Below are 72,089 nucleotides of genomic sequence, written 5' to 3'. Positions count from 1 at the left end.
TTCTTCGCTGGGTGGAGAATCACGCAAGCGCACTGTCAGCAGTGTTCATTCCGGGAGTGGACAACTGGGAAGCAGACATCCTCAGCAGACACGACCTACATCCGGGAGAGTGGGGACTTCATCAGGAAGTCTTTGCACAGATTACAAGTCGGTGGGAACTGCCACAGATAGACATGATGCCGTCCCGGCTCAACAAAAAGCTACAGAGGTATTGCGCAAGGTCAAGAGACCCTCAGGCAGTAGCTGTAGACGCCCTAGTGACACCGTGGGTGTTCCGGTCGGTATTTCCTCCTCTTCCTCTCATACCCAAGGTGTTGAGGATAATAAGACAAAGAGGAGTGAGAACAATCCTCATTGTTCCAGATTGGCCACGGAGGACCTGGTATCCGGATCTGCAGGAAATGCTCACAGAAGATCTGTGGCCTCTCCCTCTAAGACAGGACCTGTTGCATCAGGGGCCCTGTCTGTTCCAAGACTTACCGCGGCTGCGTTTGACGGCATGGCGGTTGAATGCCGGATCCTAGCATTCCGGTTGAGGTCATCCCTACGCTGATAAAGGCTAGGAAGGATGTAACGTTAAAACATTACACCGTATATGGCGAAATTATGTTTCTTGGTGTGAGGCCAGGAATGCTCCTACGGAAGAATTCCATCTGGGCCATTTCCTTCACTTCCTACAAACTGGAGTGAATTTGGGCCTAAAATTAGGCTCTATTAAGGTCCAGATTTCGGCCTTATCCATTTTCTTTCAAAAAGAATTGGCTTCTCTTCCAGAAGTTCAGACTTTTGTAAAAGGAGTGCTGCATATTCAGCCTCCTTTTGTGCCTCCGGTGGCACCTTGGGACCTTAACGTGGTGTTAAGTTTTCTAAAATTACACTGGTTTGAACCACTTAAAACAGTGGAGTTAAAATATCTCACATGGAAGGTGGTCATGTTATTAGCCTTGGCTTCGGCTAGGCGAGTGTCGGAATTAGCGGCTTTGTCACATAAAAGCCCATATTTGGTATTCCATGTGGATAGAGCGGAATTGCAGACCCGTCCTCAATTCCTACCAAAAGTGGTCTCATCTTTTCATATGAACCAACCTATTGTGGTGCCTGTGGCTACGCGTGACTTGGAGGATTCCGAGTTACTTGATGTGGTTAGGGCTTTGAAAATTTACGTGGCCAGGACGGCTAGAGTCAGGAAAACTGAAGCGCTGTTTGTCCTGTATGCAACCAACAAGATTGGTGCCCCTGCTTCAAAGCAGGCTATTGCTCGCCGGATTTGTAACACGATTCAGCAAGCGCATTCTATGGCTGGATTGCAGTTACTGAAATCGGTCAAGGCCCATTCCACGAGGAAAGTGGGCTCTTCTTGGGCGGCTGCCCGAGGGGTCTCGGCACTACAGCTGTGTCAAGCTGCTACTTGGTCGGGTTCACGCACCTTTGCAAAATACTATAAGTTTGATACCCTGGCTGAGGAGGAACTCATGTTTGCTCAATCGGTGCTGCAGAGTCATCCGCACTCTCCCGCCCGTTTTGGAGCATTGGTATAATCCCCATGGTCCTTACGGAGTCCCCAGCATCCTCTAGGACGTTAGAGAAAATAAGATTTTAAACCTACTGGTAAATCTTTTTCTCGTAGTCCGTAGAGGATGCTGGGCGCCCGTCCCAAGTGCGGACTACTTCTGCAATACTTGTATATAGTTATTGCTTCAATAAGGGTTATGTTATAGTTGCATCGGTCCTGCACTGATGCTATGTTGTTTTTTCATACTGATAACTGGGTAGTTTATCACAAGTTATACGGTGTGATTGGTGTGGCTGGTATGAATCTTGCCCTGGATTAACAAAATCCTTTCCTCATACTGTCCGTCTCCTCTGGGCACAGTTTCTCTAACTGTGGCATAGAGGGAGGAGCCAGTGCACACCCAGAACTAAAGTCTTTCTTAAAGTGCCCATGTCTCCTGTGGAGCCCGTCTATCCCCATGGTCCTTACGGAGTCCCCAGCATCCTCTACGGACTACGAGAAAAAGATTTACCGGTAGGTTTAAAATCTTATTTTCTACTTTATTCTTTTCTATCCTAGTTTATTACGACCAACTCTCATCCAAGGAGTTTGATATTCTACTACCTGCATGCAATTTAAATTGCTTAAATTGTTTATATGGTTGATTTGTCCTTCACAATCCATAATCTGCAACTTGGATGTACTTGTGTCATTGAAAATCTTATAATAAAAATGTATATACAGATACTCAACCTGTATATTGAAAAAAAAAAAAGTTATAAGACATATGCATTCAATATTTGAAGAAACAAAATAAAATAAAGCTATCTATTGGGTTTCACTAACAAGCACATTGGAAGACTTGACTACTGTTAAAAGACATGCATTACATGGTATAGAGCCACAAACCACAATGTAGTAAAATAAAAACAAACTTACATGTGTATCAAACCTATGTGAGGCTTACATTGATAGTGCAAGATCAACACTCTATCAACTGTGCAAACTAGACTGCACATAAATGCCATAAAATTTATCTGAGATTTTAGTAAATAAGGCCCGTTGCTGTCCGGGTCACGCAGCCGTCACGGCCCGCCCCCATACGGTCCGGTCATGTCTGCGTTGTCCTGACTGTGCCCCCAAAATGGCGGCACAACGCCGCTGGCCCGACTCCTCCTGCCCAGTGACCGCCTCTGCCTGTCAATCAGGCAGAGGCGCTCACTGGGCAGAGATGCTGATCGCATCTCTGGCATGTGCCGGTGCACTGCGGCACCAGCACACACGCACTTCAGACCTGATCTCCTGTTGTGTGAATATGCACAGCAGGGATCAGGTCTGAATTAGGCCCTATATACAGCTGTCAGTAAGGCAGGGATGTGCTGCTGCCAGTGAGGCAGGGATGTGCTGCTGGTAGTGAAGCAGTGATGTGCTGCTGTCAGCGAAGCAGTGCTGTGCTGCTGTCAGCGAGACAGGGATGTGCTGCTGTCAGCGAGGCAGGGATGTGCTGCTGTCAGCGAAGCAGGGATGTGCTGCTGTCAGCGAAGCAGGGATGTGCTGCTGTCAGTGAAGCAGGGATGTGCTGCTGTCAGCGAGGCAGGGATGTGCTGCTGTCAGCGAGGCAGGGATGTGCTGCTGTCAGCGAGGCAGGGATGTGCTGCTATAAGTGAGGTAGGGATGTGCTGCTGTCATTGAAGCAGGAATGTGCTGCTGCAGTGAGGCAGAGATATGCAGCCCACTATCTCCCTATCACCCCTGCCTGAGTCACACACTTTCCCTGTCACCCATGCCTCAGTTACCCACTATCTCCCAGTCACCGCTGCCTCAGTCAACCACTATATCTGCGATCCCTGCCTCAGTCACCCACTATACCAGTCACCCCTGCTTTAGTCACCCACTGTCACCCTATCACCCCTGCTTCAGTCACCCACTATCCCTGTCAACCCTGCCTCAGTCACCCACTATCTCCCAGTCACCCCTGCCTCAGTCAGCCACTATCCCTGTCACCCCTGCCTCAGTCTCTTACTGTCCCTGTCACCCCTGCCACAGTCATCCACTATCTCCCTATCACCCCTGCCTTAGTCATTTATTATACCTGTCACCCACTTTCTTCCCATACTTACCCAACCCCTTCCTATCACCCCTCCCTCAGTAACCCACTATCTCCCTGTCACCCACTATCTCCCAGTCACCCCGGCCTCAGTCACCCACTATCTCCCACTCATACATGCTTCAGTCACCCACTATCTCCCAGTCATCCCTGCCTCAGTCACCTACTGACACCAGTGCAGACATTTCTGCTGCGGCCTCTCCACTCTCCAGCGTGAACGTCCTGACGACTGAGGAAATCCGCTTCCTAGTTGAGGACTCCGGGAATGAACACTGCCGATATTGCTGTCAGATGACTTTCTACCCAACGGAGGATTTTTGATACTTCCAGCTTTGCCATGCAGTTTCGAGTGCCGCCTTGATGATTTGTGTACACTACCGTGGTGGCGTTGTCAGATTGTACTTGAACAGGCCTGTTCTGTACTAGAGGCAGGGCCAGTGTCAATTAATTGAACACTGCCTGCAATTCCAGAATGTATATCAGGAGGAGAGATTCCTCCCTGGTCCACCGACCCTGGAGAAAGTGTTGCTCCAACACCATGGCCCAGCCCAAAAGACTGGCATCCATTGTCAGGAGGACACAGTTGGAGATCCAGAAGGGATGGCCCCTGCTCAACTGTTGGTCCTGTAGCCACCAGCTCAGTGTCAGACGAACCTCCGGAGTCAAGGAGATCATTTGAGACATCATCCGATGAGGCAGGCCGTCCCACTTGGAGAGGATTAACCTCTGCAGAGGGCGGTAATGAAATTGAGCGTACTCTACCATATCGAAAGCCGACACCATGAGGTCTAGTACTTGCATCGCTGTGTGTATCAACACTCTTGGGCGAGAGAGGACGATACTGTCCTGAATTTTCAGGACTTTCTCTGGAGACAGAAACAATTGTTGGCTGTGTGTGTCCAGCAGTGCCCCTAGGTGCACAATGTTCCGAGCAGGGACCAGCGAGGACTTTTTTCAGTTGATGAGCCACCCGTGGACTTTTAGGAATTGGACCGCCAGTTCCAGATAACTGTGGAGAACCTCTTGGGAGTTCACCAGGATCAGCAAGTCGTCCAGATTTGGCAGGATCCTGATTCTCTGATGGTGAAGGGTCGTCATCACGGCCATGACCTTGGTGAATATCCGAGGTGCCGTGGCCAAACCAGAAGTCAGGACTTGAAATCCAAAAACAAACCAGGCACAACACTGCTTAGCTTCCATCATCAGATGAGATTGGACCAGTGGCGTAACTACTGCCCCCGCAGTCCTCGCGGTGGCTTGGGGGCGAGGGGCTGCGGGGGCGCCACTGATTTACAGCAGACTGACATGCGGACGAGCGTCCGCATGTCAGTCTGCAGTCTCCTTCCCTCCGCCGCTTTTTGGAGGGACACGGAGGGCACACAGCGCGCCTCCCTGTGTCCCTCCTGCTGCATCATCTCCGGCGGCCGCGGGTCTAATAGGGGGAAGTGCCATCCGTGAGCTCTAATTGGCTCACGAACCGGCACTTCCCCCTATTAGACCCGCGGCCGCTGGAGATGATGCAGCAGGAGGGACACAGGAGAGACGAGCTGTGCCCTCCGTGTCCCTCCAAAAAGCGACGGCGGGGGGGGGGGGTAAATATCTGGCACTGGGGGCATATATGGCACGGGGGGGGGGGAGGGAGGAATATCTGGCACTGGGGCATTTCTGGCACTGGGGGGAATATCTGGCACTGGGGGCATATCTGGCACTGGGGGGGATATCTGGCACTGGGGCATATATGGCACTGGGGGGGAATATCTGGCACTGGGGGCATATATGGCACTGGGGGGGGGTATCTGGCACTGGGGGCATATATGGCACGGGGGGCATATATGGCACTGGGGGGAATATCTGGCACTGGGGGCATATATGGCACTGGGGGGGAATATCTGGCACTGGGGGCATATGTGTACCTGGCACATGGGGGGGACGACTATATTTGGCACTGGGGCATGTAAGTACCTGGCACCGTGGGGGAATATCTGGCACTGGGGACATATGTGGCACTGGGAGCACAGCCCTAGCAACAAGGACTACCTCCTAGCAACTAGCATGACACCCAGTGCATGAAACATCTGGCAACGAGCATGACACCCAGTGCATGAAACACCTGGCAACGAGCATGACACCCAGTGCATGAAACCCCTGGCAACGAGCATGACACCCTGAGCATGAAAACCCCTGGCACCGTGCATGGAACCAAGAGCATGAAACCCCTGGCAACGAGCATGACACCCAGTGCATGAAACCCCTGACAACGAGCAGGTAATTGAAAAGTAATTAGAAGCCTTACTGTAGGACTTAATGTGTAATGGGCATTACGGTGTGTGGCATAATGTATCACGGACATTGCGGTGTGTGTCATAATGTGTCGCAGGCATTACGGTGTATGGTATACTATATCGCAGGCATTGTGATAAGTGGTATAATGTCTCAGGGTCATTGCAGTGTGTGGCATAATGTATCACGGACATTGCGGTGTGTGTCATAATGTGTCAGGCATTACGGTGTGTGGTATACTATATCACGGGCATTGTGGTATGTGGTATAATGTCTCAGGGTCATTGCAGTGTGGCATAATACATAACGGGCATTGCGATGTGTGGCATAGGGTATAACGGGCAGGGCATTGCGGTATGTGTCACAGGCATTACGGTGTATGGTATACTATATCACGGGCATTGTGGTATAATGTCTCAAGGTCATTGCAGTGTGTGGCATAATGTGTCACAGGCATTGTATGTGCTATAATGTATCGGGCATTGCAGTGTGTGGCATAATGTATCACGGACATTGCGGTGTGTGTCATAATGTGTCACAGACATTGTATGTGCTATAATGTATCAGGGGCATTGCAGTGTGTAGCATAATGTATAACGGGCATTGCGATTCCTGTCATAATGTGTCACAGGCATTACGGTGTGTGGCATAATGTGTCACAGACATTACGGTGTGTGGCATAATGTGTCGGGGGCATTACAGTGTGTGCATATTGTGTCGTGCATTATTGTGTGCGGCATAATGTCTAAGGGCCATTGCAGTATGTGGCATAATGTATACTGGGCATTACTATAAGGAGGAAAAATGACAAATAATGTAAGGGGCATGAATCAGGATTATTTTTCTTTCCTGTGGTGGCCAACGTATGGGCGTGCAGGTTGCAAAACTGGGGTATAAGGTAGTCTTTTCCTGCAATGCCACGCCCCTTTATGCGAAACCACGCCCACTCCAACAAAACCACGCCCCTTTTTTGACGCGCGCACCTTAGGCGCGCGCATATTTATCCCTTTCTTGCTCCCAATTATGGAGCATGAAGGGGGGGGGGGGGGGGGCGCCGAAGAATTTTTTGGCTTGGGGGAGAAAAATTTCTAGTTACGCCACTGGATTGGACATATCCAGTGTGATGCGGCTGTAGATGATTTTTGCTGTTTCTAACTTCTACATCAATGAATAAGTTTCAAAATAGAATGCATCAAGAGAACGGTGTTGGTAGTATAAAACTACCTACAGCACCTGGTATTCCCAGGTGGTCTCACATCCAAGAACAAACCAGGCCTAAGATCAGGTGATATTGGGCATATACAGTGTGGTGTGGCTGTAGATGAGCTTAGTGGTTTCTGTTAGAGTTCTTCTACTTCTAACTACTCGTACATAAATGAATAAGCGGATGATTTATTAAACCTGGTGAAATGATAATTTGCATGGTGATAAAGTACCAGCCAATCAGCTCCTAATTGCCATGTCACAGGCTGGGTTTGAAAAATGACAGTTAGGAGCTGACTGGCTGGTACTTTATCACCTTGCACTTTATCAGTTCACCAGGCTTAATAGATCTGCCCCAATGTTTCAAAATGGAATGCATCAAGAGAACGGTGTTGGTATTGTAAAAATACACACAGCTCCTGGTATTTCCTGGTGGTCTCCCATCCAAGTACTAAAACCAGGACCAACACTGCTCAGCTTCCATGATCAGGAGAGATTGGGCAAATCCAGTGTGCTGTGGCTGTAGATGAGCTCGTGGTTTCTGTTAGAGCTCTTCTACTTCTAACTTCTGGTACATAAAAGAATATGTGTAAAAATTAAATGTACAGTACCAAGAAAAGGGTGTTGGTAGTTTAAAAACACCTAAAGAATCTGATAATACATGGATGGGAGACTGCTTGGTAGTAACAAAGTCCAATACTGCTTTGCTTCAAAGATCAAATGAGATTGGGCATATCCAGTGTGGTGTGGCTTTAGATAAGCTTTGTGGTTTCTGTTAGAGCTCTTCTACTTCTAACTACTGGTACATTAATGAATATGTATAAGGTTGTAGTTTATCCAATATCCCTTTACTACATTACCTCCCCCCCCCCCCCCTCCCCTCCCCTCCCCTCCTTATAGCTTCCTTTGTTCTCTCCTCCTCGTGTGTGCGTTATTTGTTTTCTCATACGTCCTAGAGGATGCTGGGATCACATTAAGAACCATGGGGTATAGACGGGATCCGCAGGAGACATGGGCACTTTAAGACTTTCAAAGGGTGTGAACTGTCTCCTCCCTCTATGCCCCTCCTCCAGACTCCAGTTTTAGAATTGTGCCCAGTGAGACTGGATGCACTACAGGGGAGCTCTACTGAGTTTCTCTAAAAAGACTTATGTTAGTTTTTCTTATTTTCAGGGAGGCTGCTGGCAACAGTCTCCCTGCTTCGTGGAACTTAGGGGAGAGAAGTATGACCAACTTCTAGTGAGTTCAATGGCTCTGCTTCTGGCTGACAGGACACCATTAGCTCCTGAGGGTGCTGATCGCTGGGTACGCCTAGATGCCCACTCCCGTAGCCTGCCATCACCCCCTTACAGAGCCAGAAGTCAGAAGACAGGCGAGTAGCAGAAGAACAGAAGACTTCTTCTCCAGTGACGGCATTCTGAGGTACCATGCAGCGAGCGGAATGCTGTGCGCCATGCTTCCACACAAACACAGGCACTGCAGGGTGCAGGGCATGTGGGTGGGGGGGGGGGGGCACCCTGGGCAGCATAAATTCCTCACAAAAGGCTGGCAAAAGTGGACATTAGTGCCTGGGCACTGTCCTTACCCCGCCAGCGTAATTAATTATTTGTTTCTGAGCGGGACAGAAGCGTGCCATTACAGCGGCGGGGCTTCTTCCTCACCTCACCAGCACATCTATAGAGCGTTACAAGTCTATCACTATAGAGTTTATTATTTCCCAGACTGTGTACTTTTGGCGCTGGGTTGTGAGCTGAAAAATCCTCTCTGTCCCTCTGACAGATTTACTGTAGGTCTATCCCCGATAAGCCGATGTGTCTGTGGGTACTTGGTACATGTGTGTCAACATGTCGGTGGCTGAATGTTTTTCCCAAGAGGAAACTATATTAGGAATGCAGACATATGATGGTGGCCCTGTTGGCACCACCAATAACTGACTGGGTGAAAGTTTCAATAATATCAGAGTGAGGTTGGATAAATCTGTGTCCCAGACACAGACGTAGAGAATAGATGTGATGTTCATGGCTATGCTTCTTTTCCCTCAGGCCCGCAAAAATGTTACTACACACTGATACTGACTCGGATACTGATTCCTATGTCGACCATAATATTTCCTGATTAGATCCAATATTGGCAAGGAGCATTCAGTACATGATTGTGGATATTAAGGACATATTAACATCACTGAGGACCCTGCTGTTCCTGACAAAGGGGTCTATATGTATGTATATATAGATATATAATGAAAGCTGATGTAACGTTCCTCCATCTCTGTTTGAGAAAGTCTGGGCCAGCTCGACAAGATGGTTTCAAATCCCCAAAAGGTTTCCGATTGTTTATTCATTTCCTGCTGCGGACAGAATAAAGTGGGAGTCACCCCCTGTTCTGCACGGGGCCCTGTCACAAATCCAGCGGATCATATGCAGGAAGCTACATTATTTCTAGTTATGTAACCATGGGTACATTACTTAGACCTGCCATTACATGCGCATGGGTGAGTAGTAGTATTCAAGAATTGGTCGAATACCTTGTCTTCCGATATAGATATCTTGGAGAGATGGGATACTCCTTACGTTGGATCATATCAAGGACACTGCAGCATACTTACGACTGCAAGGGATATAGGACTCTTGAGTTCACGGGCCAATTTCATGGCAGTCTCGGATAGGAGGGCATTGTGGATTCACCAAGGGAATGCTGATGCTGACTCCAAGAAGAAAGGGAGTCTCTTCCCTATGAAGGTGAAGCCTTGTTTGGCAACGGCCTAGTTAATTTGATCTCGGCAGCTCCCGCAGGTAAGTCAACCTTCTTGCCCTATGTTCCCTCTCAACGGATGAAGACGCATCATTGTCTAACGCAGTCATTTTGTCCCAATAGATATGCAAGAAGTTAAGATTCCCCTTTCTTTGCAGGTAGAGGAAGGAGAAGAGGGAAGAGGTCTGTAGCCTCTTCAAGATCGCAGGAGCAGAGATCGTCCTCTGCTTCTGCCAAATCCACTGCATGACGCTGGGGCTCTCTTGCAGGAGCCCACACCAGTGGGGGCACGTCTAAAACACTTCAGTCAGTTCTGGATTAATTTGGACCTGGACTCGTGGGTTTTACAAATAGTGTCACAAGGGTACAAACTGGGGTTTCAAGACGTTCCCCCTCACCGATTGTTCAAATCGGCCTTAGTCAGCAGGGAGAAGGTTTTTATTCAAGCCTCTTCGTGCTCCCGAAGCCGGACGGCTCAGTCAGACCAATCTTAAATCTGAAATCCCTCAATTTCTACCTGAAGAAATTCAATTTCAAGATGGAATCTCTCAGGGTAGGGATCTCCAGTCCGGAGGAAGGAGATTTCATGGTTTTGGTAGACATAAGGAAGCCTAATTACATGTTCCCGTTTAGCCACTGCATCAAGCTACCTAAGGTTTGCAATTCTGGATTGTCATTACCAATTTCAGACGTTGCCGTTTGGTCTGTCCACGGCTCCGAGGATTTTCACCAGGGTGATGGTGGAAATGATGGTTCTCCTTCGCAAGCAAGGAGTCACAATTATGCCGTACTTGGATGATCTCCTGATAAAGGCGAGATCCAGGGACCAGTTGGTGCAAAACATCTACTCTCCCTGACAGTTCTTCAACAACATGGTTGGCTCCTAAACTTGCCAAAATCGCAGTTGGTCCCAATGACGCGGTTGTTGTTTCTGGGAGTCATACTGGACACAGAAGAGGCTTTCTTCCAGTGGAAAGGCTATGGAGTTCCAGAGTCTGGTCAAACAAATTCTGAAACCAGCAAGAGTGTTAATCCATCAATGCATTCTGTTGCTGGGGAAGATGGTTGCGGCCTACGAGGCCATTCAGTTTGGCAGGTTCCATGCCAGAGTGTTCCAGTGGGACCTGTTGGACAAGTGGTCCGGATCCCACCTACACATGCACCGGAGGATAATCCTGTCTTCCAAGACCAGAATCTTACTCCATTGGTGGCTGCACAGTTCTCACCTCCTAGAGGGGCGATGGTTCGGGATCCAGGACTGGATCCTAGGGACCATGGATGCAACCCTCCGAGGCTGGGGAGCAGTCACACAGGGGGAAAACATCCAAGGAAGATGGTCAAGTCAGGAAAGTTTTCTCCACATAAATGTTCTGGAGTTAAGGGCCATTTAATAACTGCAGACACAGTACGCACTGGGACGGGTGCCCAGCATCCTCTACGGACTAAGAGAAAAGGATTTACCGGTAGGTATTAAAATCCTATTTTCTCTAACGTCCTAGAGGATGCTGGGGACTCCGTAAGGACCATGGGGATAGATAGGCTCCGCAGGAGACATGGGTACTTTAAGAAAGACTTTAGTTCTGGGTGTGCACTGGCTCCTCCCTCTATGCCCCTCCTCCAGACCTCAGTTTGATACTGTGCCCAGTGGAGACTGGGTGCTTTTCAGGAGCTCTCCTGAGCTTTCTGACAGAAAGTATTTTGTTAGGTTTTTAATTTTCAGGGAGCACTGCTGGCAACAGACTCCCTCATCGAGGGACTGAGGGGAGAGAAGCAGCCCTACTCTCTGAGTTGCAAGGTCCTGCTTCTTAGGCTACTGGACACCATTAGCTCCAGAGGGATTGGTACGCAGGATCTCACCCTCGCCGTCCGTCCCAGAGCCGCGCCTCCGTCCCCCTTGCAGAGCCGGAAGATAGAAGCCGGGTGAGTATGAGAAGAAAAGAAGACTTCAGAGGCGGCAGAAGACTTCATGATCTTCACTGAAGTAACGCACAGCACTGCAGCTGTGCGCCATTGCTCCCATACACCTCACACACTCCGGTCACTGTAAGGGTGCAGGGCGCAGGGGGGGGGGGGGGGGGCACCCTGGGCAGCAATATAAACCTCTTTTTGGCAAAAATATAACACATATACAGCGGGGCACTGTATATATGTATGAGCCCCCGCCAATTTTACAGTTTAAGCGGGACAGAAGCCTGCCGCCGAGGGTGCGGGGCTTCTCCCTCAGCACTCACCAGCGCCATTTTTTCTTCACAGCACCGCTGAGAGGAAGCTCCCCGGACTCTCCCCTGCTTATACCACGGTAGACAAGAGAGTTGAAAAGAGGGGGGGGGGGGGCACATAATTTGGCGCAAATTACATGCTGCAGTACTACTGGGCAAACATTAAGTTACTGTGTATTCCTGGGTTATATAGCGCTGGGGTGTGTGCTGGCATACTCTCTCTCTGTCTCTCCAAAGGGCCTTGTGGGGAAACTGTCTTCAGAAAAAGCATTCCCTGTGTGTGTGGTGTGTCGGTACACATGTGTCGACATGTCTGAGGAAGAAGGCTATATTAGAGAGGAGCAGGAGCAAATGAATGTGGTGTCTCCGCCGACAGCTGATTGGATGGATATGTGGAATGTTTTAAATGCTAGTGTAAACTCATTGCACAAAAGATTAGACAAGGCTGAAGCTTTGGGACAGTCAGGGTCTCAACCCATGCCTGATCCTATGTTGCAGGGACTGTCAGGGTCTCATAAGCGCCCACTATCCCAGATTGTTGACACAGATACAGACACGGACTCTGACTCCAGTGTCGATTACGATGATGCAAAGTTACAGCCAAAATTGGCAAAATCCATTCGATATATGATTATGGCAATAAAAGATGTTTTGCACATCAGAGAGGAACCCCCTGTCCCTGACAAGAGGGTACATATGTACAAGGTGAAAAAGCCTGAGGTAACCTTTGAGGGGGTCACACGAGCTGAACGAGTTATGTGAAAAAGCTTGGGAATCTCCAGATAAAAGACTGCAGATTTCCAAAAGGATTCTTATGGCGTATCCTTTCCCATCAATGGATAGGTTACGATGGGAATCCTCCCCTAGGGTGGACAAAGCATTAACACGCTTATCCAAGAAGGTAGCCCTCCCGTCCCAGTATACGGCTACCCTCAAAGAGTCTGCTGACCGCAAACAGGAGATTACCCTGAAGTCCATTTATACACATTCAGGTACCTTACTCAGACCGGCAATTGCGTCGGCCTGGGTGTGTAGTGCTGTAGCGGCATGGACGGATACCTTATCTGTGGGGATGGATACCCTAGATAAGGATACTATTTTATTGACCCTGGGGCATATAAGAGATGCTGTCCTATATATGTGTGTATGCAAACTACAGGTGGTGCTGCAGGGCTCATACCCTTTTACTTGTCTTTTAGAGCAACTCTGGAGCTGTTTCTGGGTCCAGCTGCTGCAAGAAATCAGCTTGAATGCTTCAGGGGCTGGGGCATGGCCAACATGAGCCCACACTGATGGGGGGTGGGGGTGTATAAAGCGATTTAGGGGTCATCCAAGCGCAACCCCACAAAGGCCGCCATGCCCTGCGTGACCCTTTTCTCTTTTCATATGCAGACGAGGGTTGCAGCCAACTATGCCCACTGCTTGGATGACATCACTATATGCAAATCCATCTGCTGCAGGCCTTCCCCCAGGAATGCTTGCAGTAGTTGTTGCATTTGGTTTGTTGTTTGGGGGTGCTTCAGTATTAGGCAGCCTTCTGCCCTCCCACATTCGTCTGAAAATGTGTTCTCCCTGCAGTTGTTGTTCCCAGATGAGAGTTCCCTTGTGCTTCCTCAGTTGAATCTCCTTAACTTGACAGGGGTGTGCCCGAGCAGCCGCCCTCCACAGCCCTATCCCAACACATACTTATCTTGCATATGAGATCTCTTGATCATGAAGATAGTTCTCACAGGGTGAGGTTCATCCATTACATTTTAAAGTAGGAAGGTACAAATTACATATTCAAATTACATATATGTGCTGGATTCAGATGTTTTCCCCCCTTCCTTTCTCAATTGTGCCCATCAGCAGCTATTCTAATGTTGCTGCCAATGGGTGTGACGCATTCATTTCTTCTGTGGGGTACACTGGACTCCACAAGGATTCACATTGTATATGTACACCAGAGTAGGATCTTGATCTGAGGCACCAACAGGCTCAAAGCTTTTGACTGTTCCCAAGATGCTCAGCGCCCCCTCCTCTATAACCTCGCTTCCATGAACAGGGAGCTCAGTTTGTAGTTGGTGCCTTCAGTAGCAGGCCACTTAACAGGGGGCTTCCTCAGGCAGCCTATTCTTAGCTATTAATTTTGGCAAGAAAAGAAGAACTTTTTTTATAAGAATCTACAAGGGCTGCAGCAGGCTAGGTCTAATAGACCTCTTTACTGCAGCTCCATCACTCCCAGTGGCGCAGTATACTCCCGTGCCCCGGTTGCTGGGTCACTGCAGCGGAGGCTCCGGTTTCTTCCTAAGGTCAGTCACACACACACCGCCCTCCGGGATCACGAGGCCGCTGATGGGGGCGGGCCGTGTGCGCACTGGCGTGGACACTGATTACTGGGCAGCCGCTCCACTAGCCACCAGGGACAGTTAAGGAGCACAGCTCTGGGGTTTTTTCTCCTATATTAACCCCATTTTGTACTACCCGCAGTGCATTGTGATAGGTAATGGGGCCTGATTCAGGTTGGATCGCAATCCAACTGCAAAAACTGCTAAGAGCATACGCATCCGCCTGCATTTTCTGCGGCACCCCGCAGATAATGCGATCACCTCTGCCTGTGAATCGGTGAAGGGGGGGGGGGAGGGGGGTCAACAACACTCCATTTCCAAGTCGGAGATGGAGCGGTGCGGGGGCACGGTTTCAAAATGGGGTCGGCAATGGAGAAACAGGAGGCGTGGTCAGAGCAGCTGCATGACATCACATGGGCCGGACTCTGCCAGTGGAGCCCCAGCGTCATGAGGTAGATTTTGTAGAGGCCGGGGAGGACTTCTGTTCCTGGGAACTAGCTGTGTTGTGCAGCTTTATTCCTCTGCCCCTACCTCTGGCAAGAAAGGACGCACCTCGCACTTTCTTGTTTCTTTGTGACCGAAAGGACTGCATTTGATAATGCGGAGCTTTCTTATGCTGTGAGGGAACATAAGGTAAAAAATTTGATTTTCCAACTGTAGCTGTGCGTGTTAATGCTTTGTCCATCCTACGGGAGGATTTCCATCGTAACCTATCCGTTGATGGAAAAGGATACGCCATAAGAATCCTTTTGGAAATCTGCAGTCTTTTATCTGGAGATTCCCAAGCTTTTTCACATAACTCGTTCAGCTCGTGTGACCCCCTCAAAGGTTACTTTCCCTTGTACATATGTACCCTCTTGTCAGGGACAGGGGGTTCCTCTGTGATGTGCAAAACATCTTTTATTGCCATAATCATATATCGAATGGATTTTGCCAATTTTGGCTGTAACTTTGCATCATCGTAATCGACACTGGAGTCAGAATCCGTGTCGGTATCTGTGTCAACAATCTGGGATAGTGGGCGCTTATGAGACCCTGACAGTCCCTGCAACATAGGATCAGGCATGGGTTGAGTCCCTGACTGTCCCAAAGCTTCAGCCTTGTCTAATCTTTTGTACAATGAGTTTACACTAGCATTTAAAACATTCCACATATCCATCCAATCAGGTGTCAGCGGAGACACCACATTCATTTGCTCCCGCTCCTCTCTAATATAGCCTTCTTCCTCAGACATGTCGACACACGTGTACCGACACACCACACACACAGGGAATACTTTTTCTGAAGACAGTTTCCCCACAAGGCCCTTTGGAGAGACAGAGAGAGAGTATGCCAGCACACTCCCCAGCGCTATATAACCCAGGAATAACACAGTAACTTAATGTTTGTCCAGTAGCGCTGCTGTATGTAATTTGCGCCGAATTATGTGCCCCCCTCTCTTTTCAACCCTCTTCTCTACCGTGGTATAAGCAGCGGAGAGTCCGGGGAGCTTCCTCTCAGCGGTGCTGTGGAGAAAAAATGGCGCTGGTGAGTGCTGAGGGAGAAGCCCCGCCCCCTCGGCGGCGGGCTTCTGTCCCGCTTAAACTGTAAAATTGGTGGGGGCTCATACATATATACAGTGCCCAGCTGTATATATGTTATATTTTTGCTAAAAAGAGGTTTATATTGCTGCCCAGGGCGCCCCCCCTGCGCCCTGCACCCTTACAGTGACCGGAGTATGTGAGGTGTATGGGAGCAATGGCGCACAGCTGCAGTGCTGTGCGCTACCTCAGTGAAGATCATGAACTCTGTGGAGCCCGACTATCCCCATGGTCCTTACGGAGTCCCCAGCATCCTCTAGGACGTTAGAGAAACTAGGATTTTAATACCTACCGGTAAATCCTTTTCTCTTAGTCTGTTGAGGATGCTGGGCACTCGTCCCAGTGTGTACTGTGTCTGCAGTTATTAAATGGCCCTTAACTCCAGAACATTTATGTGGAGACAACTTTCCTGACTTGACCATCTTCCTTGGACGTTTTCCCCCTGTGTGACTGCTCCCCAGCCTCGGAGGGTTGCATCTGTGGTCCCTAGGATCCAGTCCTGGATCCCGAACCATCGCCCCTCTAGGAGGTGAGAACTGTGCAGCCACCAATGGAGTGAGATTCTGGTCTTGGAAGACAGGATTATCCTCCGGTGCATGTGTAGGTGGGATCCGGACCAATTGTCCAACAGGTCCCACTGGAACACTCTGGCATGGAACCTGCCAAACTGAATGGTCTCGTAGGCCACAACCATCTTCCCCAGCAACTGAATGCATTGATGGATTAACACTCTTGCTGGTTTCAGAATTTGTTTGACCAGACTCTGGATCTCCATAGCCTTTCCACTGGAAGAAAACCTCTTCTGTGTCCAGTATGTGTTATGATTCCAGCACTCTGGTCAGAGAAGATCTTATGGCAAGGACCGGTGCACTGGAACGGAATGCTGGGGAAGGGAGCAGGACAGGAAAATAGCCCCTGGCGCCCTAACTCTGTTGTCTCACCCGTGTTGTCAGAAATCCCCTGCGAGACTATGGTTTCTTGAGCCCTTGGCAGCCGCGTTTGAAGGGCGGATTATGTCTGCCCAACTTCGATGCCCCCCGGTCTTAATGAGAGACAAAGGGAAACCCGAGACAGGGTGATAACAAGAGGCCCTCTAACTAAACAACCAGGCCAGGGGCTAAGCAAACTCAAAACTATAATATGTGCGGAGAAACCGCCAGGAAAAAGGACAACCAAAATATCCACTTGTCCAATTCTCCTACCCGGCACCGCCGAGTACCAGAGAGGACTTGTGGAAGCGGAACCCTCCGCAAATGCTCCAAACACAAAATATAAAAGGTAAAGCGGCTGAGCCGCAACACACGGCAGAGCCGCAACTCACGAACACCACTGGATATAAAACGGTGATCAGTCAGGACTCCAGGGAACCAAACGACCTCTTGGGATGAGATGACAACTCCCGAATACCGGACTTCTGCGGACTGGAATGACCGGATACAGCAGGACTGGAAACAGACTCTCAGCAAACAAAGGCAGCATGCAGGAAGCTATTACCGGCATCTGTGAGAAGCCCTGGGAGTGTATTTAACAAGGAGTCCTCCAATCAGCTGCTAAAGGCTGATTAGAATAAATGCTGTGCAGCTGCCTTGCTGCACGGCCAGAGAGCAGGTGAATATCTTAATTTCCTAAAACCTAGCAACGGGGAACGCGGTCCACCAGTGGCGTCCCCGTTGCTAGGGTCCGTGCGGCTCAGCGCGCCCGGCGTCTAGCGTTGCTAGGGAGCCGGCGGCTGTACGTGCACGGCATCTCTAGTTGCTAGGCGCCGGGCCGCGCAGACCATCAAGCGGACCCCGGCGCCTAACAGTACCCCCCCCTTGAGGAGGGGTCAAGGAACCCCTAAAGCCAGGTTTCTGAGGAAATTCCCGAAAAAATGCCCTCTTGAGCCTCGGGGCATGAAGATCCTTATCCAGGACCCAAGACCTTTCCTCCGGACCATAGCCTTTCCAGTGAACCAGAAAATACAGCCGATCCCGGGACAATTTGGAATCGAGAACCTTCTCTACCAAGAACTCCTGTTGTCCCTGTACATCCACTGGAGATCTACCCTGAGAGATCTTCCGAGGAAATCTACTGGAAGAAACGTATTGTTTCAACAGGGAACAATGAAACGTATTTCCAATCCTGAGAGATCTTGGTAAACGTAACCGAAAGGCAACTGGGTTGACTCTTTTAATAATAAGAAATGGCCAAATAAATTTGGGTCCCAGTCTAGCTGAGGATTGTCGAAGCCTGATGTTGCGAGTCGACAACCACACCCTATCTCCCACCTTAAAAGTGCAAGGACGTCGGAGCCTGTCAGAAAATTTCTTCTCTCGAAAGGCCGCTTTTCTGAGAGCAAGGTGCACCTTTTTCCAAATGGCTCTGAGATGGGAGGTTAAGGTAAGCGAGGAGACTGAGGAATGATGAAAAAAAGAATTAGCTCTGGGGTGAAAACCAAAAACTGAAAAGAATGGAGACTCTTTAGTGGAGGAATGACAAGAATTATTGTAAGCAAATTCAGCCAACGGAAGAAACTCGGACCAATCATTCTGGAGTTTGGCTGAATACAAGCGCAAATATTGTTTCAATGATTGGTTAACTCGTTCGGTTTGCCCGTTGGATTGTGGGTGGTAACCGGATGTTAACGACAATTTCATCTTCAATGAGGCACAAAAACATTTCCAGAATTGTGCGATGAATTGTGGACCCCGATCAGAAACAATATCAGTAGGCAACCCATGAAGCCTGAATACATGGCGGAGAAACAAAACTGCCAACCCTTGGGCAGAAGGCAATCGGGGAAGAGCAATAAAATGAGCCATTTTACTAAAACGGTCCACTACCACCCATATGACTCGGAATCCGGCTGAAAGGGGAAGGTCAACCACAAAATCCATGGAAATATGAGACCATGGCCTGAGAGGAACATTTAAGGGCATAAGTTGCCCGATGGGCAAGGAACGGGGAACCTTATGCTGTGCACAAACCTGACATGAATAAACAAATTCCTTGACGTCTTTAGAAAGACCAGGCCACCATACTGAGCGAGAGACTAACTCCAATGTCTTAGAGACTCCTGGATGCCCTGAAACTTTGTTATCATGGAATTCCGTTAAAACAGTAACTCTCAAAAACTCAGGGACGTAAAGACGACCAGCAGGAGTAATTCTAGGAGCTTGGTGTTGAAGCTGTTTTAACTGGGTAAATAAATCTTGTGTGAGGCCCGCCCAGATGACCGAAGATGGAAGTATGGGGGTAACAGGATTGTTATTGTGAACCGGAAGAAAGCTATGTGACAGGGCATCAGCCTTAGTATTCTTGGAACCAGGCCTGAAAGTGATTATAAATTTGAAACGCGTAAAAAAAATAATGCCCAACGTGCCTGCCGGGCATTAAGCCGCTTAGCCGATTCAATCTATTGCAGGTTCTTATGGTCAGTCAATACCGAAATAGTATGTTTTGCTCCCTCCAGCCAATGCCTCCACTCCTCGAAAGCCCATTTTACCGCCAGTAACTCCCGATTACCAACGTCATAGTTGGATTCAGCGGAGGAGAATTTCCTGGACATAAAGGCACAAGGATGTAACTCCAGAGACTCCGGATCCTTTTGAGAAAGGATAGCCCCCACTCCAACCTCCGAGGCATCAACCTCCACCACAAAGGGCAATTCCGGATTAGGATGTCTGAGGACTGGAGCCGAGACAAAGGCTTGTTTCAAGGCCCGAAAGGACAACTCAGCTTCACGCGACCAGTTGGTAGGATCCGCTCCTTTCTTTGTCAGAGCTACAATGGGAGCAACCAGGTCAGAAAAAGAATGAATGAACCTTCTATAATAATTCGCAAACCCTAAAAAACGCTTAATTGCTTTTAAATTGGTGGGTTGCGCCCAACTAAGGATGGCCTGGAGTTTCTTTGGTTCCATGGAAAATTATGTACCCTAAAAAAGATACTTCCGTGACATGAAACTCACACTTCTCCAGCTTGGCATATAAATGATTCTCACATAAATTTTGAAGAACCAGACGCACCTGGGTAACATGTTGTTCCATTGATTTAGAAAAAATCAGGATGTCGTCTAAGTAAACGACCACGAATTTCCCTAGGAAGTCACGGAGCACATCGTTAATGAGGTCTTGAAAAACTGCCGGAGCATTGGACAGGCCGAACGGCATCACCAGGTATTCGTAGTGACCCGACTGAGTACTGAAGGCCGTTTTCCACTCATCTCCAGATTTAATTCGGATGAGGTTGTACGCTCCTCTAAGGTCAATTTTAGAAAAAATCACAGCAGAACGTAACTGATCAAAGAGTACAGAAATCAACGGCAAAGGATAGGTGTTTTTAACTGAGATCTTATTCAGGGCTCTAAAATCAATGCAAGGTCTAAGCGAGCCATCCTTTTTCTCCACAAAGAAGAAGCCTGCACTTAAAGGAGATTTTGATGGTCTAATAAATCCTTTCTCAAGGCTCTCCTTTACATAATCATTCATAGCCGCAGTTTCTGGCCCGGATAATGCATATAATCTTCCCTTTGGCAATGCGGCACCAGAAATTAACTCAATAGCACAATCATAAGGCCGATGGGGAGGCAGAATGTCCGCATTGCCTTTGGAGAAAACATCAGCAAACTCCTGGTATTCCACCGGAATGAGTTCTGGAATGATAGCTGCTACTCTGACTGGAAACGTGATACATTCCTTATCACAAAAAGTACCCCAATGTGAAATCTCCCCCGACCGCCAATCAATGGTGGGATTATGAAAGGCCAGCCAAGGGTGACCCAGAACAACTGGAACTGCTGGGCAATGTGTAAGAAAGAACTCGATTTTCTCGGAATGTAGAGCTCCTACTGTAAGTAGTACAGGGGGTGTACGGAGAGAAATAATCCCATTAGACAGCGGACTCCCATCTAAGCCATGCATGGTGACACACCTACCCAAAGGTAACTGAGGAATGCCTAAGGCCTTAGCCCAAGTTAAATCCATAAAGTTTCCTGCAGCTCCACTGTCAACAAAAGCCGACACCAAAGAACTGAGGCTGCCAAAGGAAACTTTAACTGGGACTAAAAGGGAGTTATTCGAGGAGATAAGCTGCAGACCTAGGTGAACCCCCTCACAATTCACCTGGTCAAAGCGTTTCCCGACTTGTTTGGACAATTACGAGCAAAATGTCCCTTACCCCCACAGTACAGACAAAGACCAGAATTTTGCCTTCTGGCTCTTTCTTCAGGAGACAGCCGGGAGAGACCCATCTGCATGGTCTCCTCTACGTCTTCAGGAATGGAATATACACACGGACTTGACCTTACAGGTGCTCCTTTTTCAGCCCTCCGCTCTCTGAGACGACGATCAATCTTAATAGAAAGCTCCATGAGTTTATCGAGAGTCTCAGGAGCGGGGTACTGAAGGAGACTGTCTTTTATAGACTCTGATAAGCCGAGGCGAAACTGACTGCGCAGGGCTGGGTCATTCCAGCCACAGTCGTTCGACCAACGGCGAAACTCCGTACAATAAACCTCTGCAGGATTTCTACCCTGTCTGAGAGCGCGCAACTGACTTTCAGCGGACGCCTCTCTATCAGGGTCATCATACAAGAGCCCTAAAGACTCAAAAAAAGCGTCAATTGACAACAATGCCGGATCCTCTGCTCTTAAACCAAATGCCCAGGTCTGAGGATCCCCCTGGAGCAAAGAAATAATAAACCCGACCCGCTGAGATTCAGTACCCGAGGAAGTCGGTCTTAAACGAAAATAAAGTTTACAGGATTCTTTAAAATTAAAAAACTCTTTTCTATCACCAGAAAAACGGTCAGGCAAATGCATCTTTGGTTCAGGGACTACCCTTGGGGAAGCTCGCAAAAGATCTTCCTGCGACTTCACCCGAAGAAAAAGATCCTGAACCATCTGAGTAAGTTCTTGAATCTGGCTGACTAAGAGCTGACCAGGATTTGGCCCTAAACCTGTTGGATTCATGAGGCCGATAAACTCTCACAAAACTGAATGAGAAAAAATTAAACCCCGTTTAATTTTAAGTTTTGGTATGGCCGGTAATAATGTTATGATTCCAGCACTCTGGTCAGAGAAGATCTTATGGCAAGGACTGGAGCACTGGAACGGAATGCTGGGGAAGGGAGCAGGACAGGAAAATAGCCCCTGGCGCCCTAACTCTGTTGTCTCACCCATGTTGTCAGAAATCCCCTGCGAGACTATGGTTTCTTGAGCCCTTGGCAGCCGCGTTTGAAGGGCGGATTATGTCTGCCCAACTTCGATGCCCCCCGGTCTTAATGAGAGACAAAGGGAAACCTGAGACAGGGTGATAACAAGAGGCCCTCTAACTAAACAACCAGGCCAGGGGCTAAGCAAACTCAAAACTATAATATGTGCGGAGAAACCGCCAGGAAAAAGGACAACCAAAATATCCACTTGTCCAATTCTCCTACCCGGCACCGCCAAGTACCAGAGAGGACTTGTGGAAGCGGAACCCTCCGCAAATGCTCCAAACACAAAATATAAAAGGTAAAGCGGCTGAGCCGCAACACACGGCAGAGCCGCAACTCACGAACACCACTGGATATAAAACGGTGATCAGTCAGGACTCCAGGGAACCAAACGACCTCTTGGGATGAGATGACAACTCCCGAATACCGGACTTCTGCGGACTGGAATGACCGGATACAGCAGGACTGGAAACAGACTCTCAGCAAACAAAGGCAGCATGCAGGAAGCTATTACCGGCGTCTGTGAGAAGCCCTGGGAGTGTATTTAACAAGGAGTCCTCCAATCAGCTGCTAAAGGCTGATTAGAATAAATGCCGTGCAGCTGCCTTGCTGCACGGCCAGAGAGCAGGTGAATATCTTAATTTCCTAAAGCCTAGCAACGGGGAACGCGGTCCGCCAGTGGCGTCCCCGTTGCTAGGGTCCGTGCGGCTCAGCGCACCCGGCGTCTAGCGTTGCTAGGGAGCCGGCGGCTGTACGTGCACGGCGTCTCTAGTTGCTAGGCGCCGGGCCGCGCAGACCATCAAGCGGACCCCGGCGCCTAACAGTATGACTCCCAAAAACAACAACCGCGTCATTGGGACCAACTGCGATTTTGGCAAGTTTAGGAGCCAACCATGTTGTTGAAGAACTGTCAGGGAGAGTGCAATGTTTTGCACCAACTGGTCCCTGGATCTCGCCTTTATCAGGAGATCATCCAAGTACGGGATAATTGTGACTCCTTGCTTGCGAAGGAGAACCATAATTTCCACCATCACCCTGGTGAAAATCCTCGGAGCCGTGGACAGACCAAACGGCAATGTCTGAAATTGGTCATGACAATCCTGAATTGCAAACCTTAGGTAGCTTGAGGCAGTGGCTAAATGGGAACATGTAAGTAGGCATCCTTTATGTCTACCAAAACCATGAAATCTCCGTCCTCCGGACTGGAGATCACTGCCCTGAGAAAATTCCATCTTGAAATTGAATTTCTTTAGGAAGAAATTGAGGGATTTCAGATTTAAGATTGGTCTGACTGAGCCGTCCGGCTTCGGGACCACGAAGAGGCTTGAATAAAAACCTTCTCCCTGCTGACTAAGGCCAATTTGAACAATCGGTGAGGGGGAACGTCTTGAAACCCCAGTTTGTACCCTTGGGACACTATTTGTAAAACCCACGAGTCCAGGTCCGAATGAATCCAGAACTGACTGAAGAGTTTTAGACGTGCCCCCACTGGTGTGGGCTCCTGCAAGAAAGCCCCAGTGTCATGCAGTGGATTTGGCAGAAGCAGAGGACAATCTCTGGTCCTGCAATCTTGAAGAGGCTACAGACCTCTTCCTTTTCCTTCCTCTACCTGCAAAGAAAGGGGAATCTAAACTTCTTGCATATCTATTGGGCCAAAATGACTGCGGTAGATAATGATGCGTCTTCATCCGTTGACAGGGAACATAGGGCAAGAAGGTTGACTTACCATTGAAATGAGGATGCATCTTGCTGCCTTTCCAATGAAGCAAGTTTAATTTAGTAATAGGTGAAAAACCATCCTTACAAAGGTGTTAATCAGAGACTTGGCTTTGTGGACACTTTTCAGAGAACAAATTTGTTAGCATAAAAATAAAGCCAGAAAATGAAGAGCTGTTTAATCACTCAATTGGATTTTTCTGCCAGCATATTTTTTTTCTCTGCAACCCACTGCTAAATTGTGCTTCCTAGCTGTTTTTATAAAATCACTGAATCAAATCTAACTCTGATTACATCAGAGAAGGCCAGGTACCCTACACCATAACAGGGGGTTTGAAATTTTGACTTGTCTACTTAAAGATCACCAAAATCTGATAACAAGGTCAATTAGGTCCCTGGGTGGGATTGAACCACCAACCTTATGGTTAATAGCCGTACATACTAACTGATTGCGCCACAGAGACACTTTGCAAAAGTTCATACTGACAAAGGCTAATAAGCATTCATCTAAAACGTTTCCTAGAAAAACTTTAAAAAGTCAATAATCTGGAGAGTTTTTGTAAGATGTTTCTTCCATCAACCAACGAAGAAACACATTGGTACTTTCCCATGATGAGTGAGTGCTTCAGGATCTCTTGCACTTACATGTGCAGCAGAGTACTGCAATGGAAGCATGCTGGGCCCATAACCCAGAGGTAGGCAGATTGAAACTATCCTCTGCTATATGCATTTTTTTTTGTTAATTAAAGTAATCCAAAACTGGGATTGATATTTTGTCTCTTTTATTTTTACTTAAAGTACAATAACTTTTACCATTTTAATTTGTTTTAATAGAATATCGACAGTATTGTTTTCTTTCAAAAATCCACTTCATTTTCTGTACCCTATTATTAAAATGGTAATTGACAAAAACAAACTACATTGTCACCAGAAGAGCAATACAAAATGTACAAGTGATATATTAAAATCATCTTTCCAGCTTGAATTTCAATGATGCATTGGGTCAACAATTTTGTGAGAAACATCTTCACCCTTAAATAAAGATTTTCTTAATTCCTTACCTGTGTGCTAATTAGATATCACCTTGTTTTCACATTAAACAGACTTCCACATGAGAAAGCAGCAAGGATGCAGTGGCGTTAATGTTTCCTGGTGTCAACCTGTATTATTTCAGTAGACATTGAAATGAGGATACATCTTGCTGCCTTTCCAATGAAGCAAGTTTAATTTAGTAATAGGTGAAAAACCATCCCTACAAAGGTGTTAATCAGAGACTTGGCTTTGTGGACACTTTTCAGAGAACAAATTTGTTAGCATAAAAATAAAGCCAGAAAATGAAGAGCTGTTTAATCACGCAATTTGATTTTTTTGCCAGCATATTTCTTTTTCTCTGCAACCCACTGCTAAATTGTGCTTCCTAGATGTTTTTATAAAATCACTGAATCAAATCTAACTCTGATTACATCAGAGAAGGCCAGGTACCCTACACCATAACAGGGGGTATGAAATTTGACTTGTCTACTTAAAGATCACCAAAATCTGATAACAAGGTCAATTACGTCCCTGGGTGGGATTGAACCACCAACCTTTTGGTTAATAGCCGTACACACTAACTGATTGCGCCACAGAGACACTTTGCAAAAGTCCATACTGACAATTGCTAATAAGCATTCATCTAAAACGATTCCTAGAAAAACTTAAAAAAGTCAATAATCTGGAGAGTTTTTGTAAGATGTTTCTTCTATCAACCAACGAAGAAACACATTGGTACTTTCCCATGATGAGTGAGTGCTTCAGGATCTCTTGCACTTACATGTGCAGCAGAGTACAGCAATGGAAGCATGCTGGGCCTATAACCCAGAGGTAGGCAGATTGAAACTATCCTCTGCTATATGCATTTTTTTGTTTGTTAATTAAAGTAATCCAAAACTGGGATTGATATTTTGGCTCTTTTATTTTTACTTAAAGTACAATAACTTTTACCATTTTAATTTGTTTTAATAGTATATTGACAGTATTGTTTTCTTTCAAAAATCCACTTAATTTTCTTTACCCTATTATTAAAATGGTAATTGACAAAAACAAACTACATTGTCACCAGAAGAGCAATACAAAATGTACAAGTGATATATTAAAATCATCTTTCCAGCTTGAATTTCAATGATGCATTGGGGCAACGATTTTGTGAGAAACATCTTCACCCTTTAATAAAGATTTTCTTAATTCCTTACCTGTGTGCTAATTAGATATCACCTTGTTTTCACATTAAACAGACTTCCACATGAGAAAGCAGCAAGGATGCAGTGGCGTTAATGTTTCCTGGTGTCAACCTGTATTATTTCAGTAGACATTGAAATGAGGATGCATCTTGCTGCCTTTCCAATGAAGCAAGTTTAATTTAGTAATAGGTGAAAAACCATCCTTACAAAGGTGTTAATCAGAGACTTGGCTTTGTGGACACTTTTCAGAGAACAAATTTGTTAGCATAAAAATAAAGCCAGAAAATAAAGAGCTGTTTAATCACTCAATTGGATTTTTCTGCCTGCATATTTTTTTTCTCTGCAAACCACTGCTAAATTGTGCTTCCTAGCTGTTTTTATAAAATCACTGAATCAAATCTAACTCTGATTACATCAGAGAAGGCCAGGTACCCTACACCATAACAGGGGGTTTGAAATTTTGACTTGTCTACTTAAAGATCACCAAAATCTGATAACAAGGTCAATCAGGTACCTGGGTGGGATTGAACCACCAACCTTTTGGTTAATAGCCGTACATACTAACTGATTGCGCCACAGAGACACTTTGTAAAAGTATATACTGACAAAGGCTAATAAGCATTCATCTAAAACGTTTCCTAGAAAAACTTTAAAAAGTCAATAATCTGGAGAGTTTTTGTAAGATGTTTCTTCCATCAACCAACGAAGAAACACATTGGTACTTTCCCATGATGAGTGAGTGCTTCAGGATCTCTTGCACTTACATGTGCAGCAGAGTACAGCAATGGAAGCATGCTGGGCCCATAACCCAGAGGTAGGCAGATTGAAACTATCTTCTGCTATATGCATTTTTTTTGTTAATTAAAGAAATCCAAAACTGGGATTGATATTTTGGCTCTTTTATTTTTACTTAAAGTACAACAACTTTTACCATTTTAATTTGTTTTAATAGTATATTGACAGTATTGGTTTCTTTCAAAAATCCACTTCATTTTCTTTACCCTATTATTAAAATGGTAATTGACAAAAACAAACTACATTGTCACCAGAAGAGCAATACAAAATGTACAAGTGATATATTAAAATCATATTTCCAGCTTGAATTTCAATGATGCATTGGGGCAACGATTTTGTGAGAAACATCTTCACCCTTAAATAAAGATTTTCTTAATTCCTTACCTGTGTGCTAATTAGATATCACCTTGTTTTCATATTAAACAGACTTCCACATGAGAAAGCAGCAAGGATGCAGTGGCGTTAATGTTTCCTGGTGTCAACTTGTATTATTTCAGTAGACATTGAAATGAGGATGCATCTTGCTGCCTTTCCAATTAAGCAAGTTTAATTTAGTAATAGGTGAAAAACCATCCTTACAAAGGTGTTAATCAGAGACTTGGCTTTGTGGACACTTTTCAGAGAACAAATTTGTTAGCATAAAAATAAAGCCAGAAAATGAAGAGCTGTTTAATCACTCGATTGGATTTTTCTGCCAGCATATTTTTTTTCTCTGCAACCCACTGCTAAATTGTGCTTCCTAGCTGTTTTTTTATAAAATCACTGAATCAAATCTAACTCTGATTACATCAGAGAAGGCCATGTACCCTACACCATAAGAGGGGGTTTGAAATTTTGACTTGTCTACTTAAATATCACCAAAATCTGATCACAAGTTTAATTACGTCCCTGGGTGGGATTGAACCACCAACCTTTCGGTTAATAGCCGAACACACTAACCGATTGCGCCACAGAGACACTTTGCAAAAAGTGCATACTGACAAAGGTTAATAAGCATACATCTAGAACGTTTCCTAGAAAAACATAAAAAAATCAATAATCTGGAGAGTTTTTGTAAGATGTTTCTTCCATCAACCAACGAATAAACACATTGGTACTTTCCCATGATGAGTGAGTGCTTCAGGATCTCTTGCACTTACATGTGCAGCAGAGTACTGCAATGGAAGCATGCTGGACCCATAACCCAGAGGTAGGCAGATTGAAACTATCCTTTGCTATATGCATTTTTTTTGTTAATTTAAGTAATCAAAACTGGGATTGATATTTTTGCTCTTTTATTTTTACTTAAAGTACAATAACTTTTACCATTTTAATTTGTTTTAATAGTATATTGACAGTATAGTTTTCTTTCAAAAATCCACTTAATTTTCTTTACCCTGTTATTAAAATGGTAATTGACAAAAAAAACTACATTGTCACCAGAAGAGCAATACAAAATGTACAAGTGATATATTAAAATCATCTTTCCAGCTTGAATTTCAATGATGCATTGGGGCAACAATTTTGTGAGAAACATCTTCACCCTTAAATAAAGATTTTCGTAATTCCTTACCTGTGTGCTAATTAGATATCACCTTGTTTTCACATTAAACAGACTTCCACATGAGAAAGCAGCAAGGATGCAGTGGCGTTAATGTTTCCTGGTGTCAACCTGTATTATTTCAGTAGACATTGAAATGAGGATGCATCTTGCTGCCTTTCCAATGAAGCAAGTTTAATTTAGTAATAGGTGAAAAACCATCCCTACAAAGGTGTTAATCAGAGACTTGGCTTTGTGGACACTTTTCAGAGAACAAATTTGTTAGCATAAAAATTAAGCAAGAAAATTAAGAGCTGTTAAATCAAGCAATTTGATTTTTTTGCAAGCATATTTCTTTTTCTCTGCAACCCACTGCTAAATTGTGCTTCCTAGATGTTTTTATAAAATCACTGAATCAAATCTAACTCTGATTACATCAGAGAAGGCCAGGTACCCTACACAATAAGAGGGGGTTTGAAATTTTGACTTGTCTACTTAAATATCACCAAAATCTGATGACAAGGTCAATTACGTCCCTGGGTGGGATTGAACCACCAACCTTTTGGTTAAAAGCCGTACACACTAACTGATTGTGCCACAGAGACACTTTGCAAAAGTACATACTGACAAAGGCTAATAAGCATTCATCTAAAACGTTTCCTAGAAAAACTTAATAAAGTCAATAATCTGGAGAGTTTTTGTAAGATGTTTCTTCTATCAACCAACGAAGAAACACATTGGTACTTTCCCATGATGAGTGAGTGCTTCAGGATCTCTTGCACTTACATGTGCAGCAGAGTACAGCAATGGAAGCATGCTGGGCCCATAACCCAGAGGTAGGCAGATTGAAACTATCCTCTGCTATATGCATTTTTTTGTTTGTTAATTAAAGTAATCCAAAACTGGGATTGATATTTTGGCTCTTTTATTTTTACTTAAAGTACAATAACTTTTACCATTTTAATTTGTTTTAATAGTATATTGACAGTATTGTTTTCTTTCAAAAATCCACTTAATTTTCTTTACACTATTATTAAAATGGTAATTGACAAAAACAAACTACATTGTCACCAGAAGAGCAATACAAAATGTACAAGTGATATATTAAAATCATCTTTCCAGCTTGAATTTCAATGATGCATTGGGGCAACGATTTTGTGAGAAACATCTTCACCCTTAAATAAAGATTTTCTTAATTCCTTACCTGTGTGCTAATTAGATATCACCTTGTTTTCACATTAAACAGACTTCCACATGAGAAAGCAGCAAGGATGCAGTGGCGTTAATGTTTCCTGGTGTCAACCTGTATTATTTCAGTAGACATTGAAATGAGGATGCATCTTGCTGCCTTTCCAATGAAGCAAGTTTAATTTAGTAATAGGTGAAAAACCATCCTTACAAAGGTGTTAATCAGAGACTTGGCTTTGTGGACACTTTTCAGAGAACAAATTTGTTAGCATAAAAATAAAGCCAGAAAATAAAGAGCTGTTTAATCACTCAATTGGATTTTTCTGCCAGCATATTTTTTTTCTCTGCTACCCACTGCTAAATTGTGCTTCCTAGCTTTTTTTATAAAATCACTGAATCAAATCTAACTCTGATTACATCAGAGAAGGCCAGGTACCCTACACAATAACAGGGGGTATGAAATTTGACTTGTCTACTTAAAGATCACAAAAATCTGATAACAAGGTCAATTACGTCCCTGGGTGGGATTGAACCACTAACCTTTTGGTTAATAGCCGTACATACTAACTGATTGCGCCACAGAGACACTTTGCAAAAGTACATACTGACAAATGCTAATAAGCATTCATCTAAAACGTTTCCTAGAAAAACTTAAAAAAGTCAATAATCTGGAGAGTTTTTGTAAGATGTTTCTTCTATCAACCAACGAAGAAACACATTGGTACTTTCCCATGATGAGTGAGTGCTTCAGGATCTCTTGCACTTACATGTGCAGCAGAGTACAGCAATGGAAGCATGCTGGGCCCATAACCCAGAGGTAGGCAGATTGAAACTATCCTCTGCTATATGCATTTTTTTTTGTTAATTAAAGTAATCCAAAACTGGGATTGATATTTTGTCTCTTTTATTTTTACTTAAAGTACAATAACTTTTACCATTTTAATTTGTTTTAATAGTATATTGACAGTATTGTTTTCTTTCAAAAATCCACTTAATTTTCTTTACCCTATTATTAAAATGGTAATTGACAAAAACAAACTACATTGTCACCAGAAGAGCAATACAAAATGTACAAGTGATATATTAAAATCATCTTTCCAGCTTGAATTTCAACGATGCATTGGGGCAACGATTTTGTGAGAAACATCTTCACCCTTAAATAAAGATTTTCTTAATTCCTTACCTGTGTGCTAATTAGATATCACCAAACAAGGCTTCACCTTCATAGGGAAGAGACTCCCTTTCTTCTTGGAGTCAGCATCAGCATTCTCTTGGTGAATCCACAATGCCCTCCTATCCGACACTGCCATGAAATTGGCCCGTGAACTCAAGAGTCCTATATCCCTTGCAGTCTCACGTAAGTATGCTGCAGTGTCCTTGATATGATACAACGTAAGGAGTATCCCATCTCTCCAGGGTATCTATATCGGATGACAAGGTATTCGACCAATTCTTGAATACTACTACTCACCCATGCACATGTATTTGTATTCTGTCCGCGGCGGGAAATGAATAAACAACCAGAATCCTTTTGGGGATTTGAAACCATTTTGTCGAGCTGGCCCAGACTTTCTCAAACAGAGATGGAGGAACGTTACATCAGCTTTCATTATATATCTATATATACATACATATAGACCCCTTTGTCAGGAACAGCAGGGTCTTCAGTGATTTTAATATGTCCATAATATCCACAATCATGTACTGAATGCTCCTTGCCAATATTGGATCTAATCAGGAAACTTATGGTCGACATAAGTATCAGTATCCGTGTCAGTATCAGTGTGTAGTAACTGGGCAAAATAACATTTTTGCGACCCAGCGGGGCCTGAGGGAAAAGAAACATAGCCATGAATATCACATCTATTCTCTACGTCTGTGTCTGGGACACAGATTTATCCAACCTTACTCTGATATTACTGAAACATTTACCCAGTCAGTTATCGGTGGTGCCAACAGGGCCACCATCATATGTCTGCATTCCTAATATAGTTTCCTCTTGGGAAAAACAGGTCAGATTTCTTTGTCTCAGATCTTCCTCTAGCCTTGTTCTTCTTTTGAGAGTTCCCTTGTGCTGCCTCAGTTGGATCTCCTTCACTTGACAGGGGGGTGCCCGAGCAGCGACCCTCCCCAGCTCTAGCCCAACTCCTACTTACGTGCCAAGTGAGATACTATGATCAGGAAGGTGCTTCTCCCAGGGCAAGGCTCACCCATTGCACTCTGGGTGTGCTGCTCCTGCGATTTCCCCAAATGTGGGACACTTGACTGCATAATTTGTGTTTCCACTGGTCTGCTTTCATATAATTCAGATCTCTTTGTCTCAGGTCTCTCTCCAGCCTAGTTTGCTGTCTGTTTCCACTTCTTCTTTTTTTTGAGCCCCTCCCTTCTATACCCTTGTGCACTATCCTGACTTCTCCTCCTGTCTGCTTACTTTGTGCCTTCCAACGCACAATGCGAACTACAGGTAGTGCTGCAGTGCCCACACCCTTTTACTTGCCTTACAGAGCAGCTCTGGAGCTGTTACAGTGCCCAGCTGCTGCAAGAAATCAGCTTGAATGCTTCAGGGGCTGGGGCATAGCCAACATGAGCCCCACACCGAAGGAGGGTGGAGGTGTTTAATGCGAACTAGGGGTCATCCAAGCGCCGCAAAAGGCCGCCATGCCCTGCACGCCCCTTTTCTCTTTTCATATGCAGATGAGGGTTGAAGCCAACTTTGACCCACTGCTTGGATGACATCACCGTATGCAAATCCATCTGCTGCAGGCCTTCCCCCAGGAATGCTTGTACTAGTTGTTGCATTTGGTTTGTTGTTTGGGGGTGCTTCAGTATTAGGCAGCCTTCTGCCCTCCCATGTTCATCTGAAAATATGTGTTCTCCCTGCAGTTGTTGTCCCCAGATGAGAGTTCCCTTGTGCTGCCTCAGTTGAATCTCCTTTACTTGACAGAGATGTGCCTGAGCAGCGGCCCTCCCCAGCTCTATCCCAAATCATACTTATTTTGCATAGGAGATACCATGGTCATGAAGATTGTTCTCCCAGGGTGAGGTTCATTCATTGCATTCTGAGTATGCTAACCCCTGTGATTTCCCCAAATGTGGGAAACTCGACTGCATTATTTGTGGTAGTGGGGGACTGTGTTTGTGCTTTCCTCTGGTCAGCTCTGGTAAAAGTCAGATTTCTTTGTCTCAGATCTTCCTCTAGCCTTGTTCTTCTTTCGAGAGTTCCCTTGTGCTGCCTCAGTTGGATCTCCTTCATTTGACAGGGGGGTGCCCGAGCAGCGACCCTCCCCAGCTCTAGCCCAACTCCTACTTACCTGCCAGGTGAGATACTATGATCATGAAGGTGCTTCTCCCAGGGCAAGACTCACCCATTGCACTCTGGGTGTGCTGCCCCTGTGATTTCCCCAAATGTGGGAAACTTGGCTGCATAATTTGTGTTTCCACTGGTCGGCTTTCATATAATTCAGATTTCTTTGTCTTAGGTCTCTCTCCAGCCTAGTTTGCTGTCTGCTGGCATACTCTCTCTCTGTCTCTCCAAAGGGCCTTGTGGGGAAACTGTCTTCAGAAAAAGCATTCCCTGTGTGTGTAGTGTGTCGGTACACGTGTGTCGACATGTCTGAGGAAGAAGGCTATATTAGAGAGGAGCGGGAGCAAATGAACGTGGTGTCTCCGCCGACACCTGATTGGATGGATATGTGGAATGTTTAAAATGCTAGTGTAAACTCATTGCACAAAAGATTAGACAAGGCAGAAGCTTTGGGACAGTCAGGGTCTCAACCAATGCCTAATCCTATGTCGCAGGGACTGTCAGGGTCTCATAAGCGCCCACTATCCAGATTGTTGACACAGATACCGACACGGATTCTGACTCCAGTGTCGATTACGATGATGCAAAGTTACAGCCAAAATTGGCAAAATACATTTGATATATGATTATGGCAATAAAAGATGTTTTGCACATCACAGAGGAGCCCCCTATCCCTGACAAGAGGGTACATATGTACAAGGGAAAGAAGCCTGAGGTAACCTTTCCCCCCTCACACGAGCTGAACGAGTTATGTGAAAAAGCTTGGGAATCTCCTGCAGATTTCCAAAAGGATTCCCCTTTCCCATCAACGGATAGGTTACGATGGGAATCCTCCCCTTGGGTGGACAAAGCATTAACACGCTTATCCAAGAAGGTAGCCCTCCCGTCCCAGGATACGGCTACCCTCAAAGAGTCTGCTGACCGCAAACAGGAGATTACCCTGAAGTCCATTTATACACATTCAGGTACCTTACTCAGACCGGCAATTGCGTCGGCCTGGGTGTGTAGTGCTGTAGCGGCATGGACGGATACCCTAGATAAGGCTACTATTTTATTGCCCCTGGGGCATATAAGAGATGCTGTCCTATATATGTGTGTATGCAAACTACAGGTGGTGCTGCAGGGCTCACACCCTTTTACTTGTCTTGTAGAGCAACTCTGGAGCTGTTACTGGGTCCAGCTGCTGCAAGAAATCAGCTTGAATGCTTCAGGGGCTTGGGCATGGCCAACATGAGCCCCACACTGATGGGGGTGTATAAAGCGATCTAGGGGTCATCCAAGCGCAACCCCACAAAGGCCGCCATGCCCTGCGTGACCATTTTCTCTTTTCATATGCAGACGAGGGTTGCAGCCAACTATGCCCATTGCTTGGATGACATCACCGTATGCAAATCCGTCTGCTGCAGACCTTTCCCCAGGAATGCTTGTACTAGTTGTTGCATATGGTTTGATGTTTGAGGGTGCTTCAGTATTAGGCAGCCTTCCGCCCTCTCATGTTCATCTGAAAATATGTGGTCTCCCTGCAGTTCCCTTGTGCTTCCTCAGTTGAATCTCCTTAACTTGACGGGTGTGTGCCCGAGCAGCCGCCCTCCACAGCCCTATCCCAGCACATGCTTTTCTTGCGTATGAGATCTCTTGATCATGAAGATAGTTCTCACAGGGTGAGGTTCATCCATTACATTTTAAAGTAGGAAGGTACAAATTACATATTCAAATTACATATATGTGCTGGATTCAAATGTTTTCCCCCCTTCCTTTCTCAATTGTGCCCATCAGCAGCTATTCTAATGTTGCTGCCAATGGGTGTGACACATTCATTTCTTCTGTGGGGTACACTGGACTCCACAAGGATTCACATTGGGGTGTAGAGTAGGATCTTGATCTGAGGCACCAACAGGCTCAAAGCTTTTGACTGTTCCCAAGATGCTCAGCGCCCCCTCCTCTATAACCTCGCTTCCATGAACAGGGAGCTCAGTTTGTAGTTGGTGCCTTCAGTAGCAGGCCACTTAAGAGGGGGCTGCCTCAGGCAGCCTATTCTTAGCTATTAATTTTGACAAGAAAAGAAGAACTTTTATTTATAAGAATCTACAAGGGCTGCAGCGGCCCTCCCCAGCCCTATCCCAAATCATACTTATTTTGCATAGGAGATACCATGGTCATGAAGATTGTTCTCCCAGGGTGAGGTTCATTCATTGCATTCTGGGTATGCTGACCCCTGTGATTTCCCCAAATGTGGGAAACTCAACTGCATTATTTGTGGTAGTGGGGGACTGTGTTTGTGCTTTCTTCTGGTCAACTCCCCCCTCTTCCTGCTGTGTTCGGCCACCCCCTACCCCCTCCCCTCCCTGCCGTGTGTCCGGTCACCCTCCCCTCTCTGCTGTGTGTCCAGCCACCCCCCCCCCCTCTCAGCTGTGTGTCCGGCCACCCCCCCCAGACACGCAGCGCCTGACACACACAGACATGCAACGCCTGACACGCATACGCATATGCAGCGCTGGACGCACACGCACACAGCACCTGACACACACACACACACACACACAGCACCTGACACACACGCACACACACAGCACCTGACACACACACACACAGCACCTGACACTCACACGGACCTGACACACGCGCACACACTCACACGCAGCACCTGACACACGCACACACAGACGCAGCACCTGACACTCACACGGACCTGACACACACGCACACACTCACACGCGGCGCCTGACGCACATAGACACGCGGCGCCTGACGCACATAGACACGCGGCGCCTGACGCACACGCGGCGCCTGACGCACACGCGGCGCCTGACAGACACGCGGCGCCTGACACACACGCACAGGCAGCGCCTGGCACACACGCACAGGCAGCGCCTGACACACACGCAGCGCCTGACACACACAGACACGCAGCGCCTGACACACACAGACACGCAGCGCCTAACGCACAGGCAGCGCCTGACACACGCAGCGCCTGACACACGCAGCGCCTGACACACGCAGCGCCTGACACACGCAGCGCCTGACACACACACGCACCTGACACTCACATGCTCCTGACACACGAAGCATGATGGCCTAACAGGAGGCTTTAAAATTTTCTTTCTAGTGACCTTCGTTTGGGAGAAAAATGCAAAGGTACAAGACAGCTTTTCCTTGCCAATATCTCTCTTTTGCAAAGAGCTGCGCATTGGAAAATTCAGGGCTATGTCGTGTAGATGATGGCCTAACAGGAGGCTTTAAAATTATCTTTCTAGTGTCCTTCGTTTGGGAGAAAAATGCAAAGGTACAAGACAGCTTTTCCTTGCCAATATCTCTCTTTTGCAAAGAGCTGCGCATTGGAAAATTCAGGGCTATGTCGTGTAGATGATGGCCTAACAGGAGGCTTTAAAATTATCTTTCTAGTGTCCTTCGTTTGGGAGAAAAATGCAAAGGTACAAGACAGCTTTTCCTTGCCAATATCTCTCTTTTGCAAAGAGCTGCGCATTGGAAAATTCAGGGCTATGTCGTGTAGATGATGGCCTAACAGGAGGCTTTAAAATTTTCTTTCTAGTGTCCTTCGTTTGGGAGAAAAATGCAAAGGTACAAGACAGCTTTTCCTTGCCAATATCTCTCTTTTGCAAAGAGCTGCGCATTGGAAAATTCAGGGCTATGTCGTGTAGATGATGGCCTATCAGGAGGCTTTAACATTTTCTTTCTAGTGTCCTTCGTTTGGGAGAAAAATGCAAAGGTACAAGACAGCTTTTCCTTGCCAATATCTCTCTTTTGCAAAGAGCTGCGCATTGGAAAATTCAGGGCTATGTCGTGTAGATGATGGCCTAACAGGAGGCTTTAAAATTTTCTTTCTAGTGTCCTTCGTTTGGGAGAAAAATGCAAAGGTACAAGACAACTTTTCCTTGCCAATATCTCTCTTTTGCAAAGAGCTGCGCATTGGAAAATTCAGGGCTATGTCGTGTAGATGATGGCCTAACAGGAGGCTTTAAAATTTTCTTTCTAGTGACCTTCGTTTGGGAGAAAAATGCAAAGGTACAAGACAGCTTTTCCTTGCCAATATCTCTCTTTTGCAAAGAGCTGCGCATTGGAAAATTCAGGGCTATGTCGTGTAGATGATGGCCTAACAGGAGGCTTTAAAATTATCTTTCTAGTGTCCTTCGTTTGGGAGAAAAATGCAAAGGTACAAGACAGCTTTTCCTTGCCAATATCTCTCTTTTGCAAAGAGCTGCGCATTGGAAAATTCAGGGCTATGTCGTGTAGATGATGGCCTAACAGGAGGCTTTAAAATTATCTTTCTAGTGTCCTTCGTTTGGGAGAAAAATGCAAAGGTACAAGACAGCTTTTCCTTGCCAATATCTCTCTTTTGCAAAGAGCTGCGCATTGGAAAATTCAGGGCTATGTCGTGTAGATGATGGCCTAACAGGAGGCTTTAAAATTTTCTTTCTAGTGTCCTTCGTTTGGGAGAAAAATGCAAAGGTACAAGACAGCTTTTCCTTGCCAATATCTCTCTTTTGCAAAGAGCTGGGCATTGGAAAATTCAGGGCTATACCGTGTAGATGAAGCACTAACAGGAGGCTTTAAAATTTTCTTTCTAGTGTCCTTCGTTTGGGAGAAAAATGCAAAGGTACAAGACAGCTTTTCCTTGCCAATATCTCTCTTTTGCAAAGAGCTGCGCATTGGAAAATTCAGGGCTATGCCGTGTAGATGATGGCCTAACAGGAGGCTTAAAAATTTTCTTTCTAGTGTCCTTCGTTTGGGAGAAAAATGCAAAGGTACAAGACAGCTTTTCCTTGCCAATATCTCTCTTTTGCAAAGAGCTGCGCATTGGAAAATTCAGGGCTATGTCGTGTAGATGATGGCCTAACAGGAGGCTTTAAAATTTTCTTTCTAGTGACCTTCGTTTGGGAGAAAAATGCAAAGGTACAAGACAGCTTTTCCTTGCCAATATCTCTCTTTTGCAAAGAGCTGCGCATTGGAAAATTCAGGGCTATGTCGTGTAGATGATGGCCTAACAGGAGGCTTTAAAATTTTCTTTCTAGTGTCCTTCGTTTGGGAGAAAAATGCAAAGGTACAAGACAGCTTTTCCTTGCCAATATCTTTCTTTTGCAAAGAGCTGCGCATTGGAAAATTCAGGGCTATGTCGTGTAGATGATGGCCTAACAGTAGGCTTTAAAATTATCTTTCTAGTGTCCTTCGTTTGGGAGAAAAATGCAAAGGTACAAGACAGCTTTTCCTTGCCAATATCTCTCTTTTGCAAAGAGCTGCGCATTGGAAAATTCAGGGCTATACCGTGTAGATGAAGCACTATCAGGAGGCTTTAAAATTTTCATTCTAGTGTCCTTCGTTTGGGAGAAAAATGCAAAGGTACAAGACAGCTTTTCCTTGCCAATATCTCTCCTTTGCAAAGAGCTGCGCATTGGAAAATTCAGGGCTATGCCGTGTAGATGATGGCCTAACAGGAAGCTTTAAAATTTTCTTTCTAGTGTCCTTCGTTTGGGAGAAAAATGCAAAGGTACAAGACAGCTTTTCCTTGCCAATATCTCTCTTTTGCAAAGAGCTGTGCATTGGAAAATTCAGGGCTATGTCGTGTAGATGATTGCCTAACAGGAGGCTTTAAAATTATCTTTCTAGTGTCCTTCGTTTGGGAGAAAAATGCAAAGGTACAAGACAGCTTTTCCTTGCCAATATCTCTCTTTTGCAAAGAGCTGCGCATTGTAAAAATCAGGGCTATGTCGTGTAGATGATGGCCTAACAGGAGGCTTTAAAATTATCTTTCTAGTGTCCTTCGTTTGGGAGAAAAATGCAAAGGTACAAGACAGCTTTTCCTTGCCAATATCTCTCTTTTGCAAAGAGCTACGCATTGGAAAATTCAGGGCTATGTCTTGTAGATGATGGCCTAACAGTAGGCTTTAAAATTTTCTTTCTAGTGTCCTTCGTTTGGGAGAAAAATGCAAAGGTACAAGACAGCTTTTCCTTGGCAATATCTCTCTTTTGCAAAGAGCTACGCATTGGAAAATTCAGGGCTATGTCTTGTAGATGATGGCCTAACAGTAGGCTTTAAAATTTTCTTTCTAGTGTCCTTCTTTTGGGAGAAAAATGCAAAGGTACAAGACAGCTTTTCCTTGCCAATATCTCTCTTTTGCAAAGAGCTGCGCATTGGAAAATTCAGGGCTATGTCGTGTAGATGATGGCCTAACAGGAGGCTTTAAAATTATCTTTCTAGTGTCCTTCGTTTGGGAGAAAAATGCAAAGGTACAAGACAGCTTTTCCTTGCCAATATCTCTCTTTTGCAAAGAGCTACGCATTGGAAAATTCAGGGCTATGTCGTGTAGATGATGGCCTAACAGGAGGCTTTAACATTTTCTTTCTAGTGTCCTTCGTTTGGGAGAAAAATGCAATGGTACAAGACAGCTTTTCCTTGCCAATATCTCTCTTTTGCAAAGAGCTGCGCATTGGAAAATTCAGGGCTATGTCGTGTAGATGATGGAATAACAGGAGGCTTTAAAATTTTCTTTCTAGTGTCCTTCGTATGGGAGAAAAATGCAAAGGTACAAGACAGCTTTTCCTTGCCAATATCTCTCTTTTGCAAAGAGCTGCGCATTGGAAAATTCAGGGCTATGCCGTGTAGATGATGGCCTAACAGGAGGCTTTAAAATTTTCTTTCTAGTGTCCTTCGTTTGGGAGAAAAATGCAAAGGTACAAGACAGCTTTTCCTTGCCAATATCTCTCTTTTGCAAAGAGCTGCGCATTGGAAAATTCAGGGCTATGTCGTGTAGATGATGGCCTAACAGGAGGCTTTAAAATTATCTTTCTCTATCGTCCTAAGTGGATGCTGGGGTTCCTGAAAGGACCATGGGGAATAGCGGCTCCGCAGGAGACAGGGCACAAAAGTAAAGCTTTTACAGGTCAGGTGGTGTGTACTGGCTCCTCCCCCTATGACCCTCCTCCAGACTCCAGTTAGATTTTTGTGCCCGGCCGAGAAGGGTGCAATTCTAGGTGGCTCTCATAAAGAGCTGCTTAGAGAGTTTAGCTTAGGTTTTTTATTTTACAGTGATTCCTGCTGGCAACAGGATCACTGCAACGAGGGACAGAGGGGAGAAGAAGTGAACTCACCTGCGTGCAGGATGGATTGGCTTCTTGGCTACTGGACATGAAGCTCCAGAGGGACGATCACAGGTACAGCCTGGATGGTCACCGGAGCCACGCCGCCGGCCCCCTCACAGATGCTGAAGCAAGAAGAGGTCCAGAATCGGCGGCTGAAGACTCCTGCAGTCTTCTTAAGGTAGCGCACAGCACTGCAGCTGTGCGCCATTTTCCTCTCAGCACACTTCACACGGCAGTCACTGAGGGTGCAGGGCGCTGGGGGGGGGGCGCCCTGGGAGGCAAATGAAAACCTTTAAAAAGGCTAAAAATACCTCACATATAGCCCCAGAGGCTATATGGAGATATTTACCCCTGCCTAAATGTACTAAATAGCGGGAGACGAGCCCGCCGAAAAAGGGGCGGGGCCTATCTCCTCAGCACACGGCGCCATTTTCTGTCACAGCTCCGCTGGTCAGGAAGGCTCCCAGGTCTCTCCCCTGCACTGCACTACAGAAACAGGGTATAACAGAGAGGGGGGGCAAAATAAATGGCAATATATTAATATAAAAGCAGCTATAAGGGAGCACTTAATCATAAGGCTATCCCTGTCATATATAGCGCTTTTTGGTGTGTGCTGGCAGACTCTCCCTCTGTCTCCCCAAAGGGCTAGTGGGTCCTGTCTTTGTATAGAGCATTCCCTGTGTGTCTGCTGTGTGTCGGTACGTGTGTGTCGACATGTATGAGGACGTTATTGGTGTGGAGGCGGAGCAATTGCCAAATATGAGGATGTCACCTCCTAGGGGGTCGACACCAGAATGGATGCCTTTATTTGTGGAATTACGGGATAGCGTCAACTCGCTTAAGCAGTCGTTTGCCGACATGAGGCGGCCGGACACTCAATTAGTGCCTGTCCAGGCGCCTCAAACACCGTCAGGGGCTGTAAAACGCCCCTTGCCTCAGTCGGTCGACACAGACACAGGCACTGATTCCGGTGGTGAAGGTGACGAATCAACCGTATTTTCCAGTAGGGCCACACGTTATATGATTTTGGCAATAAAGGAGATGTTACATTTAGCTGATACTACAGGTACCACTAAACAGGGTATTATGTGGGGTGTGAAAAAACTACCAGTAGTTTTTACCGAATCAGAAGAATTAAATGACGTGTGTGATGAAGCGTGGGGTGCCCCGATAAAAAACTGCTAATTTCAAAGAAGTTATTGGCTTTATACCCTTTCCCGCCAGAGGTTAGGGAGCGCTGGGAAACACCTCCTAGGGTGGACAAAGCGCTAACACGCTTATCAAAACAAGTGGCGTTACCCTCTCCTGAGACGGCCGCACTTAAAGATCCATCAGATAGGAGGATGGAAAATATCCAAAAAGGTATATACACACATGCAGGTGTTATACTACGACCAGCTATTGCGACTGCCTGGATGTGCAGTGCTGGGGTAGTTTGGTCAGAGTCCCTGATCGAAAATATTGATACCCTGGACAGGGACAATATTTTACTGTCGTTAGAACAAATAAAGGATGCATTTCTTTATATGCGTGATGCACAGAGAGATATCTGCACACTGGCATCACGGGTAAGTGTGCTATGTCCATTTCGGCCAGAAGAGCTTTATGGACACGACAGTGGACAGGCGATGCGTAGAGGAGTTATTTGGGGTCGGTCTATCGGATTTGGTGGCCACGGCTACGGCCGGGATATCCACCTTTCTACCTCAAGTCACTCCCCAACAGAAAAAGGCACCGACCTTTCAACCGCAGCCCTTTCGTTCCTTTAAAAATAAGAGAGCAAAGGGCTATTCATATCTGCCACGAGGCAGAGGACGAGGGAAGAGACAGCAACAGGCAGCTCCTTCCCAGGAACAGAAGCCCTCCCCGGCTTCTACAAAAGCCTCAGCATGACGCTGGGGCTTCGCAAGCGGACTCGGGGGCGGTAGGCGGTCGTCTCAAGAATTACAGCGCGCAGTGGGCTCACTCGCAGGTAAATCCCTGGATCCTGCAGATAATATCTCAGGGGTACAGGTTGAAATTAGAGACAGAGCCACCTCGCCGTTTCCTGAAGTCTGCTTTACCAACGTCCCCCTCAGAAAGGGAGACGGTTTTGGAAGCCATTCACAAGCTGTATTCTCAGCAGGTGATAGTCAAGGTACCTCTTCTACAACAAGGGAAGGGGTATTATTCCACTCTTTTTGTGGTACCGAAGCCGGATGGCTCGGTAAGGCCTATTCTAAATCTGAAGTCCTTGAACCTGTACATAAAGAAGTTCAAGTTCAAGATGGAGTCACTCAGAGCAGTGATAGCGAACCTGGAAGAAGGGGACTTTATGGTATCCTTGGACATCAAGGATGCGTATCTCCACGTTCCAATTACCCCTCACACCAGGGGTACCTCAGGTTCGTTGTACAAAACTGTCACTATCAGTTTCAGACGCTGCCGTTTGGTTTGTCCACGGCACCTCGGGTCTTTACAAAGGTAATGGCCGAGATAATATTTCTTCTTCGAAGAAAAGGCGTATTAATTATCCCATACTTGGACGATCTCCTAATAAGGGCAAGGTCCAGAGAACAGCTAGAGATGGGTTTAGCACTATCTCAAGAGGTGCTAAAGCAGCACGGATGGATTCTGAATATTCCAAAATCCCAATTAATGCCGACAACTCGTCTGCTGTTCCTGGGGATGATTCTGGACACAGTTCAGAAAAAGGTTTTTCTTCCCGAAGAAAAAGCCAAGGAGTTATCTGACCTGGTCAGGAACCTCCTAAAACCAGGAAAGGTGTCTGTACATCAATGCACAAGAGTCCTGGGAAAAAATGGTAGCTTCTTACGAAGCAATCCCTTTCGGCAGATTCCATGCAAAGGGATCTGTTGGACAAATGGTCAGGGTCGCATCTTCAGATGCACCTGCGGATAACCCTGTCGCCGAGGACAAGGGTATCCCTTCTGTGGTGGTTGCAGGAGGCTCATCTATTGGAGGGCCGCAGATTCGGCATGCAGGATTGGATCCTGGTGACCACGGATGCCAGCCTGAGAGGCTGGGGAGCAGTCACACAGGGAAGAAATTTCCAGGGAGTGTGGTCGAGCCTGAAAAAGTCTCTTCACATAAGCATTCTGGAACTAAGAGCAATCTACAATGCTCTAAGCCAGGCGGAACCTCTGCTTCAAGGAAGACCGGTGTTGATCCAGTCGGACAACATCACGGCAGTCGCCCATGTAAACAGACAGGGCGGCACAAGAAGCAGGAGGGCAATGGCAGAAGCTGCCAGGATCCTTTGCTGGGCGGAGAATCACGTGATAGCACTGTCAGCAGTATTCATCCCGGGCGTGGACAACTGGGAAGCAGACTTCCTCAGCAGACACGACCTTCACCCGGGAGAGTGGGGACTTCATCCAGAAGTTTTCCACATGCTATTAAACCGTTGGGTAAAACCAATGGTGGACATGATGGCGTCTCGCCTCAACAAAACACTGGACAGGTATTGCGCCAGGTCAAGAGATCCGCAGGCAATAGCTGTGGACGCGCTGGTAACACCTTGGGTGTACCAGTCGGTATATGTGTTTCCTCCTCTGCCTCTCATACCAAAGGTATTGAGGATTATACGGCAAAGAGGAGTAAGACTAGTGGCTCCGGATTGGCCAAGAAGGACTTGGTACCCGGAACTTCAAGAGATGGTCACGGACGATCCGTGGCCTCTAGTTCTGAGAAGGGACCTGCTTCAGCAGGGTCCTTGTCTTTTTCAAGACTTACCGCGGCTGCGTTTTGACGGCATGGCGTTTGAATGCCAGATCCTAAAAGGAAAAGGCATTCCAGAAGAAGTCATTCCTACCTTGATAAAGGCAAGGAAGGAAGTCACCGCGAAGCATTATCGCCGTATTTGGCGAAAATATGTTGCGTGGTGCGAGCAGCGGAGTGCTCCGATGGAGGAATTTCAACTGGGTCGTTTTCCTACATTTCCTGCAATCAGGATTGTCTATGGGTCTCAAATTGGGATCTATTAAGGTTCAAATTTCGGCCCTATCAATATTCTTCCAAAAAGAATTGGCCTCAGTCCCTGAGGTCCAGATTTTTATCAAAGGAGTACTGCATATACAGCCTCCTGTGGTGCCTAAGGTGGCACCGTGGGATCTAAATGTAGTTTTAGATTTCCTCAAATCCAATTGGTTTGAACCACTAAAGAATGTGGATTTGAAATATCTCACATGGAAAGTGACTATGTTACTGGCCCTGGCTTCGGCCGGGAGAGTATCTGAACTGGCGGCTTTGTTTTATAAAAGCCCATATTTAATTTTCCATTCGACATAGGGCAGAGCTGCGGACGCGTCCGCATTTTCTCCCTAAGGTGGTATCAGCGTTTCACCTGAACCAGCCTATTGTAGTGCCTGCGGCTACAGACGACTTGAAGGACTCCAAGTTGTTGGACGTTGTCAGAGCCTTAAAAATATACATTTAAAGGACGGCTGGAGTCAGAAAATCTGACTCGCTGTTTATACTGTATGCACCCAACAAGTTGGGTGCACCTGCTTCTAAGCAGTCGATTGCTCGTTGGATTTGTAACAAAATTCAACTTGTACATTCTGTGGCAGGCCTGCCACAGCCTAAATCTGTTAAGGCCCATTCCGCAAGGAAGGTGGGCTCATCTTGGGCGGCTGCCCGAGGGGTCTCGGCATTACAACTCTGCCGAGCAGCTACGTGGTCAGGGGAGAACACGTTTGTAAATTTTTACAAATTTGATACCCTGGCAAAGGAGGACCTGGAGTTCTCTCATTCGGTGCTGCAGAGTCATCCGCACTCTCCCGCCCGTTTGGGAGCTTTGGTATAATCCCCATGGTCCTTTCAGGAACCCCAGCATCCACTTAGGACGATAGAGAAAATAAGAATTTACTTACCGATAATTCTATTTCTCGGAGTCCGTAGTGGATGCTGGGCGCCCATCCCAAGTGCGGATTATCTGCAATACTTGTACATAGTTATTGTTAACTAATTCGGGTTATTGTTTAGGAAGCCATCTTTCAGAGGCTCCTCTGTTATCATACTGTTAACTGGGTTTAGATCACAAGTTGTACGGTGTGATTGGTGTGGCTGGTATGAGTCTTACCCGGGATTCAAAATCCTCCCTTATTGTGTACGCTCGTCCGGGCACAGTACCTAACTGGAGTCTGGAGGAGGGTCATAGGGGGAGGAGCCAGTACACACCACCTGACCTGTAAAAGCTTTACTTTTGTGCCCTGTCTCCTGCGGAGCCGCTATTCCCCATGGTCCTTTCAGGAACCCCAGCATCCACTACGGACTCCGAGAAATAGAATTATCGGTAAGTAAATTCTTATTTTCTAGTGTCCTTCGTTTGGGAGAAAAATGCAAAGGTACAAGACAGCTTTTCCTTGCCAATATCTCTCTTTTGCAAAGAGCTGCGCATTGGAAAATTCAGGGCTATGTCGTGTAGATGATGGCCTAACAGGAGGCTTTAAAATTATCTTTCTAGTGTCCTTCGTTTGGGAGAAAAATGCAAAGGTACAAGACAGCTTTTCCTTGCCAATATCTCTCTTTTGCAAAGAGCTACGCATTGGAAAATTCAGGGCTATGCCGTGTAGATGAAGCACTAACAGGAGGCTTTAAAATTATCTTTCTAGTGTCCTTCGTTTGGGAGAAAAATGCAAAGGTACAAGACAGCTTTTCCTTGCCAATATCTCTCTATTGCAAAGAGCTACGCATTGGAAAATTCAGGGCTATGCCGTGTAGAGGAAGCACTAACAGGAGGCTTTAAAATTATCTTTCTAGTGTCCTTCGTTTGGGAGAAAAATGCAAAGGTACAAGACAGCTTTTCCTTGCCAATATCTCTCTATTGCAAAGAGCTACGCATTGGAAAATTCAGGGCTATGCCGTGTAGATGAAGCACTAACAGGAGGCTTTAAAATTATCTTTCTAGTGTCCTTCGTTTGGGAGAAAAATGCAAAGGTACAAGACAGCTTTTCCTTGCCAATATCTCTCTTTTGCAAAGAGCTGCGCATTGGAAAATTCAGGGCTATGTCGTGTAGATGACGGCCTAACAGGAGGCTTTAAAATTATCTTTCTAGTGCCCTTCGTTTGGGAGAAAAATGCAAAGGTACAAGACAGCTTTTCCTTGCCAATATCTCTCTTTTGCAAAGAGCTACGCATTGGAAAATTCAGGGCTATGTCGTGTAGATGATGGCCTAACAGGAGGCTTTAAAATTATCTTTCTAGTGCCCTTCGTTTGGGAGAAAAATGCAAAGGTAAAGACAGCTTTTCCTTGCCAATATCTCTCTTTTGCAAAGAGCTGCGCATTGGAAAATTCAGGGCTATGCCGTGTAGATGATGGCCTAACAGGAGGCTTTAAAATTTTCTTTCTAGTGTCCTACGTTTGGGAGAAAAATGCAAAGGTACAAGACAGCTTTTCCTTGCCAATATCTCTCTTTTGCAAAGAGCTGCGCATTGGAAAATTCAGGGCTATGTCGTGTAGATGATGGCCTAACAGGAGGCTTTAAAATTATCTTTCTAGTGTCCTTCGTTTGGGAGAAAAATGCAAAGGTACAAGACAGCTTTTCCTTGCCAATATCTCTCTTTTGCAAAGAGCTACGCATTGGAAAATTCAGGGCTATGTCTTGTAGATGATGGCCTAACAGTAGGCTTTCAAATTTTCTTTCTAGTGTCCTTCGTTTGGGAGAAAAATGCAAGGTACAAGACAGCTTTTCCTTGCCAATATCTCTCTTTTGCAAAGAGCTACGCATTGGAAAATTCAGGGCTATGTCTAGTAGATGATGGCCTAACAGTAGGCTTTAAAATTTTCTTTCTAGTGTCCTTCGTTTGGGAGAAAAATGCAAAGGTACAAGACAGCTTTTCCTTGCCAATATCTCTCTTTTGCAAAGAGCTACGCATTGGAAAATTCAGGGCTATGTCGTATAGATGATGGCCTAACAGGAGGCTTTAAAATTTTCTTTCTAGTGTCCTTCGTTTGGGAGAAAAATGCAAAGGTACAAGACAGCTTTTCCTTGCCAATATCTCTCTTTTGCAAAGAGCTACGCATTAGAAAATTCAGGGCTATGCCGTGTAGCTGAAGCACTAACAGGAGGCTTTAAAATTTTCATTCTAGTGTCCTTCGTTTGGGAGAAAAATGCAAAGGTACAAGACAGCTTTTCCTTGCCAATATCTCTCTTTTGCAAAGAGCTGCGCATTGGAAAATTCAGGGCTATACCGTGTAGATGAAGCACTAACAGGAGGCTTTAAAATTTTCTTTCTAGTGTCCTTCGTTTGGGAGAAAAATGCAATGGTACAAGACAGCTTTTCCTTGCCAATATCTCTCTTTTGCAAAGAGCTACGCATTGGAAAATTCAGGGCTATGTCGTGTAGATGATGGCCTAACAGGAGGCTTTAACATTTTCTTTCTAGTGTCCTTCGTTTGGGAGAAAAATGCAAAGGTACAAGACAGCTTTTCCTTGCCAATATCCCTCTTTTGCAAAGAGCTGCGCATTGGAAAATTCAGGGCTATGTCGTGTAGATGATGGCCTAACAGGAGGCTTTAAAATTTTCTTTCTAGTGACCTTCGTTTGGGAGAAAAATGCAAAGGTACAAGACAGCTTTTCCTTGCCAATATCTCTCTTTTGCAAAGAGCTGCGCATTGGAAAATTCAGGGCTATGTCGTGTAGATGATGGCCTAACAGGAGGCTTTAAAATTTTCTTTCTAGTGACCTTCGTTTGGGAGAAAAATGCAAAGGTATAAGACAGCTTTTCCTTGCCAATATCTCTCTTTTGCAAAGAGCTGCGCATTGGAAAATTCAGGGCTATGTCGTGTAGATGATGGCCTAACAGGAGGCTTTAAAATTTTCTTTCTAGTGTCCTTCGTTTGGGAGAAAAATGCAATGGTACAAGACAGCTTTTCCTTGACAATATCTCTCTTTTGCAAAGAGCTGCGCATTGGAAAATTCAGGGCTATGTCGTGTAGATGATGGCCTAACAGGAGGCTTTAAAATTTTCTTTCTAGTGTCCTTCGTTTGGGAGAAAAATGCAAAGGTACAAGACAGCTTTTCCTTGCCAATATCTCTCTTTTGCAAAGAGCTGCGCATTGGAAAATTCAGGGCTATGTCGTGTAGATGATGGCCTAACAGGAGGCTTTAAAATTTTAATTCTAGTGTCCTTCGTTTGGGAGAAAAATGCAAAGGTACAAGACAGCTTTTCCTTGCCAATATCTCTCTATTGCAAAGAGCTACGCATTGGAAAATTCAGGGCTATGCCGTTTAGATGAAGCACTAACAGGAGGCTTTAAAATTTTAATTCTAGTGTCCTTCGTTTGGGAGAAAAATGCAAAGGTACAAGACAGCTTTTCCTTGCCAATATCTCTCTTTTGCAAAGAGCTACGCATTGGAAAATTCAGGGCTATGTCGTGTAGATGATGGCCTAACAGGAGGCTTTAAAATTATCTTTCTAGTGTCCTTCGTTTGGGAGAAAAATGCAAAGGTAAAGACAGCTTTTCCTTGCCAATATCTCTCTTTTGCAAAGAGCTGCGCATTGGAAAATTCAGGGCTATGCCGTGTAGATGATGGCCTAACAGGAGGCTTTCAAATTTTCTTTCTAGTGTCCTTCGTTTGGGAGAAAAATGCAAAGGTACAAGACAGCTTTTCCTTGCCAATATCTCTCTTTTGCAAAGAGCTACGCATTGGAAAATTCAGGGCTATGTCATATAGATGATGGCCTAACAGGAGGCTTTAAAATTTTCTTTCTAGTGTCCTTCGTTTGGGAGAAAAATGCAAAGGTACAAGACAGCTTTTCCTTGCCAATATCTCTCTTTTGCAAAGAGCTACGCATTAGAAAATTCAGGGCTATGCCGTGTAGCTGAAGCACTAACAGGAGGCTTTAAAAAATTCTTTCTAGTGACCTTCGTTTGGGAGAAAAATGCAAAGGTAAAGACAGCTTTTCCTTGCCAATATCTCTCTTTTGCAAAGAGCTGCGCATTGGAAAATTCAGGGCTATGCCGTGTAGATGATGGCCTAACAGGAGGCTTTAAAATTTTCTTTCTAGTGTCCTTCGTTTGGGAGAAAAATGCAAAGGTACAAGACAGCTTTTCCTTGCCAATATCTCTCTTTTGCAAAGAGCTACGCATTGGAAAATTCAGGGCTATGTCGTATAGATGATGGCCTAACAGGAGGCTTTAAAATTTTCTTTCTAGTGTCCTTCGTTTGGGAGAAAAATGCAAAGGTACAAGACAGCTTTTCCTTGCCAATATCTCTCTTTTGCAAAGAGCTACGCATTAGAAAATTCAGGGCTATGCCGTGTAGCTGAAGCACTAACAGGAGGCTTTAAAATTTTCATTCTAGTGTCCTTCGTTTGGGAGAAAAATGCAAAGGTACAAGACAGCTTTTCCTTGCCAATATCTCTCTTTTGCAAAGAGCTGCGCATTGGAAAATTCAGGGCTATACCGTGTAGATGAAGCACTAACAGGAGGCTTTAACATTTTCTTTCTAGTGTCCTTCGTTTGGGAGAAAAATGCAATGGTACAAGACAGCTTTTCCTTGCCAATATCTCTCTTTTGCAAAGAGCTACGCATTGGAAAATTCAGGGCTATGTCGTGTAGATGATGGCCTAACAGGAGGCTTTAACATTTTCTTTCTAGTGTCCTTCGTTTGGGAGAAAAATGCAAAGGTACAAGACAGCTTTTCCTTGCCAATATCTCTCTTTTGCAAAGAGCTGCGCATTGGAAAATTCAGGGCTATGTCGTGTAGATGATGGCCTAACAGGAGGCTTTAAAATTTTCTTTCTAGTGACCTTCGTTTGGGAGAAAAATGCAAAGGTACAAGACAGCTTTTCCTTGCCAATGTCTCTCTTTTGCAAAGAGCTGCGCATTGGAAAATTCAGGGCTATGTCGTGTAGATGATGGCCTAACAGGAGGCTTTAAAATTTTCTTTCTAGTGACCTTCGTTTGGGAGAAAAATGCAAAGGTACAAGACAGCTTTTCCTTGCCAATATCTCTCTTTTGCAAAGAGCTGCGCATTGGAAAATTCAGGGCTATGTCGTGCAGATGATGGCCTAACAGGAGGCTTTAAAATTTTCTTTCTAGTGTCCTTCGTTTGGGAGAAAAATGCAATGGTACAAGACAGCTTTTCCTTGCCAATATCTCTCTTTTGCAAAGAGCTGCGCATTGGAAAATTCAGGGCTATGTCGTGTAGATGATGGCCTAACAGGAGGCTTTAAAATTTTCTTTCTAGTGTCCTTCGTTTGGGAGAAAAATGCAAAGGTACAAGACAGCTTTTCCTTGCCAATATCTCTCTTTTGCAAAGAGCTGCGCATTGGAAAATTCAGGGCTATGTCGTGTAGATGATGGCCTAACAGGAGGCTTTAAAATTTTAATTCTAGTGTCCTTCGTTTGGGAGAAAAATGCAAAGGTACAAGACAGCTTTTCCTTGCCAATATCTCTCTATTGCAAAGAGCTACGCATTGGAAAATTCAGGGCTATGCCGTTTAGATGAAGCACTAATAGGAGGCTTTAAAATTTTAATTCTAGTGTCCTTCGTTTGGGAGAAAAATGCAAAGGTACAAGACAGCTTTTCCTTGCCAATATCTCTCTTTTGCAAAGAGCTGCGCATTGGAAAATTCAGGGCCATGTCGTGTAGATGATGGCCTAACAGGAGGCTTTAAAATTATCTTTCTAGTGTCCTTCGTTTGGGAGAAAAATGCAAAGGTACAAGACAGCTTTTCCTTGCCAATATCTCTCTTTTGCAAAGAGCTGCGCATTGGAAAATTCAGGGCTATGTCGTGTAGATGATGGCCTAACAGGAGGCTTTAAAATTTTAATTCTAGTGTCCTTCGTTTGGGAAAAAAATGCAAAGGTACAAGACAGCTTTACCTTGCCAATATCTCTATTTTGCAAAGAGCTGCGCATTGGAAAATTCAGGGCTATGTCGTGTAGATGATGGCCTAACAGGAGGCTTTAAAATTTTCTTTCTAGTGTCCTTCGTTTGGGAGAAAAATGCAAAGGTACAAGACAGCTTTTCCTTGCCAATATCTCTCTTTTGCAAAGAGCTACGCATTGGAAAATTCAGGGCTATGTCGTGTAGATGATGGCCTAACAGGAGGCTTTAAAAATTTCTTTCTAGTGACCTTCGTTTGGGAGAAAAATGCAAAGGTACAAGACAGCTTTTCCTTGCCAATATCTCTCTTTTGCAAAGAGCTGCGCATTGGAAAATTCAGGGCTATGTCGTGTAGATGATGGCCTAACAGGAGGCTTTAAAATTTTCTTTCTAGTGACCTTCGTTTGGGAGAAAAATGCAAAGGTACAAGACAGATTTTCCTTGCCAATATCTCTCTTTTGCAAAGAGCTGCGCATTGGAAAATTCAGGGCTATGTCGTGTAGATGATGGCCTAACAGGAGGCTTTAAAATTTTCTTTCTAGTGTCCTTCGTTTGGGAGAAAAATGCAATGGTACAAGACAGCTTTTCCTTGCCAATATCTCTCTTTTGCAAAGAGCTGCGCATTGGAAAATTCAGGGCTATGTCGTGTAGATGATGGCCTAACAGGAGGCTTTAAAATTTTCTTTCTAGTGTCCTTCGTTTGGGAGAAAAATGCAATGGTACAAGACAGCTTTTCCTTGCCAATATCTCTCTTTTGCAAAGAGCTGCGCATTGGAAAATTCAGGGCTATGTCGTGTAGATGATGGCCTAACAGGAGGCTTTAAAATTTTCTTTCTAGTGTCCTTCGTTTGGGAGAAAAATGCAAAGGTACAAGACAGCTTTTCCTTGCCAATATCTCTCTTTTGCAAAGAGCTGCGCATTGGAAAATTCAGGGCTATGTCGTGTAGATGATGGCCTAACAGGAGGCTTTAAAATTTTCTTTCTAGTGTCCTTCGTTTGGGAGAAAAATGCAAAGGTACAAGACAGCTTTTCCTTGCCAATATCTCTCTTTTGCAAAGAGCTACGCATTGGAAAATTCAGGGCTATGTCGTGTAGATGATGGCCTAACAGGAGGCTTTAAAATTTTCTTTCTAGTGACCTTCGTTTGGGAGAAAAATGCAAAGGTACAAGACAGCTTTTCCTTGCCAATATCTCTCTTTTGCAAAGAGCTGCGCATTGGAAAATTCAGGGCTATGTCGTGTAGATGATGGCCTAACAGGAGGCTTTAAAATTTTTATTCTAGTGTCCTTCGTTTGGGAGAAAAATGCAAAGGTACAAGACAGCTTTTCCTTGCCAATATCTCTCTTTTGCAAAGAGCTGCGCATTGGAAAATTCAGGGCTATGTCGTGTAGATGATGGCCTAACAGGAGGCTTTAAAATTTTCTTTCTAGTGTCCTTCGTTTGGGAGAAAAATGCAAAGGTACAAGACAGCTTTTCCTTGCCAATATCTCTCTTTTGCAAAGAGCTACGTATTGGAAAATTCAGGGCTATGTCGTGTAGATGATGGCCTAACAGGAGGCTTTAAAAATTTCTTTCTAGTGACCTTCGTTTGGGAGAAAAATGCAAAGGTACAAGACAGCTTTTCCTTGCCAATATCTCTCTTTTGCAAAGAGCTGCGCATTGGAAAATTCAGGGCTATGTCGTGTAGATGATGGCCTAACAGGAGGCTTTAAAATTTTCTTTCTAGTGACCTTCGTTTGGGAGAAAAATGCAAAGGTACAAGACAGCTTTTCCTTGCCAATATCTCTCTTTTGCAAAGAGCTGCGCATTGGAAAATTCAGGGCTATGTCGTGTAGATGATGGCGTAACAGGAGGCTTTAAAATTTTCTTTCTAGTGTCCTTCGTTTGGGAGAAAAATGCAATGGTACAAGACAGCTTTTCCTTGCCAATATCTCTCTTTTGCAAAGAGCTGCGCATTGGAAAATTCAGGGCTATGTCGTGTAGATGATGGCCTAACAGGAGGCTTTAAAATTTTCTTTCTAGTGTCCTTCGTTTGGGAGAAAAATGCAAAGGTACAAGACAGCTTTTCCTTGCCAATATCTCTCTTTTGCAAAGAGCTGCGCATTGGAAAATTCAGGGCTATGTCGTGTAGATGATGGCCTAACAGGAGGCTTTAAAATTTTAATTCTAGTGCTACTCCGATCAACAACTGTTCCTTGGACCTCGCCTTTATCTGGAGATCGTCCAAGTACGGGATAATTATAACTCCCTTTTTTCGCAGGAGTATCATCATCTCGGCCATTACCTTGGTAAACACCCTCGGTGCCGTGGACAGACCAAACGGCAGCGTCTGGAATTGGTAATGACAGTCCTGTACCACAAATCTGAGGTACTCCTGGTGAGGAGAGTAAATGGGGACATGCAGGTAAGCATCCTTGATGTCCAGTGATACCATGTAATCCCCTTCCTCCAGGCTTGAGATAACCGCCCTGAGCGATTCCATCTTGAACTTGAACCGTTTTATATACGTGTTCAAAGATTTAAAATTTAAAATGGGTCTCACCGAACCGTCCGGTTTCGGTACCACAAACCTTATTATTTCAAAACTTGTAACCATGCCAATCACAGACAGAAGGTTTCCATTAGACACAGATCTGAGAATATACTTAACTGAACATTATGTCCCACACACAAAACCATAACACACAAATTTAAATACAGTTTGCAAACTTCAATTTCTTGCAGATTTCAACAGTTTTGCCGATTTCAAAATACGCTTAGTATTGGTTGATCAGGCCAATATTATACAGCATGATTTAAATGCAAAACATATACTGTACCCTTTGTCACAGTACTATACAAAATTTGTGCTTCTATGGAATATTTCTTCCATACATGATATGCACACTTAGGGTTAATCCTCCCTGCCCTTCCCATACGCTGGAAAAATTCGCAATCCCTGCAATTTTTCACACACGCGACACGTCTGTCAACTGGGAAGCTGCAGTAGATCCTCTTATCACAACTACAATCACAAAGCAACATGCTTAGGTTATGCTTAAAACAACCAGCAGCTCTTAGCAGCTCAGTATTGCAATATATACTTACACTCAGTTACATATAATCCCTATAACCTCGGGTTGTTCACTCTATTTTTTTCTAATGTACCCTTCTTATACACGTGTAGCTGACTAACAAGTGGAGGTGATCTATGTGCTTTTTACTTTATTTGGCTCTTGGTCCAAAGCACTTATTCATGCAATCATTCATAGAGTGAAAAACACAGGTCACTGTTTCTTTGCTCAAATCTTTGAATTAATTTTGGTATTCTTATTTACATGCAACAGCATCTGTCAATCATCATTTCCGAGTTACTTGGTCCTTCAACCGATTTGGACATAATTTTGGTATTCATTTTACAAACAAGCAACAACAAACAGGTCCCTGAGTTATTTTACTAGTTTTTTTTCAATCTCTCCACTTCTCATTCTCATATTATAAAAAATACAATCACACAGACAGCTGGCAGGTATAGAAACAGCATGTACTGGAATACAGCACATACCATGGTATTCTATACTTACCAGTGCTGTTATGACTTGGGATGTTCCTTCCATCATCAGCTGCTGGCTGGCTGGCACACCCCTTTGAGAATTTGATGAAGAGATCGAGATCTATAGTTCCAAGGACATAGCCCCCATCTGTTGAATTCTCTTGGATTAACTAAATTAACCATCTTGTTGCTGTTTGGGTTGTTAGGTAAAAGAATGAATTGAAAATGGATTTATAAAAATCAATTATTATTTATTCAAAGGGCCACGCCCGTATACAGGGGAGAAGTAGCATTCTCTCGTCCTGTGTCAAATCATTTAACAACAACATACACGTATCAACAATGAGTTTTATATAATACACAGTTACACCCCTTTTGTATATTCCTCCCATATGATTTCATACCCCAGGAATACAATGTTAGGCAATAGAGTTATGCAATATTGGGACAATTGTCAAGAATACTAAAAAGATACTCGTGAGCTTCAACTGTGTCCATATTAGGAATTACATCTGGTCTCTATGAGCTTTTAGAAAGTGCGTATGTGGAAACAATACTTAGCCAACAAAGTTGTTTTTCTCTCAGGGTGTGTAAAAAGTTCAAGATGAATTTGCTATATCATCTAGCTAGAATCAAAATGGATTCTGTTATGCTTTCATATTATACTAGTGAATATGAGAACCCTTTGCTTATTGGATGTATACATAATATACGTACTATCCCGTAGTGCACACACATAACTGTTAGGCCTTCAGCAGGTTGCCTCTGTCACAGTATTCAACACATCTTATAAAACTCTCCAGATTATTGACTTTTTAAAGTTTTTCTAGGAAACGTTTTAGATGAATGCTTATTAGCCTTTGTCAGTATGCACTTTCGCAAAGTGTCTCTGTGGCGCAATCAGTTAGTGTGTACGGCTGTTAACTAAAAGGTTGGTGGTTCAATCCCACCCAGGGATGTAATTGATCTTGTTATCAGATTTTGGTGATCTTTAAGTAGACAAGTCAAAATTTCAAACCGCCTCTTATGGTGTAGGGTACCTGGCCTTCTCTGATGTAATCAGAGTTAGATTTGATTCATTGATTTTATAAAAACAGCTAGGAAGCACAATTTAGCAGTGGTTTGCAGAGAAAAAAAATATGCTGGCAGAAAAATCCAATTGAGTGATTAAACAGCTCTTCATTTTCTGGCTTTATTTTTATGCTAACAAATTTGTTCTCTGAAAAGTGTCCACAAAGCCAAGTCTCTGATTAACACCTTTGTAAGGATGGTTTTTCACCTATTACTAAATTATACTTGCTTCATTGGAAAGGCAGCAAGATGCATCCTCATTTCAATGTCTACTGAAATAATACAGGTTGACACCAGGAAACATTAACGCCACTGCATCCTTGCTGCTTTCTCATGTGGAAGTCTGTTTAATGTGAAAACAAGGTGATATCTAATTAGCACACAGGTAAGGAATTCCGAAAATCTTTATTTAAGGGTGAAGATGTTTCTCACAAAATTGTTGCCCCAATGCATCATTGAAATTCAAGCTGGAAAGATGATTTTAATATATCACTTGTACATTTTGTATTGCTCTTCTGGTGACAATGTAGTTTTTTTTTCAATTACCATTTTAATAACAGGGTAAAGAAAATTAAGTGGATTTTTGAAAGAAAACTATACTGTCAATATACTATTAAAACAAATTAAAATGGTAAAAGTTATTGTACTTTAAGTAAAAATAAAAGAGCAAAAATATCAATCCCAGTTTTGATTACTTAAATTAACAAAAAAAATGCATATAGCAAAGGATAGTTTCAATCTGCCTACCTCTGGGTTATGGGTCCAGCATGCTTCCATTGCAGTACTCTGCTGCACATGTAAGTGCAAGAGATCCTGAAGCACTCACTCATCATGGGAAAGTACCAATGTGTTTATTCGTTGGTTGATGGAAGAAACATCTTACAAAAACTCTCCAGATTATTGATTTTTTAATGTTTTTCTAGGAAACGTTCTAGATTTATGCTTATTAGCCTTTGTCAGTATGCACTTTTTGCAAAGTGTCTCTGTGGCGCAATCGGTTAGTGTGTTCGGCTATTAACCGAAAGGTTGGTGGTTCAATCCCACCCAGGGATGTAATTAAACTTGTGATCAGATTTTGGTGATATTTAAGTAGACAAGTCAAAATTTCAAACCCCCTCTTATGGTGTAGGGTACATGGCCTTCTCTGATGTAATCAGAGTTAGATTTGATTCAGTTATTTTATAAAAAAACAGCTAGGAAGCACAATTTAGCAGTGGGTTGCAGAGAAAAAAAAATATGCTGGCAGAAAAATCCAATCGAGTGATTAAACAGCTCTTCATTTTCTGGCTTTATTTTTATGCTAACAAATTTGTTCTCTGAAAAGTGTCCACAAAGCCAAGTCTCTGATTAACACCTTTGTAAGGATGGTTTTTCACCTATTACTAAATTAAACTTGCTTCATTGGAAAGGCAGCAAGATGCATCCTCATTTCAATGTCTACTGAAATAATACAAGTTGACACCAGGAAACATTAACGCCACTGCTTCCTTGCTGCTTTCTCATGTGGAAGTCTGTTTAATGTGAAAACAAGGTGATATCTAATTAGCACACAGGTAAGGAATTAAGAAAATCTTTATTTAAGGGTGAAGATGTTTCTCACAAATTTGTTGACCCAATGCATCATTGAAATTCAAGCTGGAAAGATGATTTTAATATATCACTTGTACATTTTATATTGCTCTTCTGATGACAATGTAGTTTGTTTTTGTCAATTACCATTTTAATAATAGGGTAAAGAAAATGAAGTGGATTTTTGAAAGAAAACAATACTGTCAATATACTATTAAAACAAATTAAAATGGTAAAAGTTATTGTACTTTAAGTAAAAATAAAAGAGCCAAAATATCAATCCCAGTTTTGGATTACTTTAATTAACAAAAAAAAATGCATATAGCAGAGGATAGTTTCAATCTGCCTACCTCTGGGTTATGGGCCCAGCATGCTTCCATTGCTGTACTCTGCTGCACATGTAAGTGCAAGAGATCCTGAAGCACTCACTCATCATGGGAAAGTACCAATGTGTTTCTTCGTTGGTTGATAGAAGAAACATCTTACAAAAACGCTCCAGATTATTGACTTTTTTAAGTTTTTCTAGGAAACGTTTTAGATGAATGCTTATTAGCCTTTGTCAGTATGGACTTTTGCAAAGTGTCTCTGTGGCGCAATCAGTTAGTATGTACGGCTATTAACCATAAGGTTGGTAGTTCAATCCCACCCAGGGACCTAATTGACCTTGTTATCAGATTTTGGTGATCTTTAAGTAGACAAGTCAAAATTTCAAACCCCCTGTTACGGTGTAGGGTACCTGGCCTTCTCTGATGTAATCAGAGTTAGATTTGATTCAGTGATTTTATAAAAACAGCTAGGAAGCACAATTTAGCAGTGGGTTGCAGAGAAAAAAAAATATGCTGGCAGTAAAATCCAATTGAGTGATTAAACAGCTCTTCATTTTCTGGCTTTATTTTTATGCTAACAAATTTGTTCTCTGAAAAGTGTCCACAAAGCCAAGTCTCTGATTAACACCTTTGTAAGGATGGTTTTTCACCTATTACTAAATTAAACTTGCTTCATTGGAAAGGCAGCAAGATGCATCCTCATTTCAATGTCTACTGAAATAATACAAGTTGACACCAGGAAACATTAACGCCACTGCATCCTTGCTGCTTTCTCATGTGGAAGTCTGTTTAATATGAAAACAAGGTGATATCTAATTAGCACACAGGTAAGGAATTAAGAAAATCTTTATTTAAGGGTGAAGATGTTTCTCACAAAATCGTTGCCCCAATGCATCATTGAAATTCAAGCTGGAAATATGATTTTAATATATCACTTGTACATTTTGTATTGCTCTTCTGGTGACAATGTAGTTTGTTTTTGTCAATTACCATTTTAATAATAGGGTAAAGAAAATGAAGTGGATTTTTGAAAGAAAACAATACTGTCAATATACTATTAAAACAAATTAAAATGGTAAAAGTTGTTGTACTTTAAGTAAAAATAAAAGAGCCAAAATATCAATCCCAGTTTTGGATTACTTTAATTAACAAAAAAAAATGCATATAGCAGAAGATAGTTTCAATCTGCCTACCTCTGGGTTATGGGCCCAGCATGCTTCCATTGCTGTACTCTGCTGCACATGTAAGTGCAAGAGATCCTGAAGCACTCACTCATCATGGGAAAGTACCAATGTGTTTCTTCGTTGGTTGATGGAAGAAACATCTTACAAAAACTCTCCAGATTATTGACTTTTTAAAGTTTTTCTAGGAAACGTTTTAGATGAATGCTTATTAGCCTTTGTCAGTATGTACTTTTGCAAAGTGTCTCTGTGGCGCAATCAGTTAGTATGTACGGCTATTAACCAAAAGGTTGGTGGTTCAATCCCACCCAGGGACCTAATTGACCTTGTTATCAGATTTTGGTGATCTTTAAGTAGACAAGTCAAAATTTCAAACCCCCTGTTATGGTGTAGGGTACCTGGCCTTCTCTGATGTAATCAGAGTTAGATTTGATTCAGTGATTTTATAAAAACATCTAGGAAGCACAATTTAGCAGTGGGTTGCAGAGAAAAAGAAATATGCTGGCAAAAAAATCAAATTGCGTGATTAAACAGCTCTTCATTTTCTGGCTTTATTTTTATGCTAACAAATTTGTTCTCTGAAAAGTGTCCACAAAGCCAAGTCTCTGATTAACACCTTTGTAGGGATGGTTTTTCACCTATTACTAAATTAAACTTGCTTCATTGGAAAGGCAGCAAGATGTATCCTCATTTCAATGTCTACTGAAATAATACAGGTTGACACCAGGAAACATTAACGCCACTGCATCCTTGCTGCTTTCTCATGTGGAAGTCTGTTTAATGTTAAAACAAGGTGATATCTAATTAGCACACAGGTAAGGAATTAAGAAAATCTTTATTTAAGGGTGAAGATGTTTCTCACAAAATTGTTGACCCAATGCATCATTGAAATTCAAGCTGGAAAGATGATTTTAATATATCACTTGTACATTTTGTATTGCTCTTCTGGTGACAATGTAGTTTGTTTTTGTCAATTACCATTTTAATAATAGGGTAAAGAAAATGAAGTGGATTTTTGAAAGAAAACAATACTGTCAATATACTATTAAAACAAATTAAAATGGTAAAAGTTATTGTACTTTAAGTAAAAATAAAAGAGACAAAATATCAATCCCAGTTTTGGATTACTTTAATTAACAAAAAAAAATGCATATAGCAGAGGATAGTTTCAATCTGCCTACCTCTGGGTTATGGGCCCAGCATGCTTCCATTGCAGTACTCTGCTGCACATGTAAGTGCAAGAGATCCTGAAGCACTCACTCATCATGGGAAAGTACCAATGTGTTTCTTCGTTGGTTGATGGAAGAAACATCTTACAAAAACTCTCCAGATTATTGACTTTTTAAAGTTTTTCTAGGAAACGTTTTAGATGAATGCTTATTAGCCTTTGTCAGTATGGACATTTGCAAAGTGTCTCTGTGGCGCAATCAGTTAGTATGTACGGCTATTAACCATAAGGTTGGTGGTTCAATCCCACCCAGGGACCTAATTGACCTTGTTATCAGATTTTGGTGATCTTTAAGTAGACAAGTCAAAATTTCAAACCCCCTGTTATGGTGTAGGGTACCTGGCCTTCTCTGATGTAATCAGAGTTAGATTTGATTCAGTGATTTTATAAAAACAGCTAGAAAGCACAATTTAGCAGTGGGTTGCAGAGAAAAAAAATATGCTGGCAGAAAAATCCAATTGAGTGATTAAACAGCTCTTCATTTTCTGGCTTTATTTTTATGCTAACAAATTTGTTCTCTGAAAAGTGTCCACAAAGCCAAGTCTCTGATTAACACCTTTGTAAGGATGGTTTTTCACCTATTACTAAATTAAACTTGCTTCATTGGAAAGGCAGCAAGATGCATCCTCATTTCAATGGTAAGTCAACCTTCTTGCCCTATGTTCCCTGTCAACGGATGAAGACGCATCATTATCTACCGCAGTCATTTTGGCCCAATAGATATGCAAGAAGTTTAGATTCCCCTTTCTTTGCAGGTAAAGGAAGGAAAAGGAAGAGGTCTGTAGCCTCTTCAAGATCGCAGGACCAGAGATTGTCCTCTGCTTCTGCCAAATCCACTGCATGACACTGGGGCTTTCTTGCAGGAGCCCACACCAGTGGGGGCACGTCTAAAACTCTTCAGTCAGTTCTGGATTCATTCGGACCTGGACTCGTGGGTTTTACAAATAGTGTCCCAAGGGTACAAACTGGGGTTTCAAGACGTTCCCCCTCACCGATTGTTCAAATTGGCCTTAGTCAGCAGGGAGAAGGTTTTTATTCAAGCCTCTTCGTGGTCCCGAAGCCGGACGGCTCAGTCAGACCAATCTTAAATCTGAAATCCCTCAATTTCTTCCTAAAGAAATTCAATTTCAAGATGGAATTTCTCAGGGCAGTGATCTCCAGTCCGGAGGACGGAGATTTCATGGTTTTGGTAGACATAAAGGATGCCTACTTACATGTTCCCATTTAGCCACTGCCTCAAGCTACCTAAGGTTTGCAATTCAGGATTGTCATTACCAATTTCAGACATTGCCGTTTGGTCTGTCCACGGCTCCGAGGATTTTCACCAGGGTGATGGCGGAAATTATGGTTCTCCTTCGCAAGCAAGAAGTCACAATTATCCCGTACTTGGATGATCTCCTGATAAAGGCGAGATCCAGGGACCAGTTGGTGCAAAACATTGCACTCTCCCTGACAGTTCTTCAACAACATGGTTGGCTCCTAAACTTGCCAAAATCGCAGTTGGTCCCAATGACGCGGTTGTTGTTTTTGGGAGTCATACTGTTAGGCGCCGGGGTCCGCTTGATGGTCTGCGCGGCCCGGCGCCTAGCAACTAGAGACGCCGTGCACGTACAGCCGCCGGCTCCCTAGCAACGCTAGACGCCGGGCGCGCTGAGCCGCACGGACCCTAGCAACGGGGACGCCACTGGCGGACCGCGTTCCCCATTGCTAGGCTTTAGGAAATTAAGATATTCACCTGCTCTCTGGCCGTGCAGCAAGGCAGCTGCACGGCATTTATTCTAATCAGCCTTTAGCAGCTGATTGGAGGACTCCTTGTTAAATACACTCCCAGGGCTTCTCACAGACGCCGGTAATAGCTTCCTGCATGCTGCCTTTGTTTGCTGAGAGTCTGTTTCCAGTCCTGCTGTATCCGGTCATTCCAGTCCGCAGAAGTCCGGTATTCGGGAGTTATCATCTCATCCCAAGAGGTCGTTTGGTTCCCTGGAGTCCTGACTGATCACCGTTTTATATCCAGTGGTGTTCGTGAGTTGCGGCTCTGCCGTGTGTTGCGGCTCAGCCGCTTTACCTTTTATATTTTGTGTTTGGAGCACTTGCGGAGGGTTCCGCTTCCACAAGTCCTCTCTGGTACTTGGCGGTGCCGGGTAGGAGAATTGGACAAGTGGATATTTTGGTTGTCCTTTTTCCTGGCGGTTTCTCCGCACATATTATAGTTTTGAGTTTGCTTAGCCCCTGGCCTGGTTGTTTAGTTAGAGGGCCTCTTGTTATCACCCTGTCTCAGGTTTCCCTTTGTCTCTCATTAAGACCGGGGGGCATCGAAGTTGGGCAGACATAATCCGCCCTTCAAACGCGGCTGCCAAGGGCTCAAGAAACCATAGTCTCGCAGGGGATTTCTGACAACACGGGTGAGACAACAGAGTTAGGGCGCCGGGGGCTATTTTCCTGTCCTGCTCCCTTCCCCAGCATTCCGTTCCAGTGCTCCAGTCTTTGCCATAAGATCTTCTCTGACCAGAGTGCTGGAATCATAACATTATTACCGGCCATACCAAAACTTAAAATTAAACAGGGTTTAATTTTTTCTCATTCAGTTTTGTGAGAGTTTATCGGCCTCATGAATCCAACAGGTTTAGGGCCAAATCCTGGTCAGCTCTTAGTCAGCCAGATTCTAGAACTTACTCAGATGGTTCAGGATCTTTCTCTTCGGGTGAAGTCGCAGGAAGATCTTTTGCGAGCTTCCCCAAGGGTAGTCCCTGAACCAAAGATGCATTTGCCTGACCGTTTTTCTGGTGATAGAAAAGAGTTTTTTTAATTTTAAAGAATCCTGTAAACTTTATTTTCGTTTAAGACCGACTTCCTCGGGTACTGAATCTCAGCGGGTCGGGTTTATTATTTCTTTGCTCCAGGGGGATCCTCAGACCTGGGCATTTGGTTTAAGAGCAGAGGATCCGGCATTGTTGTCAATTGACGCTTTTTTTGAGTCTTTAGGGCTCTTGTATGATGACCCTGATAGAGAGGCGTCCGCTGAAAGTCAGTTGCGCGCTCTCAGACAGGGTAGAAATCCTGCAGAGGTTTATTGTACGGAGTTTCGCCGTTGGTCGAACGACTGTGGCTGGAATGACCCAGCCCTGCGCAGTCAGTTTCGCCTCGGCTTATCAGAGTCTATAAAAGACAGTCTCCTTCAGTACCCCGCTCCTGAGACTCTCGATAAACTCATGGAGCTTTCTATTAAGATTGATCGTCGTCTCAGAGAGCGGAGGGCTGAAAAGGGAGCACCTGTAAGGTCAAGTCCGTGTGTATATTCCATTCCTGAAGACGTAGAGGAGACCATGCAGATGGGTCTCTTCCGGCTGTCTCCTGAAGAAAGAGCCAGAAGGCAAAATTCTGGTCTTTGTCTGTACTGTGGGGGTAAGGGACATTTTGCTCGTAATTGTCCGAACAAGTCGGGAAACGCTTTGACCAGGTGAATTGTGAGGGGGTTCACCTAGGTCTGCAGCTTATCTCCTCGAATAACTCCCTTTTAGTCCCAGTTAAAGTTTCCTTTGGCAGCCTCAGTTCTTTGGTGTCGGCTTTTGTTGACAGTGGAGCTGCAGGAAACTTTATGGATTTAACTTGGGCTAAGGCCTTAGGCATTCCTCAGTTACCTTTGGGTAGGTGTGTCACCATGCATGGCTTAGATGGGAGTCCGCTGTCTAATGGGATTATTTCTCTCTGTACACCCCCTGTACTACTTACAGTAGGAGCTCTACATTCCGAGAAAATCGAGTTCTTTCTTACACATTGCCCAGCAGTTCCAGTTGTTCTGGGTCACCCTTGGCTGGCCTTTCATAATCCCACCATTGATTGGCGGTCGGGGGAGATTTCACATTGGGGTACTTTTGTGATAAGGAATGTATCACGTTTCCAGTCAGAGTAGCAGCTATCATTCCAGAACTCATTCCGGTGGAATACCAGGAGTTTGCTGATGTTTTCTCCAAAGGCAATGCGGACATTCTGCCTCCCCATCGGCCTTATGATTGTGCTATTGAGTTAATTCCTGGTGCCGCATTGCCAAAGGGAAGATTATATGCATTATCCGGGCCAGAAACTGCGGCTATGAATGATTATGTAAAGGAGAGCCTTGAGAAAGGATTTATTAGACCATCAAAATATCCTTTAAGTGCAGGCTTCTTCTTTGTGGAGAAAAAGGATGGCTCGCTTAGACCTTGCATTGATTTTAGAGCCCTGAATAAGATCTCAGTTAAAAACACCTATCCTTTGCCGTTGATTTCTGTACTCTTTGATCAGTTACGTTCTGCTGTGATTTTTTCTAAAATTGACCTTAGAGGAGCGTACAACCTCATCCGAATTAAATCTGGAGATGAGTGGAAAACGGCCTTCAGTACTCAGTCGGGTCACTACGAATACCTAGTGATGCCGTTCGGCCTGTCCAATGCTCCGGCAGTTTTTCAAGACCTCATTAACGATGTGCTCCGTGACTTCCTAGGGAAATTCGTGGTCGTTTACTTAGACGACATCCTGATTTTTTCTAAATCAATGGAACAACATGTTACCCAGGTGCGTCTGGTTCTTCAAAAGTTATGTGAGAATCATTTATATGCCAAGCTGGAGAAGTGTGAGTTTCATGTCACGGAAGTATCTTTTTTAGGGTACATAATTTCCCCTCAGGGATTTTCCATGGAACCAAAGAAACTCCAGGCCATCCTTAGTTGGGCGCAACCCACCAATTTAAAAGCAATTAAGCGTTTTTTAGGGTTTGCGAATTATTATAGGAGGTTCATTCATTCTTTTTCTGACCTGGTTGCTCCCATTGTAGCTCTGACAAAGAAAGGAGCGGATCCTACCAACTGGTCGCGTGAAGCTGAGTTGTCCTTCCGGGCCTAGAAACAAGCCTTTGTCTCGGCTCCAGTCCTCAGACATCCTAATCCGGAATTGCCCTTTGTGGTGGAGGTTGATGCCTCGGAGGTTGGAGTGGGGGCTATCCTTTCTCAAAAGGATCCGGAGTCTCTGGAGTTATATCCTTGTGCCTTTATGTCCAGGAAATTCTCCTCCGCTGAATCCAACTATGACGTTGGTAATCGGGAGTTACTGGCGGTAAAATGGGCTTTCGAGGAGTGGAGGCATTGGCTGGAGGGAGCAAAACATACTATTTCGGTATTGACTGACCATAAGAACCTGCAATAGATTGAATCGGCTAAGCGGCTTAATGCCCGGCAGGCACGTTGGGCATTATTTTTTACGCGTTTCAAATTTATAATCACTTTCAGGCCTGGTTCCAAGAATACTAAGGCTGATGCCCTGTCACATAGCTTTCTTCTGGTTCACAATAACAATCCTGTTACCCCCATACTTCCATCTTCGGTCATCTGGGCGGGCCTCACACAAGATTTATTTACCCAGTTAAAACAGCTTCAACACCAAGCTCCTAGAATTACTCCTGCTGGTCGTCTTTACGTCCCTGAGTTTTTGAGAGTTACTGTTTTAACGGAATTCCATGATAACAAAGTTTCAGGGCATCCAGGAGTCTCTAAGACATTGGAGTTAGTCTCTCGCTCAGTATGGTGGCCTGGTCTTTCTAAAGACGTCAAGGAATTTGTTTATTCATGTCAGGTTTGTGCACAGCATAAGGTTCCCCGTTCCTTGCCCATCGGGCAACTTATGCCCTTAAATGTTCCTCTCAGGCCGTGGTCTCATATTTCCATGGATTTTGTGGTTGACCTTCCCCTTTCAGCCGGATTCCGAGTCATATGGGTGGTAGTGGACCGTTTTAGTAAAATGGCTCATTTTATTGCTCTTCCCCGATTTCCTTCTGCCCAAGGGTTGGCAGTTTTGTTTCTCCGCCATGTATTCAGGCTTCATGGGTTACCTACTGATATTGTTTCTGATCGGGGTCCACAATTCATCGCACAATTCTGGAAATGTTTTTGTGCCTCATTGAAGATGAAATTGTCGTTAACATCCGGTTACCACCCACAATCCAACGGGCAAACCGAACGAGTTAACCAATCATTGAAACAATATTTGCGCTTGTATTCAGCCAAACTCCAGAATGATTGGTCCGAGTTTCTTCCGTTGGCTGAATTTGCTTACAATAATTCTTGTCATTCCTCCACTAAAGAGTCTCCATTCTTTTCAGTTTTTGGTTTTCACCCCAGAGCTAATTCTTTTTTTCATCATTCCTCAGTCTCCTCGCTTACCTTAACCTCCCATCTCAGAGCCATTTGGAAAAAGGTGCACCTTGCTCTCAGAAAAGCGGCCTTTCGAGAGAAGAAATTTTCTGACAGGCTCCGACGTCCTTGCACTTTTAAGGTGGGAGATAGGGTGTGGTTGTCGACTCGCAACATCAGGCTTCGACAATCCTCAGCTAGACTGGGACCCAAATTTATTGGGCCATTTCTTATTATTAAAAGAGTCAACCCAGTTGCCTTTCGGTTACGTTTACCAAGATCTCTCAGGATTGGAAATACGTTTCATTGTTCCCTGTTGAAACAATACGTTTCTTCCAGTAGATTTCCTCGGAAGATCTCTCAGGGTAGATCTCCAGTGGATGTACAGGGACAACAGGAGTTCTTGGTAGAGAAGGTTCTCGATTCCAAATTGTCCCGGGATCGGCTGTATTTTCTGGTTCACTGGAAAGGCTATGGTCCGGAGGAAAGGTCTTGGGTCCTGGATAAGGATCTTCATGCCCCGAGGCTCAAGAGGGCATTTTTTCGGGAATTTCCTCAGAAACCTGGCTTTAGGGGTTCCTTGACCCCTCCTCAAGGGGGGGTACTGTTAGGCGCCGGGGTCCGCTTGATGGTCTGCGCGGCCCGGCGCCTAGCAACTAGAGATGCCATGCACGTACAGCCGCCGGCTCCCAAGCAATGCTAGACGCCGGGCGCGCTGAGCCGCACGGACCCTAGCAACGGGGACGCCACTGGTGGACCGCGTTCCCCGTTGCTAGGCTTTAGGAAATTAAGATATTCACCTGCTCTCTGGCCGTGCAGCAAGGCAGCTGCACGGCATTTATTCTAATCAGCCTTTAGCAGCTGATTGGAGGACTCCTTGTTAAATACACTCCCAGGGCTTCTCACAGATGCCGGTAATAGCTTCCTGCATGCTGCCTTTGTTTGCTGAGAGTCTGTTTCCAGTCCTGCTGTATCCGGTCATTCCAGTCCACAGAAGTCCGGTATTCGGGAGTTGTCATCTCATCCCAAGAGGTCGTTTGGTTCCCTGGAGTCCTGACTGATCACCGTTTTATATCCAGTGGTGTTCGTGAGTTGCGGCTCTGCCATGTGTTGCGGCTCAGCCGCTTTACCTTTTATATTTTGTGTTTGGAGCATTTGCGGAGGGTTCCGCTTCCACAAGTCCTCTCTGGTACTCGGCGGTGCCGGGTAGGAGAATTGGACAAGTGGATATTTTGGTTGTCCTTTTTCCTGGCGGTTTCTCCGCACATATTATAGTTTTGAGTTTGCTTAGCCCCTGGCCTGGTTGTTTAGTTAGAGGGCCTCTTGTTATCACCCTGTCTCGGGTTTCCCTTTGTCTCTCATTAAGACCGGGGGGCATCGAAGTTGGGCAGACATAATCCGCCCTTCAAACGCGGCTGCCAAGGGCTCAAGAAACCATAGTCTCGCAGGGGATTTCTGACAACACGGGTGAGACAACAGAGTTAGGGCGCCAGGGGCTATTTTCCTGTCCTGCTCCCTTCCCCAGCATTCCGTTCCAGTGCTCCGGTCCTTGCCATAAGATCTTCTCTGACCAGAGTGCTGGAATCATAACACATACTGGACACAGAAGAGGTTTTCTTCCAGTGGAAAGGCTATGGAGATCCAGAGTCTGGTCAAACAAATTCTGAAACCAGCAAGAGTGTTAATCCATCAATGCATTCAGTTGCTGGGGAAGATGGTTGTGGCCTACGAGGCCATTCAGTTTGGCAGGTTCCATGCCAGAGTGTTCCAGTGGGACCTGTTGGACAATTGGTCCGGATCCCACCTACACATGCACCGGAGGATAATCCTGTCTTCCAAGACCAGAATCTCACTCCATTGGTGGCTGCACAGTTCTCACCTCCTAGAGGGGCGATGGTTCGGGATCCAGGACTGGATCCTAGGGACCACAGATGCAACCCTCCGAGGCTGGGGAAAACGTCCAAGGAAGATGGTCAAGTCAGGAAAGTTGTCTCCACATAAATGTTCTGGAGTTAAGGGCCATTTAATAACTGCAGACACAGTACACACTGGGACGGGTGCCCAGCATCCTCAACAGACTAAGAGAAAAGGATTTACCGGTAGGTATTAAAATCCTAGTTTCTCTAACGTCCTAGAGGATGCTGGGGACTCCGTAAGGACCATGGGGATAGACGGGCTCCACAGAGTTCATGATCTTCACTGAGGTAGCGCACAGCACTGCAGCTGTGCGCCATTGCTCCCATACACCTCACATACTCCGGTCACTGTAAGGGTGCAGGGCGCAGGGGGGGCGCCCTGGGCAGCAATATAAACCTCTTTTTGGCAAAAATATAACATATATACAGCTGGGCACTGTATATATGTATGAGCCCCCACCAATTTTACAGTTTAAGCGGGACAGAAGCCCGCCGCCGAGGGGGCGGGGCTTCTCCATCAGCACTCACCAGCGCCATTTTTTCTCCACAGCACCGCTGAGAGGAAGCTCCCCGGACTCTCCCCTGCTTATACCACGGTAGAGAAGAGGGTTGAAAAGAGAGGGGGGGCACATAATTCGGCCCAAATTACATACAGCAGCGCTACTGGACAAACATTAAGTTACTGTGTTATTCCTGGGTTATATAGCGCTGGGGAGTGCGCTGGCATACTCTCTCTCTGTCTCTCCAAAGGGCCTTGTGGGGAAACTGTCTTCAGAAAAAGTATTCCCTGTGTGTGTGGTGTGTCGGTACACGTGTGTCGACATGTCTGAGGAAGAAGGCTATATTAGAGAGGAGCGGGAGCAAATTAATGTGGTGTCTCCGCTGACACCTGATTGGATGGATATGTGGAATGTTTTAAATGCTAGTGTAAACTCATTGTACAAAAGATTAGACAAGGCTGAAGCTTTGGGACAGTCAGGGACTCAACCCATGCCTGATCCTATGTTGCAGGGACTGTCAGGGTCTCATAAGCGCCCACTATCCCAGATTGTTGACACAGATACCGACACGGATTCTGACTCCAGTGTCGATTACGATGATGCAAAGTTACAGCCAAAATTGGCAAAATCCATTCGATATATGATTATGGCAATAAAAGATGTTTTGCACATCACAGAGGAACCCCCTGTCCCTGACAAGAGGGTACATATGTACAAGGGAAAGAAGCCTGAGGTAACCTTTGAGGGGGTCACACGAGCTGAACGAGTTATGTGAAAAAGCTTTGGAATCTCCAGATAAAAGACTGCAGATTTCCAAAAGGATTCTTATGGCGTATCCTTTTCCATCAACGGATAGGTTACGATGGAAATCCTCCCGTAGGATGGACAAAGCATTAACACGCACAGCTACAGTTGGAAAATCAAATTTTTTACCTTATGTTCCCTCACAGCATAAGAAAGCTCCGCATTATCAAATGCAGTCCTTTCGGTCACAAAGAAACAAGAAAGTGCGAGGTGCGTCCTTTCTTGCCAGAGGTAGGTGCAGAGGAATAAAGCTGCACAACACAGCTAGTTCCCAGGAACAGAAGTCCTCCCCGGCCTCTACAAAATCTACCTCATGACGCTGGGGCTCCACTGGCAGAGTCCGGCCCATGTGATGTCATGCAGCTGCTCTGACCACGCCTCCTGTTTCTCCGTTGCTGACCCCATTTTGAAACCGTGCCCCGCACCGCTCCATCTCTGACTTGGAAATGGAGTGTTGTTGACCCCCCTCCCCCCCCCCCCCCCTTCACCGATTCACAGGCAGAGGTGATCGCATTATCTGCGGGGTGCCGCAGAAAATGCAGGTGGATGCGTATGCTCTTAGCAGTTTTTGCAGTTGGATTGCGATCCAACCTGAATCAGGCCCCATTACCTATCACAATGCACTGCGGGTAGTACAAAATGGGGTTAATATAGGAGAAAAAACCCCAGAGCTGTGCTCCTTAACTGTCCCTGGTGGCTAGTGGAGCGGCTGCCCAGTAATCAGTGTCCACGCCAGTGCGCACACGGCCCGCCCCCATCAGCGGCCTCGTGATCCCGGAGGGCGGTGTGTGTGTGACTGACCTTAGGAAGAAACCGGAGCCTCCGCTGCAGTGACCCAGCAACCGGGGCACGGGAGTATACTGCGCCACTGGGAGTGATGGAGCTGCAGTAAAGAGGTCTATTAGACCTAGCCTGCTGCAGCCCTTGTAGATTCTTATAAAAAAAGTTCTTCTTTTCTTGCCAAAATTAATAGCTAAGAATAGGCTGCCTGAGGCAGCCCCCTGTTAAGTGGCCTGCTACTGAAGGCACCAACTACAAACTGAGCTCCCTGTTCATGGAAGCGAGGTTATAGAGGAGGGGGCGCTGAGCATCTTGGGAACAGTCAAAAGCTTTGAGCCTGTTGGTGCCTCAGATCAAGATCCTACTCTGGTGTACATATACAATGTGAATCCTTGTGGAGTCCAGTGTACCCCACAGAAGAAATGAATGCGTCACACCCATTGGCAGCAACATTAGAATAGCTGCCGATGGGCACAATTGAGAAAGGAAGGGGGGAAAACATTTGAATCCAGCACATATATGTAATTTGAATATGTAATTTGTACCTTCCTACTTTAAAATGTAATGGATGAACCTCACCCTGTGAGAACTATCTTCATGATCAAGAGATCTCATATGCAAGATAAGTATGTGTTGGGATAGGGCTGTGGAGGGCGGCTGCTCGGGCACACCCCTGTCAAGTTAAGGAGATTCAACTGAGGAAGCACAAGGGAACTCTCATCTGGGAACAACAACTGCAGGGAGAACACATTTTCAGACGAATGTGGGAGGGCAGAAGGCTGCCTAATACTGAAGCACCCCCAAACAACAAACCAAATGCAACAACTACTGCAAGCATTCCTGGGGGAAGGCCTGCAGCAGATGGATTTGCATATAGTGATGTCATCCAAGCAGTGGGCATAGTTGGCTGCAACCCTCGTCTGCATATGAAAAGAGAAAAGGGTCACGCAGGGCATGGCGGCCTTTGTGGGGTTGCGCTTTCGAGAGTTCCCTTGTGCTGCCTCAGTTGGATCTCCTTCACTTGACAGGGGGGTGCCCGAGCAGCGACCCTCCCCAGCTCTAGCCCAACTCCTACTTACCTGCCAGGTGAGATACTATGATCAGGAAGGTGCAAAACCAGTGCTGTTGGCTGGCAATCATAACATATGTGCACAAGCAGAAGCAAATCCTGTCCCCTACCAAAGGGCCAGTGCTAGGGTGTTTGGCGCCTCCCTGCAAACTATTAATTTGGGCCCTCTCTCCAATACTTAATAAAGGGACAGTGCGCTCCTTAAAAAAAGAAGGTGTGGTATCACAAGGAAGGGGCATGGCCACACAATAGCACCCCAAATCAAAATACGCCACACAGTAGCACTATCTTATTGTCATTACACCACATGTAATAATAATAATAATAATAATAATAATAATAATACCCACAGTCGCAGTGCCCTTTATACACATAACCACCATATCAGTGCAGCTTACACACATAATGCCAACAGTAGCAGTGCCCCTTCTACACATGCCCACGGTGGCAATCCTTTACATGGCAAATATCAACCTGGTTTTGCCATGTAAAGGATTGCCACTTTAAAAAACAAACAATAAAAAAAAAAAAAAACAACAGGAAAAAACACAAAATCTCTCACTTTCTGATTCTCACACCCTATTACATTCCTCCCTATATATTTAAATGTTTCTATTACTGTATGTTCCCTCTTCCCTTCTCCAAACTATACACATAATCTTTTAGTATTTCCAGGTAAGTTTTGTGATGTAGGCCATGCACAATTTTAGTTGCCCTAATGTATTTACAGCCTTCTGGAGATATGGCTTCGGGAACTGAACACAGGATTCTAAATGTGGCTGTACCAAGGACCTATACAGTGGCATTACAGGTTGAGTATCCCTTATCCAAAATGCTTGGGACCAGAGGAATTTTGGATATCGGATTTTTCTGTATTTTGGAATAATTGCATACCATAACGAGATATCATGGTGATGGGACCTAAATCTAAGCACATAATGCATTTATGTTTCATATACACCTTATACACACAGCCTGAAGGTCATTTTAGCCAATATTTTTTATAACTTTGTGCATTAAACAAAGTGTGTGTACATTCACAGAATTCATTCATGTGTCATATACACCTTATACACACAGTCTGAAGTTCATTTAATACAATATTTTTAATAACTTTGAGT

The 72,089-nt window shown here is 44.8% G+C and overlaps 6 non-coding genes across 6 annotated transcripts; 5 read left to right on the top strand and 1 right to left on the bottom strand.

Annotated features, from left to right (window-relative positions):
- Window positions 1-27,767: 27,767 nt before the first annotated feature.
- On the bottom strand, window positions 27,768-27,841 carry TRNAN-AUU (transfer RNA asparagine (anticodon AUU)). The gene has a single exon. It is a non-coding gene; the product is annotated as a tRNA-Asn (tRNA).
- A 3,898-nt stretch (window positions 27,842-31,739) lies between these two features.
- LOC135031579 (U1 spliceosomal RNA) lies at window positions 31,740-31,902 on the top strand. The gene has a single exon (XR_010227263.1). It is a non-coding gene; the product is annotated as a U1 spliceosomal RNA (small nuclear RNA).
- Window positions 31,903-32,578: 676 nt separating this feature from the next.
- Window positions 32,579-32,742, top strand: LOC135031552 (U1 spliceosomal RNA). Its single transcript, XR_010227238.1, has one exon. It is a non-coding gene; the product is annotated as a U1 spliceosomal RNA (small nuclear RNA).
- Window positions 32,743-32,894: 152 nt separating this feature from the next.
- LOC135031580 (U1 spliceosomal RNA) lies at window positions 32,895-33,057 on the top strand. The gene has a single exon (XR_010227264.1). It is a non-coding gene; the product is annotated as a U1 spliceosomal RNA (small nuclear RNA).
- Window positions 33,058-35,022: 1,965 nt separating this feature from the next.
- On the top strand, window positions 35,023-35,186 carry LOC135031558 (U1 spliceosomal RNA). Its single transcript, XR_010227244.1, has one exon. It is a non-coding gene; the product is annotated as a U1 spliceosomal RNA (small nuclear RNA).
- A 21,227-nt stretch (window positions 35,187-56,413) lies between these two features.
- TRNAN-AUU (transfer RNA asparagine (anticodon AUU)) lies at window positions 56,414-56,487 on the top strand. The gene has a single exon. It is a non-coding gene; the product is annotated as a tRNA-Asn (tRNA).
- The last annotated feature ends 15,602 nt before the right edge of the window (window positions 56,488-72,089 follow it).

The sequence above is a fragment of the Pseudophryne corroboree genome, unplaced genomic scaffold, assembly GCF_028390025.1.
Source record: "Pseudophryne corroboree isolate aPseCor3 unplaced genomic scaffold, aPseCor3.hap2 scaffold_518, whole genome shotgun sequence".
Classification (NCBI taxonomy): Eukaryota; Metazoa; Chordata; class Amphibia; order Anura; family Myobatrachidae; genus Pseudophryne; species Pseudophryne corroboree.
The sequence above is the reverse complement of the archived record's forward strand: the minus strand, read 5'-3'. Positions and strand labels throughout refer to the sequence as shown.